Here is a 72089-nt window from a genome sequence, read left to right as displayed (position 1 = left end):
GAATGAATGTACTTTGTTTGAATTATATACATGTTATTTATATCAGGTTTGTAGAGCGAGTCTGTTTAATCATTCTTATTTAAGGAATGAAAGAGTAAAAAGCACATCATAAAGAAATGGATATGTTTTCATCTTCCAAAGAATTAAATCTTTGGAAATAATCTTCCTCTAAAATGGAAGAAATAAATTTCCCAAATTGAATATACATTATCTGATGCTGTGCAGAGTGGAACTCAGATTTTACCTTGAGGAAAATGATGTGCTTTATTAAGACAATAATTCTGATCGCTTATGTGCAATCACAGGACAACTGTTTGGTTATGTCCCATGATTCTTATGTTTTTCATTCCAAGCAGTAGAGTTGCTGGCTGGTGGATTAAGGTACAAATAGAAGCTTGCAGAGAAGTTAAGTGAAAAAACACCCGAGGGTTAACAGAACTCTGAGGCAGCAAACAATCGAATCTACAGTTGACCTTCCTTTGTTTTTCTTGTGACCTTTCTCTAACCACATTGTATGGAGGGGTAAAGCATCACTGATAAGACCTAAATGAAAAGCTTCATGAAGTAAATGGGTCTGAAGGAAGATTTAGAAGGGCGCTTCAACAGCAAAGCTGCCGGTTTTAACAGCCAAAAACGCTCAGCCTTCCTTGACTTAAAAGACTACAGACAAGGAAAGATCACTTTGTTTTAAAAACGGGTGGAATTTACCTTTAAAAGGAAAATGATGAACGCAATTATGAAAAATCCCAGCCTTTGCATTTTATGGCAGAGAAAATACATTTATAATTTGGGAAATGTTTCATTTCCTATTTAGAGGTGTCCGTTTATGAGACCTTAAAGTCTGAATGAGGTGAAAATGGAAAGTATTTTTCTTGATCACTTTTTCCTTTTATCTTAGTTTTTCCTAAAATGCAAGTGGATTCAGGGGTGGAGGTTTATTGATTAAATAAAGTACAAATAAAGTCACCAAGGTGATCTCCCACAGTTTGATATCAACTAACAGCTCCTGGCATTCAAGGACATTTGTGTAAGTTCATACAACAAGAAATTATCCATATGGGTCATATGTTTTTTATTAATTTGATAATGATTGCCTCTATTCAACATTAATTGTATATATGCACATATATTATATACTACATATATAATATACTAGAGGCCCAGTGCACAAAATTTGTGCACTTTGGCGGGGGAGGGGGGGGCTGGTGTCCCTCAGCCCAGCCTGCGCCCTCTTGCAACCCAGGAGCCCTCAGGGAGGTCCGACTGACGGGTTAGGCCCGTTCCCTGCTGGGAGTGATCTAAGCCGGCAATCAGACATCCTTAGCACTGCCATGGAGGTGGGGAGGCTCCCGCCACTGGTGCTGTGCTCGCCAGCCATGAGCCTGGCTTCTGGCTGAGCAGCACTCCCGCAGTGGGAGTGCACTGACCACCAGGGGGCAGGTACTTCATTGAGCATCTGTCCCCTAGAGATCAGTGTGCATCATAGCGAGTGGTCGTCCACTGTCTGACATCCCCCGAGGGGTCCCAGATTGCGAGAGGGCACAGGCCAGGCCAAGGGACCTCACCAGTGCACGATCAAGTCCTGGGAGGGACCTCAGGAGGGCTCCAGGGCATGTCTGGCCCATATCACTCAGTCCCGATCAGCTGGACCCAGCAGCAAGCTCACCTACTGGTTGGAGCATCTGCCCCCTGGTGGTCAGTGCACGTCATAGTGAGCAGTTGAGTGGCCTTAAGATATCATTAGCATATTATGCTTTGATTGGTTGAACGGCCTACCAGACAACCGGATACTTAAGCGTATTAGGCTTTTATTATATAGAATTACATATATATATATATATATATATATATATATATATATATATATATATATATATATATTCCAACAAAACATTCCATACATTGAGGTTTACCAGTACAAGATAACACAGCTAATTGATATTTATTTCCTTTTACTGCTGGAGGAAATCCTAGCAACTTCCACATACTCACCAGGAAAGCCCCAGTTTAGTGCTGACTGTTAATGAACCCTCCCATGCACCTGGTTTTATGGTTGGGAAGAAATCATTTCTCTCCAGGGTCCCATTTCTATAAACCTCCTTTAAACTAGTAAGAAGATAGTATATGGGCAAAACTCAGGTTACTCCAAATATTTGGTCTAGAATTTGCTTTTGAAATCCAGTAGATATTAGAAGCAAGGATTTGAAATCCCTTGTGCATAATATGTTACTATTAAATTTGTGAATGTTTTAAAAGGATTTAATTCAGATAAATATCCTTAATTTTCAATTTATATCACAGACTTAAGCCTGAAAGGCTAACTAAATTACCTGACAATTTCCTTTATTTTTTTTTAAATGTGCTCTTAGTCTAAAGTTGTGTGTTTTTTTTTAAACTAAGTTTATTAATGATAACATCTATTTGAAGTAAAGATTTAATAAAGTGCCATTTTGGATTTACTATAAAGCTTTATTCTCTCAATTTGATTAAAAAGTGGTTCTTTTAGTGGCTTACCAAGCTCAGCTAGAGAAATACTAGAAAGAATATATAGCTCTTGGCCCTGCATGTCCCGGAAACTAATTGTTCTCTTTAAAAGGTAGTTTTGTGGTCTTTGGTTCAAATTAATGCCCCATAGGTAGGGGTTTATATTTGGTTTATTTTGGGTTAAATATAACTCTTGAGTTTGAAATACAAAATGTTTCCTGAGAAAAGCTTGTAAAATACTTTGAGCAGTCTTAGCAGTGCTGTTCGAGTGAATCAGAAACATATGGGTTCAGATTTCTCTGAAAACACATGGTTATATGTATTTGGAAGGACAATTTGGGGTTTGACTGCACCCCAAACTTGAGATATGTGGCTTCAGGAAGGAGTTGCAGATGTGTAAGAGTGTTTTCTGTAGAGCAGTGTTCACTCATCCCTCACAGATACCCTCCTCAGAAAGGCCTGGTTAATATTTCTATGGGGAAACAAGCATGGTGTGAATTTATTCTTCATGCCATAAGTGGCCTTGATGACTGCCGCAAAAATTTTAGTTTAACCAATGCTGTGCCCTATCTTTCTAATGGTGACATATTTCCTACTACCTCAAGCCATTTGGTTTTCAGGGGACCTCACCGTTGACAAAATGAAATATGCGATTTGCTCGTTGAACCTTAGCTTCCTGTTCTGTCGTGTAAGGAATGAGCTGGGACTGACCACATGGAGTCGTCTGGTTTCAAAGATGGGAGAGAATAGTGCCTCAGCCACAAAAAGATTGGTTCAATTCATTTTATATCAAACAAGCAAATGAGCTGGGCAGTGACAAAAAAGATCATGACAAAGGTGAGTGTATGCAACCATAGGACATTGTTTTACCCCTTAGTTTTTTTTAGAAGGAGGTCATTTCCTTAAGCTTTTGAGGAGTGAAAATTTCCAGAGCAGAGAAACCAGAGCTTGCTGCTTTTTATAGACCTACTTCACTTGAGGGGTCGGAGGAACCCACATCAGCAATTAATTGTATACCTTCTCCCTACATATGAAAATCCTTACCACACCATAGTTCCCTGTTTCCTATTTAATTTTTTCCTGTGTTGGGAGCCTACATGAGATGTTTATATACTTCTCTGGCCTTCCAGAGGTTGGGTTAAACTTTTAGAAAATACAGTCCATTCCAGATTTAAACCCTTGATATATTATCTCATGGTATGTCCACTGAGCTCTTCTTCATTAAAAATCATGACATTCACTTCGATGAAACCAGAAAAACATGTTCCAGGAGCAAATGACATTTTAATTTCTAAACAAGCTGGCAAAATGTGACTCATTGAATTCTGAGTGTGTTTTTAACTGAAGTGCTTCATTTGAAGGATAACAGCATTTGATTAATTGGACATGGTAGAAGAATTGTGGTGCTCCGTGGAAGAAATTTTTCGAATACTGAAACAATGCTCAAGTATCAACATTTTGTCTTTTAACTATTTAAAAAGTATTTTCTTCTGAATGCATTCATACTTGTCTGCCATTTTTATAGATGAAGGAAAACTTGATCCCTTCAACAGTGTCATGCTCAGTATTACAAATGGAGGACAAACTGAACATCTACTGAAAGTATTCAGTTATCACCTTATTCTGATGACACATATATTATTGTCCCAACTTTAAAAAATATGATTTTTATTGATTTCCTTTTTAAGAGAAAGGAAGGGAGAGGGAGAGAAAGATAGAAACATAGATGAGAGAGAAACGTTGATTGGCTGCTTCTTGCACTCCAGATTGGGGATTCAGCCCACAACCTGGACATGTGCCATGACCTGGAATCAAACTGGTGACTGCATGGTACATGGGTTGATGCTCAACCACTGAACCACACTGTTTGGGCACTGTCCCAACTTTTAGAGGAAGGTAGAAAATGGAGAGTCAGGAAGATCAGCTGTATCTGATTGGCTCTAAGACCTATAGTCACTCCTCTAGTCTAGACATTCTTCTTTTTAGTGCTAAGAAATAAATATGTGAAATGGGTTACAATAACTCAACCTGAGTTTTTCCTTTGTGCCTTAAGCTAAAAGCCAAATGATTTTTGCCGATTTTTTGAGTAGGGTGGCTCATTAAGAACAAAGAATATTTATTTTCCTATCCAGCCAGGGAAAACAGAATTTGTTTCTAAGAGCTGAGGCTCCATTGGGATAAGACATCAAATTCTTCTTGATGGTCATTAAATATAATTTGAATGACATTATCTTGTTTAAGATCTTCTCTCTTCAAATCCCAAAGAGGGAAAGCAGGTTAGAGAGAAGGGCAGAGATTGGGGCACTAAGGGGTAAAATGAACAATAGTGGTGGCTGGCTTGGGAGCTTGTGTTCGTCTGCTTGGGCTCCCAAACAGAAGGCCACAGACAGGGTGACTTAAACAACCGAATTTTAGCGTCTCACAGTTTTGGAGTCTGGAAGTCCGAGATCTAGGTACCAGCAGGCTTGGTTTCTGGTGGCCACCTTCTCACTGTGTCTTCACATGGCCCTCTCTCTGCATGCAAGCACTCTGGCTGTTTCTTCTCTTCTTATAAAGTCATTAGTCCTTTTGGATTAGGGCCACATCCTCATTACCTCATTTTACCGTAATTTCCTCCTTAAAACTCCTATCTCCAAATATATTCCCATTAGTGGTTAGGGCTTCAATAAGGGATTTTGTGGGGCGAGGGGGATACAATTCCATGCATAACAGAATACTTTAGGAAGTCTGGGACTCCAAGGAGGAAATGGTCTGATAGCCTTTCTCTAACAGAGAAAGTACGGGAGGCATAGGGCCACCATGTTGGGTAAGGTTTAAATGCCCAGCAGCAGTAGTAGATGTAAAACACACAGACAACAATAAAGTCCAGGCATTACTGAAATGGCCAGTTGTTAGCTGAATGAAAGGTGCAACCCTCATAACTTTCAACAGCCCGGGCATTGCATGGGAGGGTTTTAGGTGGCTGATCACCTTTTGAATCTCTATGTGCCGAACCATCCAGCCACCTTGGGCTTGCAGCACGTCAGGGGGACTATGGTAGAGATTTACTGTATCCTTGAGTCATATGACACACTATACTCCATCTTCAGCTGGGGACATGGGGAGTGGCTTTCCAGAGTTTATACTACTAGTAACTTTAGCCATATATTAGTAGAAGTCAGTGAAAATCCAGTATTGCATTGGAATGTGGTGGTGCTTCTAGGGGCTATTGAAGAGTTTAGAATTGATTACCTCTGAGGTACATGTCCACAAAAGACTGTTGTTTAAAATCTGCTAGAAGCTGTTACTGCATTTTCCTGCTTCTGTCATGCTGCCTTGTTCTACACAAAATTGCTTCCATTTAGTTAAGATAGCTCATGTTTTTGTGGAGTAAAGCAGGTATTTAAGTATTGAATTTAAGTATTGAAAAATATTTTATTCAGATTTTTTTTAATGTAACATTTAATGCTGAATAGCAACAGTTTTTAGACGGTCCAGTTGCTCTCTAGCAATTTAAAAGTTTGTGAGAATTTTCTTTTTGTAAGTTTTAAAGCATACATATACATTTTAAATATAGGTTACAATAGCTGTTTGGGTTAAAAATGTATCATAGTTGCATATATATTGCTCCACTGCCAATTCATTTCTCATGCTGGCCAATCATAAATTTGTCTGCCAAGGTGGAAGGGAGCAGTGGAGACGGGGAGGTGGAGGTTAGTCTAAATTCTGTCTTGAGGTGCCTACCACCTCTATTGAAGTGGAATGGATTCAGACTTCATTGTCCAACACTGTATCATTGATTCCAATGCCTGCTTTGTTTTCCTTTTAATAAAACCCCTGAAGCTCTTTTTATTTAAAAAAGTATTTCTCTAGATCTAGTTCACAGAAATTATGTAAAAGATTGGGGTAGAGAGAATCTGGAAATGTAAAAGTGAATAAAAGTGATATACATATTTTTGAAGTGGTAGCTCTCTTAACAGATCATCACGTAATTTCCTTGCCAGATTCAACATGTCTCTTTTCTCTGTAAAACCCACTGACAGTCATTGTTGGCGTGCCAATATACACTCAATGGGAGTGAGTGTCTCTATCGTGGGCTTCACTCATACCAGTTTATCTAGTCCTGAGAATCAGTTGCCTGCCCCTCCCCAAACTTGGTAAAGCTTGTATGTGGTATGTGGTTACATGTTGTACTTAAACAGGACATGAAATGATGAAAAAACAAGTACAGAAAAGAAAGGTGTTGTTATGAATACTGCACTGAATGCTTTGCAATGCCTCAGTAAAATCCCATCACTAAAAATAATTGTTGCAATGAATTGTAGGCAAGTCAACTGACAAAGAAATGTCATAAAAATCTAGAGAGACTCTGCACTCAGATGTATTCAACAACTATGTGCGTGATCTTACTTCACTTTAAAGAAATAGAAACCTGGAAATCACAAGTGATGTGTCAAAGAGAGTGAGAAAGATGCCATTGAACTCTAACTAGAGGACACATTTTTATAGAGTGAGTCTTGGCACTATATTTATTCACTGGTAAAGAATATTCATTTGCATGTTTTCAGTTAAAATGTTTAGTAAAGGCATGTGTCACTTTCATCTTACTCTCCTTTAATAAACATTTTCACCAAGTATAGGTGCCAATCTTATCGCCTCAAAGTGTTTTCTTCTGTATAAAGCAGAAGTGTTTTTTAATCAAGAGGTATGACGTTTGTGTTAGAGGGCAGGAGGAACATTCAAAACAATATTGCTAGTCTGCAGTTATTGGCTAAATTTTAATAAGGTTGCAAAAGACAATTGTATGATTATAGGATGAGAAGAACTGGCCTCTGATCACTGCAAAGTGCTTATTTGCCGGGGAAATGGGACACTGGGCAAAGGAGAGGTTATAAGCAAAGAGGTTGAAAGTGTATAATAGCTTTGGGGAACAAGGATGTTTAACCCACGGGGTAGATTGTATTGACTATAGGTGAGGTAATATTTAGATTATTCTGTAGGAAATGGGAAGTCATTAAAGATGTCACTGGTGACTTAACAAAAAGGCCTACTTCGATTTAACTTAAGGGCGCTATGGCCAATCACAGTTGTTGAGAATGCACATAGGCTTTCTTATGAGATAGTAAGTCAAGATGAGAGTCCAGGTCAGGAGTTCTCTTAAATAATTTTGTTAAAATTGTACCCTGTTTTGGCAAACCTTTTTCAAAATAGAATATAAAATGTAGGATTTCAAAAAAAAGATTATATTTAAAATAATCTATTTATATATAAAAAGCCAGCGACCGTAAGGGTCATAATGACCGCAATGACCAGTTGCTCTGATGCCCACTGTGGCCAGCGAACCAGCCGGATCAGGGGGGTGGGGCCAGACAGCCAACCTCATGGCCCCTCCCCTCTGTGGGCCTTTACCTGATCAGACTCTCCTACCTCAATCAAGAGCGGGCCACTGGTCAAATGCCCCCTCCCTTCCCCCTGGCCAGCCCGCCCCCAATCAGCCTGCCCCACCACTATAGGCCCGCAGCCCCTCCCCCGGGCCGGCCTGCCCCTGATCACACACCCCCACCCCAATAAGGGGCAGGGCTGGCCTGCCAACTTCCTGAAGCCCCTCCCCCAATCTGGCCATGCCCCCAGTGGGCCCCACTACCCTGATCAGCCCACAGCCCCTCTCCCAGGCTGGCCCCACCCCGGATCCACACCCCATAGCGGGCAAGGCCAGCCTGCCAACCTCCTGCAGCCCCTCCCCCCACCCCGCTCCACCCCTAGATCAGCTCCCCCACCCCATCAGGGGCAGGGCTGGCCGGCCAACCACACATGGCCCCTCCCCCAGGCTGCTGGCCCCCGACCAGCACCCCCTACCCCATTTGGGGATAGGGCTGGCCAGCCCACCACCCACAGCCCCTCCCCATGGCTAGCCCCACCCTCAACTGGCCCCCCAACCCCAATCGGGTATGAGGCCCACTGGTCAATCACCCACAGATGCCTCCCCCAGCCAGCTGGCCCTGATCAGCACGATCAAAGTGGGCTGGCTGGCTAACCTCCAGCCATCTCCTCCTCCTGACAGGCCCAGCCCTGATCCACCCTGATTGGGGCTGGGCTGGCCGGCCACCACCCGTGCACAAATTCGTGCACTGGGCCTCTAGTTATAAAAATAATGATAAAAGCACCTAGTAGTCTGTGTGTTTCACTATGAATCCATGAAGTAACATGATCTAACATTGGGTCCATTTAATGAACACAGTGAACACTTAGAGACATCTGATATGAAAATATGGGTAATCTCATTAGTGACTAAGTAGCAGTGACTGCTAATGCTGTAATGGTTTGCTGCTGCATTCATTGAAGGAAGTGAAAAGGAAGGTACAATTTAATTTTTTCCCTATCCCAAATTAATGGATTTTTCTGAATTCCATCCTTTAAATAGAAGGCATTCCATAATTCTATGAAGTATCGTGAAAATTTTTGAGTGACAAAGACTAATTAGAAACATTCAAATATTCAATGATGTACAGAGAGTGTCTAGTATACACTTTATCCTCTGAAGTTTTCAAAACATTTCAGGAGAGAGGATTTATGAGAGACTTTCTTTTCCTAAACTATACATTTCAAAATGTTAAAATTTTATAATAAGAATGTGTGCCTATTAAAAGAAGAAAAATAATGTGAAAAAGAAATTGTTTTTAAAATCCTGTTTAGTAATTGCAAGCAAGAAAGAAAAACAAAAGCAAAAAAACCACCCCAAAACAAACAAACAAAAATACAACCTGTTTTTCTGTCAATTGGGAAATAACTAGATTAAGGTGATTCCTACTTGTCAAATGCTAGAGGTGTTTGTTGAGATTCTGTTTTTATGAGCTTAGAAAACCAAGCGTTAAAGGTGTATACATATTCATTGCATCTACATTTGAGATGCCTATACTTCGTTGTATGTAGATTATACCTCAATAAAAAAAGTTAAGCACAAACAATCCAACTTTGAAGGAAACAATCAGAGGAGAATAACCAGGATGTCAGGAGGTCTGGGGATTGCTGCCATTTATGAAATAATAGGAAGAACTGAAGAAATTAATTAGAAGGGGAGAAGAATTAGGAGCTCCAAAGTAATTTATGGGAATTGTTGAAAGATTGTTATGCAAAATTGATTGAAAAAATTAATGTCAAAGGACCAGGCAAACATATTGCCATGCAAGGATGACAATTTATGCTAAGCTGGCTTCCTCCCAAAGTAACCAATTGTCTCAGTGAAAGTACTGATGGGAAAACTAGAAGCTTGGAGTTACAGGTTTTTGATGATCCCCTGAGATGACAGGAGTCACTGAGATCCTTTCCAGTTTCAGCAACTCTGGTTCTTGGGTGATTTGGTGTGGGAGCTAAAGTATTAAGATTATTGGGAGCTCCATTGCCTGAAAAGCACCATGGTACTCTCTGTATCTGAACCTCGGATTCATCTGTGTGAACAAATGCCATACTAACACTCTCCCTGACTCCCAGGGTTGTGAAGAAAGTCAATAATAGTTCAGACCATCAAACCTCAGAGGGAAGGTCAGGGAGGGTGAGGGTAAGGGGAGAGATTAACCAAAGGACTTGTATGCATGCATATAAGCCTAACCAATGGACACAGACACCAGGGGGGTGAGGGCATGAGTCGAGGGGGCGGGGCTGGGGGGGGATAAAAAACACGTATGTATACCTCAATCGATAAAGAAAAAAAATGCAAAAAAATAAAAAAATAGTTGACTAGATGTTACAAGACTTGTTCATAGCAACCTCTAAATAGATATGTGTTAAAGAGTGCATAAAAAATAAGACTTTAAAATCTGAGAAAATTCAATAAACAGTTTTATAGTCATTATCTTGGGTTTAGGAATTGCCAAACATTTGTACATAACATTTTAATAATTAATAAAAATCCAGTGTTGCAGACCAGTTTATCATAAAACAAAGTGTAGTTGCAGGCTGAAAACTTTACTTGGATATTAATGTCAGCACTGCACTTGCATAATTTTAAGCTGGATATGCATAACGTGTTCATTCAATTATTGTATGCAGTATTTAGGTTGGTTAGACTGATTTAAATTATCTAGTGTTGGCTGTGTTGCATGAGACCCAGGGTAATTTTATATAATAACTAGAGGCCTGGTCGGGCAGGGGGTCCCCTCAGCCCAGCCTGCACCCTCTCCAATATGGGACCCCACAGATATCCCTCTCACAATCTGGGATCGCTGGCTCTTAAGTGCTCACCTGCCTGCCTGCCTGATCACCCACAACTGCTCCCTCCCTGCCAGCCTGATCACCCTTAACTGCCTTTGCCTGCTGGCCTGATCACCCCTAACTGCCCCCCACCTCCACTGGCCTGGTCGCCCCACACAGACTGCTGTTCAGTTGTTTGGTCATCCCTCACTAACCCCCCTGCCAGCCTTGTCTCCCCAGGCAGCCTGCTGGTCACTACTGTTACTGTGATGGCGTCCCAGACAATTTCCATATTCCTCTATTATTAGTATAGATTACTCAGCAAACATTAAATTTATCTCCTAAGATTGAACAAGTTCAAGTTTTTGATGCTTTGAATACAGATCTAGGCATAATTGTGTTTTAGTTGGTCTACTAGACACTAAGATAAAATAATGTAAAAATTTGAAATTCTACTAATGTCAGTATTATTTGCTTATCCATTCAGCTCCTTAAGAATAACTTGATATTATTTCAATAGCAGTGTTTGACTTTATCAAATGCAGGCTGAATAAGGTCACGGTGCTGAGATTCAAATGTGTCAGATGTAAAACCATCAGGGATTTGGACAAGATGAAAAGATGAGACTTCGGAAGTGACCTGATGTAGCTGAGTAACTCACAAAGTCACAAGTCAGTTTCTGACTATAAAAGAGACATCTGATCAGATTGTCATGCTCTATGTTTAATGGAGTGTGGCAAGAACTTTGACACAAACCATTACCCACTATTTACTTATTCAAGGCAGAAACCTACTGGAAAATTGAGTGAAATTATCCATAGTCTAACAGCTTTGAGCAGATTGCATTATGATCAAAATTTCTAAAACACACCTTTCTGAAGACAAAGGTATTAATACTATTGAGTTCTATTATAGTACTTTCTTCACCATGTATTACAAGATTGTTTCTATCCTCAGAATATGAAGTTACATTGTGTAATTGTGGGAGAATTTAATACTTACAGTTGGGTCTGTGATTTGTCAGTAGCTGTGTTATTTGGAAGGATACTGTTAGCTCAGAAGGCTGGTTAATTTCCACACTATTCTTTTCTCATCAGTCCTGTTTTATTTCCAAATTTCCAGCACTTGTTCTTAACTCAGGGCCTTGGACAGAGTTACAGAGCAAACCAAACATGAGCTTTCTTGTGTTTTAGGTTAAGTGAAAGAAAGCTTTTAAAATAAGACAAAACAAAATTCTGAAACTCAGTGAAGAGTTCAGATACTATTTTTTTTTTAAATAATTGGTTGTTAATATTGTATGAGAATGTGATTTTCCAGTGGCTATTAGTGCTATTGAAAATAAAATTAGAGAAATGTTTGTTATCATAATTCAGACCTTCCAATGTCATAATGAACAACTGAAATGAAATAAATTATCAATAAATACCAATGTGGAATTGTAAGAGGGAATTTTTTACATTAAATAAATGTTTTCTAAAGACTCTTTTAGCCAACAGAATTAAATAAACTGGTTTACTGACAAATGTCATATGTGTCTATATTATATTATCCTTTAGTTGATAAATATAAAATAAAACAACAACAGATTTTTGATGCCTTTCCTGTCTTTTTACTAAGTATTTTAAGCTTTATGTATCTTTTTATTTGCTTTAAATTGCTTTCAAAGAAGATTTTTGCAAAAAGGAACCAATTGAATAACAAATACTTGTCCATAGTATAAAATTTAATCACTAATATGATGACCTTTGACCTAGCATAATCCTTTGTTTCCTGTTTCCTTATCAGTTGAAAGTCTGGCACACATTGTAAGATAAAATTAATTTTTTCATCATACAGTCTAGTAGCATCAAGATAGGGCCTAAGGTTTATCATATCAGTCAAATACCCAACTTGAAAAAAATTTCACTGGAAAGCTCTTCAAATATCAGCAATGACATTTGAAGTAATTGCAAAGCTCAAGCACCAATTTAAATGAAAGGCTAACCCCTCCTGCTATGTTCTCTTTTCACTAGTTGAATATTATAATGTTAAAAGCATCAAAGTACCATAAGGTGAATTAATAATGTGGCATTTTATTGATTGCCTATATATTCATTGAAGAATTCTATTTTCAGCCTTTGAGATTTTATGGAAAGACCATTTTTAAAGCACACAGTGTGCAAAGTTCTGAAAGCTATTGCTTTAAAAAATACTGTTTAAAGGGCAGTAAATTCTGGAGTCTCTAAGTCTTGTTTGAAGCATATATTCTGTTTCTTAAAATGCTAGTCCTAACAACATTCCTCAAACAATGCCCCCTAATGAGCCTTCAAATGGTCATTAAAGCTATATTGTGATTTCATTATCAATCCAGGAGATTAGATATAGACCCTCTTTTACTCAGTATATCATAGTATGCTGAATGGGAATGGATAGGAAGAAACTAACTAAACTATGATTTATATTGGTAACAAGTTAAGGCTTTTCATAGTAAACAACCCTTGATAGGTGTGTAATAGATAAGCCTTTACAAAATAAACTATTTTTATCCTTTGAGTATGTTAATAGGTTTCAGTAGGGATCATATAGAATTTTGTGCATTGACCAATGAGAATAATATGTACTAGCAGATGAAGAAAGGAAGAGTAAAACAGACAATCCAGGATCCAGATATTTAACAACAAAAAGGAAGGAATTAGAGTGAGAAATATTGCTTTTAAGCTGTGGTGGGGAATGTGCTGGGTAAATATATACCTTCACCAGTGGCTCTATCTTGCATTCCTATGGTAACCAGAGGCTGGAAAAACATCCTCCCAAATTAAGGTTTGTTGACTGGCCCCACCTTATTTTTGGTTCTTAATTGGTTTGAAATGCCAAGTGTTAAAATGATAATGTGGGGAAAATACCTTTATTTAATAAACTAGAGGCCTGGTGCACAAATTCATGCACCAGTGGGGTCCCTCAGCCTGGCCTGCGGGATGGGGCCGAACTGGCTCTCCGACATCCCCTGAGGGGTCCCAGATTGCGAGAGGGTGCAGGCCAGGCCGAGGGACCCCACTGAAGCACGATCGGGGCTGGGAGGGACCCAAGAAGTTTGCCAGCTGGGGAGGGACCACGGAAGGGCTCTGTTTAGCTCAGTCTTGATCAGCAGGACCCCAGCAGCAAGCAAACCAACCTGCTGGAGCATCTGCCCCCTGGTGGTCAGTGCAAGTCATAGCAAGCGGTTGAGCATCCTTAACATATCATTAGCATATCACTCTTTGATTGGTTGAACAGATGACCAGACACTTAGCATATTAGGCTTTTATTATATGGGATAATATTTGTTTTATTTTTATTATTAAAGTAGTATACGATGAGAATACAAAAAATTAAGAAAACAGAGAAAGGGCAAAAAAAGTAATGAATCATAAGTCTATAACAAGGATTATGTATTGCTGCAAGTCATATATATAGTTATTTCGTATAAAATAACCCTTTTAAGAATATATTTTGATTTCAGTTGTCTTAAAATATGTTGCTTCCATAGGACAATAATGAGGGCAGTGAGGAGACTTTAGGACAGCGGTTCTCAACCTGTGGGTCGCGACCCCTTTGGGGGTTGAACGACCCTTTCAGAGGGGTCGCCTAAATACATACTGCATATCAGATATTTACATTACGATTCATAACAGTAGCAAAATTATAGTTATGAAGTAGCAATGAAAATAATTTTATGGTTGGGGGTCACCACAACATGAGGAACTATATTAAAGGGTCGTGGCATTAGGAAGGTTGAGAACCACTGCTTTAGGAGATGTCATTCTGTTTTCTCACTGTTCTCACCAAGGAGACCAGCTGCATGATGAATGTCTTAGGAAATCCTCAGCCAGAATGCTTTTGCATCGGTGAAGATGCTTTCAGGTACCAGTGATAATACCCGATGAAGGGAAGTGTAGACAAAGAGAGTTTCCTGGAGAGGGATGGATTCAGGGTTCTGGGTTCAAGTCTCTTCGTCTTCCGCATGGTGTCAAAAAATGAGTTATTACCAACATCATGAACTTCTACAGTCTATCTAAAGGCAGGAAGACAATGCAGCTGGGAGGGAGGGATATTTCTTGGCTGAAACAGCAAGCCTCTCCCCTTACAGGTCTCTTTTTATCAAGGAGGAACATCTTCCTAGTAAGGTGCCCAGATAGCATCTCCTTAACGGGTTAGAATGGGGTCTTGTTCTGGGTTGTAAACCAATCACTGGCTGAGCAAAAAAGAATTACCGTAAGTGGCTTAGATTACTTAGACCACGTTTCCTTTATGCCTTGGGAATGGGAGAAGATCCACTTCAACCCCTCTCAACATTTGGTATCTGTAAACTGAGAAAGGGCAAGGGGAGGATTATAAAAAAAATGGATAGCTGCCACAGCTTACCATTTCAGCTTAGCAAATGACCATTAAAATCATGCCATAATCTTGTTCCCATCACTTTACCTAACCATAAGGCTCACATGTCTGTTTGAAGTTTGATATTTTGTTAAATAAGAAAGATCTTCTGGAACTCAAAACAATAAAAATAACTCATCTGAGTTTTTTTCATGGCTCCTCATTTTGTAATATTCTACTATTTATTTATTTTTTTCAAAAAAGAATGAATGAATGAAAGACTGAATGAAACTTCTAGTTCCAGAAAGGATTTAAGGTATTTTACAAATCTATGTGTATTGCATAAAATAAGCAATATAAATGTAAGGGTTAAAAAGTAAAGTCAGAACACAAAAGGCATGCCATAGACTTACAAAAGATGAGATACACAGTACACATATTTAAATAATTAATAGCTTGATACCAAGATTGGTAAGATTTCTCCCAGAAATCCCCACTGAGAACACACTGTATATAATAAATCTCATCCGTGATAACATTCTTAGAATTACCATTATTGTATATCTTTTTAGAGACATTTCCTAATATTAGGACTATGATAACCTCCAAGCAGGGACCCTTTTGAAAGAGAAACAATGATACCAACATCGTAAGTTTCTATTGGGACCACCCTTGGCAACCACAGTGTATGGCTGCTCTTTGAGTCAGAGGTTGTCATCACTCTAATAGAAGCATCAGTTCTTTTTCCTAATCCACACAATAAAGATTTTAAGTCTTTAGTGTTCTCTTTAAATTCCCTAGCTCCTCATCCACCTCATCCTTTCTGGCAATTAGCCTCATCTCTGACTTCAAGTGTATGAGTAAAACTGCATGGCAGTAACTTCTTGCCCATTCATCCCCCTTCCTCTCCAGCTGCTCCATCCAACCTTTCTTACGTCCTTCTCTCTGGCTCTAAAGTGAATGGTCCTTAGATCCCCCTTTACCACTGTCACTTCTTTAAAGACGTTTGGTTAGGAAGGAAAGGATAGAGTTTTGTATGATTGTTATCTTTAATTCTTCACTTCCCGTTCTCTGCTCTGTGTATTATCTCATGGCTTTTGCCTCTAACTTCCCACTCATCACAGTTCAGTGACCTCTTGTTAGCCCTTGATATTCAATATCCTTCTCTGTCACTTAGCATTCTTGGTCACTTCCTCCTCAAAAAACCCATCCCTTCTTCATCTTCTGTGACTCCATACCCTCTCCTTTCGAAACCTCTTCCTTCCTTAATCATGTCTTCTGGTTTTTCTCCCTTGAATTTCTTATGCCTGTCCCTTATGTATGGTAATCAACTCAGTAAGGGGCAGTATGCTTAGTGGTTAGAGTTCAGACTGAGTCCAGATCATGTGGGTTGGGTTCCTGACTATGCCATTTACTATTGGTGTTGCTTTGGGCAGAATACTTCACCTATCTGGGCCTCAGTTTCTTTAACTATAAAAAATGATAACAATGTATTATTTATCTCATAAGCTTATTGTGAAGATTCAGCAAATTAAAATACAGATGCTCCTTGACTTACAATGGAGTTGTCTTGACAAACCCATCAAAAGTTGAAAATATCAAGTCAAAAATGCATTTAACACATCTAACTTACTGAATAGCATAGCTTAGCTTTGTCTCCCTTAAATGTGCTCAAAACACAATACCCCCAAACCACTGGCAACTCAGTACACTGCAGAATATCAGTTGTTTACCCTCATGATTGCGTGGTTGACTGTGGCTCGCTGTTGCTACCTAGCATCACTAGAGTATTGCACCACATGTTGCTAGCCCGGGAAAAGATCACAATTCTAAATTATAAAACAGTTTCTACTAAATTTCTTATAGCTTTGCAATAGTGTAAAAAAAATTATAAGTTGAATCATCATAAGTTGGGGAATATCTATACTTAATGCACACAGGGCTCCACAACCTATTAGTTTAAGAACAAAACATACAAACCCAGGTTTCCTCTCTTAATTCTATTTTCTTTCTAGATGAACTAATTTCCTCCAATGGCTTCTTCTATCAACTATAAGCTGATATATTGGACCAGCTCACTCAAGCTTATATATCTCTCTTGAGCATAGGATCAAGCTGATGAATGGACATTTCCACTCACCTCAGACTCAATCACCCAAAATGAACTCATTACCTCCTTCACCAGAACATTACTCTTCTTTTATTTTCTTTCCTGGAAAAAGATGTCCAAGTTCACAAGCTGGTATCCTGGGAGTAATTTTTTATTCTCCCTCTTTCCCTTCATCCAATTAGTTATTGAGTCTGGTCAAACTCACTGACATAATATCTCTTGACTCTGGCCTTTCCTCCATTCCCTGGGCCCCTCCCTAGATGGGGACACTCACTGAGTCATGCCTGGATTACTGGATCAGTTCCTCATTAGTCTTCTGGCTTCCCAACTTATTCCTATGCAGTTCACTCTTCACGGGGCTACTGGAGGGATTTGACTTGACTGAGAGCTGATCAGGTTACTTCTCTGTTTAAAATGATTCATAGATTCCTGATAGTCTTCAGGATAGAGTCCAAAGCCCTTAGCATCACAGACCTGATCCTTCATAATCTGTATCCTCCTACTCCTACAGCTTCATTTTTGACACCTTTTCCCTTGAAATGTATGTACACTTCAACCAAATGGATGTACATATGGAATCATTAGGATCTAATCCTACTGAATTAACTTCAGGGTGGATTTATTGATAGAATGGTTTCTTTAGCTGATACAGTAGACCAAATTATTGTTTGTCTAAATGTTTATGTAGCACAATTGAATTTAATACCATTTATTTTGCATTTCTTTATTTAATTAAAATAATCTCATTGGGAAAATTATGTTGTGTGTTAGTTTTATGCATGACATTTGATTTATTAATCAAGCATCTCTGTATCAGAGTACTTACATTATTTGACAAAATTAAAATTTCTACTTCAGTTTTCTTCTACTGTAAGATTTACATTGTACCTGTCACTTCTACCAAGTCTATTGTTTTTTATCATGGAAATGAAAATTTTACCATGTCTAGATTTAGTTCGTATTACAGTTTTTATTTTTATCATGATTTTTAATATTATTTATTATAAATTGGATGAAAAATTTATTCCATGCATATTTATGTAGTTTAGAAGACTATAATAAGCCATTCTCTCAGGTATTTCAAGACTGCTCAGATGATCTATTATGTTGATAATCTATTTCTTTTATATGTATCCTACCATTTTGTCCACTACATACTTGTAATCTATGTTTTGGCAGGATACAGAGCAAACAACAGGGTTAAAATGGCATCAAAATTTCAAAATAATATGGTCAGAATGGTGGGTTGAAATGGTAGGGTACAAATGTCTTTTTTCCTGTATTTGCTGTGTCATGGACGTGCCATATTCTTGCCATCATAAGTTGTTCTAGTCCTAGACTGCTGCTGTACTAGTTAGGACTCATTCATCTGTGAATGAACAAAACCCAAATCAAATAAACTTAAATAAAAATGTACATTTGTTTGCTAACCTAGAACTTTCCTCTCCGAGTATCTGTTGAGAAAATCTCAAGAAATGTTTCTATTTTCTCACCTTGGATCATGTGCTAACCCTGGACTAATACTGTGACCCGGAAGATGGGACATTGTGCTGGGCCTTTCCTTCATTACATGCTCACCTCTGTGGGGGAGAGGGCAGGATGTGGGAGGGAGGGCTGGAGGGGAAGATAGAGCAGCTCAAGGAAAGGTGTTGATTCCAGAAAAAGAGGAATGGATGCTAGAGATATAGCAAGAATTTGCTGCACCTTCTGCTTGACTCTTATATTGGACCCCCAAACCATTATATGTCTTCTTGTAGCTACTATAAAACATATTGTAATTCTTTGAAATTTGATTGTCTCTTCCACTGGATGGGAACATCTTTAAGGTGGGAAAATTCCTTGTTCACTTTTCTGCATCCCATTTTTTTTGATGCAAAGTGATAAATAACAAATAAATAGTAAAGTGATAAAGAGCAAGTAATATATAATATCTGTGGAGAGAGTGAATAACACAGCGATAGTTTGGGAATTTGCCATTTCAGAATAAATTATATCTGACCCACAAAACACTGCTTTTAACCAACCAACTCCACTTTGGAGAATTTTTTCAACTCAAACTCACCTGGCCTATTTGCATTTAATGTTAAAGATGAGAATCACAATCATGAAGTGACTTAAGATAACAGAGAGAAAAATTAAAAATTAAAGAAAAGCATTTTTGTTATTTTTGAGCCTTAGAGAGAAGCAACAACAGCCACGACAAAAAGATGCTGCAAAGTAGAGAACAGAATAGAAATTATTTTTCTTTGAAATATTATGTACCATGGAGACACAATCTTTTTGAAAGATAGTCTGGTAAAATGTTAAATTTGGGGAATGAATGGGGATAAGTTATCACTAGGGTTGATAAAATGCAATAACTATCAGCCATTTTAGACAGAGATAACATTTCTGCAACCGTTTTAAGTCATCGCCACACATAAGGTGGAGCTGCCTATGGAAATCACGAACAAAGGAATAAACCTGCCACCGCACAAGATTTACAACACTGCCAGGCAATGAACTCAAAGGTCACTCCTGAATTAAGTTACCTTTGTATGACTTTCTGTTCTGGGTGTGAAAATACACAGGATGGTAAAATCCATTAAACCACAGCTGACAGCAAGAGGGGTTCATTAATTCAGTAGTGGGAGTAGGTTTGCCTTTCTGCAAAAACCCCATGGGAATTCAATGGGCAGAGTTTGGTTCTAGGAGCCAAATGGAGCATTAAAATAGAATACAGCTGTGGGAATAAAACCAGGGACGAGACCCTCTGCCTAAAAATAGTCATTGCCTGAACAGGCGATGTGGTAGCCAGGGAGAAATCACATTTGTCACAGCGCATGAAGGCTTTGTGATAATTACATGGCGACGGGAATTGGCAGACCACTCCCAGTGTACGTTGGAGAGAGACCCAGAGTAAATACAATGTACTGGCAGCTGGTGCCTTTGCCTCAGGCAGCAAATGAGCAACCAGTAGAAGCTGGCGTGGCCTTGCTGTGAGGCTGCAGGCTGATAGGGCAGAGGTCAGGGTTCCTTAGACCAAGGAGGGATGTATTACTCCTTGAAGCCAGAGCTTTGCTAACAGTGGAAATACTCCAATTTCTCCCCAGAGTAGGCCTAGATGATGCTGCCTCCGTGGTGTAATGCTTTAAGAGATATGTTTAATAGATTACTGAATTAGAGACACCAGGGGCTCCAAGCGGTCACTGGTGAGACAAACGCTCCAGAATGGGAGCACCCAATCCTCCCGGCTCATGGGCAGACCTCAATCTGCACAGGATGCCACTGACACTGCTCTGTGAGAGACTTCATTTAAGTCATTTCCATCAATTTCACCTCCCTTGGCATCTCTCCCTGTGTTCTTCAGCTCAACATTCAGACTGTTTAATGGTCTCTCATTTGCAAAATTCTCTCCTTGATTCTATTTTCCCTTTAAACTACTGCGTATATGTTGTAGACACTTCTTCTGACAATCGGCCTTTGTGTGTGTGTTTTGGTGGCGGTATTGGGACATTTTAATATCTCAGTGATGACCCTCAATTATCTGCTCACTGTAAAGATACTCACCATGTAGGGGCATATGCACTCTACATCTTCCATGATATTCTATATCCATTACTGGCAATATTTTGTATTATTAATTAGTCATTTGATTGATTGATTTTAGATTTATCAGCCAATTACTTTGAAGGAAACAGATGTCTCATTGTTGTTTTTTAATTTGTGTTTCTCTGATAGCTGTGAACATCTTTTTATGGGTTGATTATTTCTTGTATTTTTCTGTAAATTGGCTCTTTATATTCCTTGCCCATTATTTATATTGAGTACATTTTTTAAAAGTTGACTTACAGCAGCTCTCTACATATTACCGAGGTGAATTCTTTGTGTTTTTCATATACATGCATTTCCACCTATCTTTTGCTGGGTAACAAACTACCTTCAAAATTAGAGGCTTAAATCAACAACATATTATTACCTCATATAGTTCTGTGAGTTGACTGGGCACAACTCGGAGGTTTTCTTGCTTAGTGTCTTTCATGTCGTTACATAAAATTAGCCGCTAGGACTAGAGTCATCTAAAGGTTTGACTTGGTTGATCGTCCAGGAGGGTTCCCACATGTGGTAGCAGTTGGTGTTATCTGTCTTTGAAAGCTCTGCTGGGGGCACAATTGTGGCTGTTGGCTGGAGTGTCTATGTGTGGCCTTTCCATGTGTTTGTGCTCTCACAGAGTGGTAGCATATTTCTAAATGCATGTGTTCTAAGAGAGAGAATGCAGAATTGCCATTCTCTTAAATCCTTTATGTAGAAAGTGGTACAGCATTTCTTCTGCTATGATCTCTTGTTGAAGGTAGTCAGAGGGCCCTCCAGATTCAAGAGAGGAGCCAGAAAAAGTATTTCAAAGATTGTGATGCTCTTTAACCCATCACAGTCCATTCTCTTACTACAAATTACTTACATATTTACATATTTCTCTCATGCAAATTTACACTGGTTCCCTTCCTTCAAACCTCAACACCCCTTCTACACCTAAAATATCACTTATACTGTGACAGGTTCAAGTTCAAGGTTTAGGATTTTATCATCTGAATTATGTCCAGATGTGGATGAGACTCCTTGGGTGTGAGCCTTCTTTATTTGAAAATCTGTGAATCCAAAAGACAAGTTATCTACACACACACACACACACACACACACACACACACACACACACACACACGTCAGACATAGAAAAAACACAAATGCTATTTTAATTTAAAAAATAAGAAAAATGGGAGACACGTGGCAGTCATTGGTCCATAGCAATTATGAAATCCAACAACTGATCACATATTCCCAATTCTCTGGGGATTATTCTCCATGGTTCTTGGCTTTGGGCCTTGGTTTCTTGTTTCTTCCTTCAAGTAATCTTTCTTTTTCCATAAAATATAGACTGCTCACATCTGAATGTTTCCTCTGCCTTTTTTTTCTGCTCATTGCAATTTGGGGAGAGAGTATTCAAAGGCCCTTTCTATTTTGCACAGTCTCTGACTCTTTCAGTCCAACTTGATATATTGTTTTAAAAAGTTCATGGAGTCTTATATATCACATTATAATATACTTCATTAGGCAAAAGCCATACTCACATTTTTCTAATATAGGCTCCTTTTTTGAGCCAAAGGTATTGTTCCAGGATGCTCTGAGATAATATAGAAGCTTTTATTTTTCTTAGTTGGAAGGGTCTTTGGGGCATGCAGTTAAGATTCTTAGAGTACCTACTGTCTAATTGAGAAGATCTAAAAGTAAAGACCTTAAGATTATTTGAGGCCCTACTATGCACACACATAAAACATTCTGAGAGCTTATCAAAATGTTGTATAGCCACATTATTAAAGTCATTACCCATGCTTTATGGATAGTGCTCTGGATTTAATATGTTTTTTCTGAAACTATTTCTTCTTTTTTTGTGTGTCTTTTGACATCTGGAGCAACTCAGGCTGAGAAATAGTTTACTTTTCTATCTCAGAAGTATTGCCTTTAATTTATTTTTTTGAAATTCAACTTGAAAACTGAAGAGTTTTCTAAATATCTTAGCTATCTATCATTTTCATACATGATTAATACAAAAGTTGCCACAGTCACCCTTCTGAGAAGTAATATCCTTAGACAAATCTATCAGGGCATTAGATATATATTTCTATTTTCCACAATACCACTGCTGACAGTGTTATTAAAATTTCTTGTTTCTTACCTTTTCCCCAGGCTCCAATAGAATTTTTCTCACTTTCATTCAAGCCCTCACCAACAATCTTCACCAGGATTTTATACCTTTCTGTAAAGTCTCCTCAAAACTCTTTCATCTTCTGTCCATTGTTGGGTCCCAGAACCAGTGTCACATGTTTCAGAATTTGTTATGGAAATACCCCATATGTAGTACCAGGTTATGTTCCAGTTGTCTACTCCTGCTAACAAACAAACAAAAAAAAACCTGCTAACATTTAGTGGCTTAAGACCACAAATTATTTTTTCTCACAATTCTGTGGGTTTCATTGGCTCAGATGGGCAGTTCTGACTTGGGATTATTGTGGTCACTGGCTGGAATTGGAGTTGTCTGAAGACTTCACTAGGCTGAATATCCAGGATGGCATAATGCTTGACTGACTGTTGATATTGGCTGTTGGCTGTGAACTCTTTTCAGGCTGTTGGCTAAGGTATAAATAAGTGGCTTCTCTATGTGACTTAGATTTTCATATAATACTCACTTGGCATCTGTCCTAAAATATAGAAAGTGGAAGCTACCATTTTCTGAGGCCCAACTACAAAACCTGGCTTCGAATCACTTCCAGAATATTCATTATTTTTTAAAGTAGTAACAGAGCTCAACTAGGTTCAAAGGGTAAAAAATTATAGAACTTGTCTTTCAATGGGAGAAGTGCATGAATTATGGTCCTCTTTAATCTGCCACATATATAAGTATAATATTTAATCTCAGAGAACACATTCTATTCTTTGTTTTAATGGTTTCAAGATTTTGTGTTTTGCAAGGGACACCATACATACTCTGAGATTCAAAAGAAAAAGACTCCTCTATCTTTTATTACCACATCAAATCTATATTTTACTCCTTACTTCTATAATCTATTTGAAATTTATTCTTATGTATGGACATCTAACTTTAATTTTTCCAAATAAGTAATAAAATATATATACTTTTTAAATTCTACCAGTACACTAGAGGCCCGATGCATGAACATTCATGCAAGAGTAGGCTTTCCTTTCCCCGGCTGCCAGTGCCAGCTTCCCTCTGGCACCCAGGATGGCGGCTTCCCTCTTCTGGCCACCGGCAGGCACCTGGGGCCCAGGCTGGCTTCCCTCCGGCACTGGCTTTGTCAGGAAAGACGTCTGGAATGATGTCCAGAAAATGTCCAGTCTAATTAGCATATTACCCTTTTATTATTATAGATCAGCGGTCCTCAACCTGTCTCTTTGCTCTGTGTTTTTCCTCCTTCCTCTAGAGCAGCGGTTCTCAACCTGTAGTTCGCGAGTCCTTTGGGGGTAGAATGACCCTTTCACAGGGGTCGCCTAAGACCATTGGAAAACACACATATAATTATATATTGTTTTTGTGATTAAATCACTGTGCTTTAATTATGTTCAATTTGTAACAATGAAATTGGGGGTCACCACAACATGAGGAACTGTATTATAGGGTCATGGCATTAGGAAGGTTGAGAACCACTGTATAATTGATCAATGTTTCTCTCTCTTTCACCCTCTCCCTTCCTCTCTACAATCAATTAATGCACCCTGACTGTGAATTGAACCTGCAACCTTGGTCTGTGCCCTGATAGGAATCCAACACATGACCTTTCAGTGTATGGGACGATGCTCTAACCAACTAAACCACACTGGCCAGGACAGTTGTGAAATTTTTAGACTACTTATAAGCAATCAGTTTTAAAATGTAAAAGGTTCTGATTCTCACATTATAAAATCCTTTGCATCTCTAAGTCAGTTTTTAATTCATCTATTATGTTATTTTGATTTTTTATTTCTATACAACTAATACATTGTTTTAACTTATGTTAATGAATATTTTATTTAATTTTAAATTAATTATTTTTTCCCATAGTTTTAACCAAAAGGTATTTGTCTAGAGTGATAAAAACAAAATGATAAAAGTTTTAAAAATTGTGATTATTGATTTATAATAAATTTTATAAATTAATTTATGGAGACAATTTCTTTTGCTTGCCTTTGTAATATTTTATTCAAAAATTTCTTCCTCTCTGATTATAAGTTCAGAGAATTTTTTTCAATTTTTTATTTTCTTTTTTACTGAATTTACTGTGGTGACTGGTTAATAAAATTATATAGGTTGCAGGTGTGCAATTCTATAATACATCTTGTATTGTGTATTTACCACCCCAAGTCAAGTCTCCTTCCATCACCATTTACCTTCCCCCCATGCCTTCTTCTACCTCCCTCTACTCCCCTTTCCCTCTGGTAATCACCATACAGTTATTTGTGTCTATGGATTTTTTCCCCCTAAATCCCTTATGCTTTTTAACCCATCTCCACAACCCTACTTTCCTCTCACAGCTATCAGTCTGTTCTCTAACTATGAGTCTGTTTTAATTTTGTTTGTTAGTTTATTTTGTTCATCAGATTCCACATATGAGTGAAATCACATGGCACTTTATTCCCCCCCCCCCCCCCCCCCCACTGACTGGCTTATTTCACTTAGCATAATGCTCTCCAGGTCCACCCTTGCTGTCACAAAGGGCAACATTTCATTGTTTTTTATGGCTGAGTAGTATTCCATTGTGTAAATGTACCACAGGTTTTTTAATCACTCATTCACTGACAGACACTTGGGCTGCTTCCAAATCTTAGCTATTGTAAGTAATGCTGCAACCAACATAGGGGTGCATATATTCTTTTGAATTAGTGTTTTGGGTTTCCTTGGATATATTCCTAGAAGTGGAATCACTGGGTCATAAGACAGCTCCATTGAGGATACTCCATACTGCTTTCTACAGTAGCGGCACCAATCTGTATTTCCACCAACAATGTGCAAGGGTTTTCCTTTCTCCACACCTTCACCAATACTTGTTGTTTATTGATTGATTGATTTTTATTTTTTTGTTAATCCTCACTGGAGGACATTTTTCCATTGATTTTTAGAGAGATTAGAAGGGAGGGAGGGAAGAGAGATTAGGAGAGAGAGAGAGAGAGAGAGAGAGAGAGAGAGAGAGAGAGAGAGAGAGAGAAAGAGAGAGAGAGAGAGAGATCCCTGTGAGAGAGACACATCGATTGATAGCCTCCCAAATGCACTCTGACTGGAGCCAGGGATGGAACCTGCAATCCAGGCATGTGCCCTTGACCAGGACTCAAACCTGTGGCCCTTTGGTGCTCAGGCAGATGTTCTATCCACCATACCACACTGGTCAGGGCATGATTTATTGATGATAGACATTCTGACAGGTATGAGGTGACATCTCATTGTGGTTTTATTTTGTATTTTTTAATGATTAGTAACATTGTACATCTTTTCATGTCTATTAGCCACCTGTATGTCCTTTTTGGAGAAGTGTTCATTCAGGCTAAATGTATTTTAGTCTATTCATTTAAAAAAAGACAAAATAAAGCAACATATTTTGACCTGGAAAGGTGTGTATGATATTTTGTAACAATCATGGTGATAATTTCCTTTAAAAAATATATTTCTACATGAATAAAAATGTGGATTTCTTTAAAGCATATTGATTATGGTGGTAATTTCTGAGAGTTAAGATTAAGGAGACTTTTTTCTTATTCTCTATTTTAACCACTTCTGTTTAATCCTATTTGAATTATTTGCCAATAAACTTTTATTTTATAAGCCACAAAATAATCTATTTCCGTTATAAAGTCAACACATGCTTACTGCAAAAATATTCAGAAAATACATGAAAGTATAAAAAGAAGTAGAAAAAACTGTAGAAAAATGACCTACAGTTCTATGCACTGACATATTCTGTCCTTCCAACCTCACCCTTGCCTCATTTATTATGATGCATATACACATGCACACATGCACACATTTACTAGAAAAGACACATATCAACACGACCCTCTTAACATTTTTTTTAACCTGTGTTTTACTTAACAATATTGGCTATACATCTTCTCATGTCAATAAAGGCATATTTTTGTATCTATAAACATAAACACATTCTTTCATCATCATCCTGATAGTTTATTGTGTATCAAACAATGTATACTAGGTTGTGTGAGCACTTCTCATCTTCTTTTCATATTATATTGTGTTTGGCTCTGCTAGTCTCCTTGCCTCAATGAGAGTGGACGCTTCATTTATCCCTGCCTCCTCCTCATGTCCTGAGTTCAGTGCCTGACATAATGGATTCTCCACATTTCCTGTTGTGTGAATGAGTGAATAAGCAAATGAGTGAGTGACTACTCAATCCATCAAAGCCCATTTTACTGAGCACACTGAGACTCAGTCATCGTGTGCCTTTGGGAAGATCATGCATTTCTCTGCGGTTAGTTGTCCATCTGGAAGCTGAGAGTAATAAATGCCACATCACAGGAAGTTTAAAAGGATGAAAGAGATAATATTTATAAAATACTTAACTTCTTTAGAAGGAAAATCTCCGCCAAGCCCAATGTGTATACTATTATCATTGATTCTTCCCAAACCCATCAATCACACAGAGGATTCTCTGGCTCACATTTTCTCTCAGCAGCTGTGTTGCTAACAGTTCTTTCCATTAAATTATTCCAGGAAGTTAAGACGGATACTCTTCTGTGTGAACGTCACACCTTCCTTAAAATCGCAGAGTGTTCTGCACTAATTAAAAAGGTGATATTTTTTAATCCTCCCAACATCTCACTGAGATAAGGGAGGGAAGCTATTATTATCCTAATTCTGCAGCCAGGGAAGCCGACAGAGACACTCACTCAGCATTAGATGGAAGGTGATAATAGAGGCAGAACTTGAATTGAAATTAATTGTTTTATCCCTTTAAGCTGATGAGCTCAAAATAAAATCACAACTTAGAGTGTAATAAACTTTTTCGAGTATGTGGAAGAAGAAAACTTTTTTCTTTAAAATGATAATGGTTTAGAAATAAAATATTGAGTATGAAGCTGTTCTGACAGTAATTTGCGTCAATTAAATGGCCAGATTGTATGCCTTGTAGAAAGCATGCGGAGGGAGGCGAAGGGGGCTGGCAGTCCCCTTATGTTTGGGGTTTTACGTTTGCAGCGAAATCTCAAAACGAGCATGGTGTTTGTGACTCGTATAGAAGACCTACAATCACATGCGTTTAAAATGCTGAAATCGAAGCACTCTTCTATTACATGAACAAATAATTTTGCCTTATTTTTCCTCAGTGAGGAAAACAAATTGCCTGTTAAAACAGACTAATAAAGTATGGCCTGTTTCTCTATTAGTTATATAAATATTTATTAAGTACTGACAATGGGCCAGACACTCTGGATGTTGGAGATACTGAGGTGAATCAGAAGAGTACAATTCCTGCGCTCATGGAAATACATTGCAGTAGGGGTAACAATGTACCAGCAAATAGGTTAATTAAAAGTCATCTAACATTCCTACAGTGATGCGTACATAAAGAAAATAAACAGGATGAAGTTTAGAGAGTGATGGGAGAAGGACTGGTTCTCTGAGCAAAGACCTGAATCCTAAGGACTAGAAGCTACTATCCAAGATCTGGGAAGAATATTCCAAGCAGAGGGAACAAAAATATAAGGGCCCTGTTGAACCTGCCTGGAGGGCTTTCCTTTCCTTTTTCTCATGCATCTTTCAACATCTTTCATCTTTCAACCCCACATGGAATTGTTAATCTTCTCCCCCTTCTTGGTGCTCCTTGGGCACATCTGTTTTTTCCTTCATTTCTGCTATTCTTAGGTTACTCAATGTGCTAACAGGGTCTGCACTGCTCTGCACTGGGAGCTCCTCCAGCGCTGGGCCTCCGAGCATGTTCCTTGCGTCCATGGCACCTAGCAGAGAGCCTGACACAGGAGCCTGGCACAGTATTTGATGCTCAGTAAAGCCTGCATCAGACGCTCAGAACACAGACTTAGATTTGGGCCCAAGCCTTCTACATCCGTGCTGACTCTGAAAGCATTATGTGCTGCATAAAAGGCTTGGTAAGCAATTAGCCGTCTGGCTGCTGGAGTCCAGCATTCCGGTGCTTCAATCGTTCTTCTTATCTTGTTTGATTTGCCCAGTTTCTATTTGGCACTAACTTGAGGACGGGACACAGGCAACACCTTACCAAAACAATGATTTCTTCCTGAAACGTCACTGATTTCTGGAACACGCTCTTGGCACCATGTGGAGACATTCAACCCGGGAGGTAGATAAATTATGTTTTATGCTCTCAGGACACATCCCTCCCCTTCTGGGCCCCAGACACCTAAAGAATACGGGAACTAAACCACAGTTTTCTCTTTTTGTGCCAAACACCAGTTGTTGAACCACAAAGTCAGCCAGTTCTCTTGTAAGGCTGTTTCCAATTTCTGCATCTCTTTTTCACCATTCTGGTTTTGTTTGGAGAGTAAAGAACGTTTCTAAATATTTTGAACCCCAGGGTCCTTTGTGGCATTCTTGGGTCTTCTCTCCTTTCACTGAAACATAAAACAACCCACAATTGTTTGCTTGTATAACCCTTTCTCTTTTATATACAAGCGGTAGGATGGGGTATAACTCAACAAATCAGGCCTTCCCCAGCTTCTGTCACATTCTTTCTGATGTGAAAGGTTTCGAATCGCCGGAAGAAACATGTCTTTAGGAAACGAAGTCAACGCAGATGCGTTATCTCAAAGACAGAGCTTGTGAGAAAAGGGGCTGGCCTCATGTTCAAGTTAGACAAGGTGCAATTAGGAGCGCACCCATTTGCCTCCTACGTCCCTAATCAGGTATTTCTGGGACGTGATAATTAAGGCATGGCTCTGAGGCACGACGGTGTGACTCTCACAAATGGGCCCACTCGTTTGGCCTACATCATATCCAAACGACTCTTTGATCCCACCTGCAGCCTACACCTGTTTTTGCTCCGGCCTGGCAGCCTGCTGGGTGGCGTGGAGCCTTTTCTCCCCGCCCCGCCCCCACCTTGCGCCCGGGGAACACACACCTGCTGCCCTAGCCCATGTCCCCGGCTTTGATCTCCAGGCATCGTGGAAACCATCGGCTGTGACAGAGTTCTTGTTAGGCCTCATTGCCTTGGAATGCAAGTCTCAAGGGTTCTGCCCCTGGAAATTTGATAAGGAGGCCGTGCACGTTCCAGGAGGGTAGGCTGGCATGTCGAGATGTTCCAAAGATGCCATTCCAAAACACAGTGAGCCTTCTCTGCCCCCCGCGTCCCCCATCAAAACTTTTCATAGATCGGGGCTGTACTTGGGGGGGGAGTAGGCACGGTGGTAACATAAAAACCCTTGCACAATTCATTCTTTTAGGAGATTAGCCAGTAGTGATAGGTAGCCCATAACTCTAGGGGTGGAAGAATTTTCCAGAAGACAGTGTGAAGTCATTCTCAATCCCCCATTCATCGCTACCTGGATGCCATGGCACGTTGCAAAGACAGGCCCTGTGCGAGTCCCCTCAGGGTTCTGAATCAGTCGCTTACTTTTCTCTCTACAAGCAGGTGGGGAATCTATATAAAAGTGCGGCTTCAGGTGTTGCAAGAGTCTAGGAACATTTTCACAGGAAGAAAGACAACACAGCCGACCCTTATTTAAACTGAATCTCTCACAGTCTAGCAGGCAAAGGCTTAAAAAAAAATTTTTTTTTTCAAACGGGCCACCTAAACTGTAAGAGCCGTTTGCCAAAAGCCACATCTGACTCGAATAAGCAAATCTGTTGTATATAGCCTGTGCATGTAAAACAAAATCCAAATGCAAGTATGCATGCTTTCATGTTATTCAACTGTAGCAATCCGTATCTTATGTGTGTGTGTGTTTTATGTCTATTATGTTATGTCGTCTGAAATGATTACATTGCTTTTATTTAATAAAGTGTTTTAAAGTTGTTTTAAGTCTCTGAATGGAGAAAGGGGGAAAAAAACGGCTAAATTCTTATTTGCTGCATCTCAGCTTTTATGTTGGGAGCAGTGCGTGTTGAAGTTCTTAGCCTAAACAATTTATAGTTTTCCGGATTAAGATCATGTGGGAGAAAGATGAAAATCTTAAAAGCAACATTACATAAACGCTCCTGCTACTCACAAGTAAATTAGACATTTGTGGACTCTAACTGCTGGGTGCAATGGGAATTTTCTGAAGTGGGAAGCAGGTGAGAATCTTCTGGAGAGTTACTGGAGGCAGGAAGATTAAATCTGCTCCCTAACCCTGAACGCCTATGAAGGCAAATGTGTCCTGCACTGAAGCAAGAAGTGAGCACAGCACTTTTAAGTTGTTGGAGGGAAAAACAAACTCATTTTCTGTCCATCTGCTGATAGGAATGGTAGGAAGGGACTGGGTTGCTGACAGAGCCATTCTCCATGAATCTGACTATTATTTCAGGTTTCTATCTTTTCCTCTGTGGTAGGAAGATATTAAAAATAAGTCTCTGGCAAAAAGTACAGAAAAACACAGAGTCTCTGAAATTGCAACGAGTACAAATTCCTGGCCAACAATCTTCATTTCTGGTGTGTGTCATCAATGAAAGGTTTGCAGAATTTGCTCCCTTCAAGCATCAGAAAACACCGGGCTGTTGTAAAAGCTTTGGGGAGTATCTTAGAACCCTAGTAACCTACAAACCCGTAAGAGGTGTATTGTGTGTTCTATGCTGTAAGAACTCCACATAAATCTTGAATACTGGGGATTTTTCACACATAGGAAGCTACCCCTCTGCATGTGCAGAAGCTGTTTAAATGAATATATATATAATAGTTTTCACATTTAATTCTGATTACAGGATTTACAGGTTATAATATACCAGTGCCTTAGCTCAAAAAGCTAACTGCTTATTTCCCATCTCCTACATGTCACATCTGGCCAGCAAGTGTTCACTTCCACACAGATAAGTTAATGGCTAAGAACAAAAAGGTAGATATCATTAATTTTGAGTATAACAAAACAAAGGAAAACCCCACAATGAACTCCCCCCCCATCAAAACTTTTCATAGTACAGTGATTAATTTGAGGAGCTGGGGGGATGGTAACATAAAAACACATGGAATTCAAATACTTTAATTTACTAAGGGTTAACCACAGCATAGTAGTTCTTACTTAATGTAGGGCATAGAAGAAATATTTGCTATTTTTCTGTTGTGTAACCTGCCTCAGAACTCAGCCCAGGTATCCTCATCACCCTCCTTCTACTCTGACCCACCCCTTCCTCCTCAAAACACTTTTCCTAATCCTCCCCACTGGCCTGGGAGCCTCTCTGTGCTTGCCTGATGCGTTGGCCTTGACACTCAGCACACACTATTGAGTTGTAATTGCCAATTTACATTTTCGAGTCCTGTGCTGTATTAAAAACCCTGTGGGCAAGCAATAGGGGTTTGATTCTTTGTATCACCAACATTTAGTACTGGCCTGAGACATAGTAGGTGCTCAGGAAACACTTGTTGAATAAATACAGAACATTTACATAGAAATAGTTGCATAGAGATATGTATTTCATCTTTTCCTCATTCCAAAATTAGTGCTTTTGATAGTTGAGCATATATAATTTTATCATACATTGACTTTTTCTCTCTCTTTTAAGGTAAGAAATAGGGTTCCTAGGAAAAGCAAAGTCAATTATGAACTTGCTTACATGCTTGGTCTACCTGGGAGGGAATAGAATGTCCTCGAAGAATCACATACTTCATGCGACCTGAGCAGGTTCTCCACAGTTGGCACGGGAGTAGAAAGTAAGATTCCATACTCGGTGACTGTTTAAGAGCTTGGGCTGTGGACCCTGATTGTTTGGGTTGAAACCCTGCTTCTGCTCTTTTCTAAAGACAGTGCCTAAGTCTCTAATTTATCCAATGGGACTAATAATGCTCCCGAACTCACAGGGCTGGTGTGAAACCTAAGTGTGTTCGTCCACAGGAAGCACTTGGGTGCCTGATGCGTAGTGATCACTCAGCACATGTTAGAGGTCGTCCTCCTCGCCACCATCACTCTGTCAAATAGTAAGTCACTAATCATGATGTCCTTTCGTCACGCTCGTCTGTGAGGGTGCGACGTGGCTTGGTGCTGGAGTGTCTTCTCCCTGTCCCAGCACAGTCCACTGTGGACAGTATGCAGCCACTCTGACTGCCCGCCTGCTCCCAGCCTTCACTGTCACTTTTCTAGCATGATGTTGGGTGTGTAAACTTTCTGAGTGGTGCTGGGGAAAGGTAGATGGAAAGGGGCTGATATTAAGTAAGGCACCTCTCTCTCTCTCACTTTTTTTTTTGTGTGTGTTCAGATTTTCTATTCTTTTTTTAATCCTCGCTTAAGGATTTTTTCCTCATTGATTTTTTTTCTTAAATTTTGTTTTATTGCTTAAAGTATTACAAAGAGTATTAAATTTTTTAGAGAAAGTGGAAGGGAGGGAGGAGGGGGGATGAGAAAGAGAGAGAGAAACATCAATGTCAAAGAGACACATAGCTTGGTTGCTTCCCACGTGCACACTGACCAGGGTCGGGATCAAACCTGCAACCGAAGTATGTGCCCTTAACAAGGAATCGAACCCGTGACTCTTTGGTCCACAAGCTGATGCTCTAAATACTGAGACGAGCCAGCTAAGACTGTTCAGATTTTCCCTGGGGTGTCTCTTTTTGGCTTCATAGGTAAACACAAATTCTTACTTTGCCCAGGAGCAAATACAGAGCTCATCAACCTAAAGGGAGGGAAAAAGCTAGGTTTGTGTCATTGAGTTTTTCATCCACAAACACGTAAACAGCCTAGAGAACTTCTTGCAAAATTTGCAGAATGAAATTGACACTGATTTTTTGTAACATTTTCTCAAGGGTCTATTAATGGGACTAAGTCCTTCTTATAAAGGAAATTCCCACAAGGGATTTTAGATGACACTCTCTAATGAACCACATTTTTTTTTTTTTTTTTTTACACAGAAGGCTAACCCTCTAACACGCTCCCCACAGGGATCTCTGTGTATTGTAGAATTATTAGTTGCTGCACCCATGCGTAGGCAAAGAGCAAAATAGGACCAAGATTTATTTGAAGAGGCTTGTTTTTAACAAATTTCCATAATAACGTAAGTTTAGAAAAAAATGATGTTTTAAACTTGATTGTGAAAAACAACTTTGGCTTAAAATTTAGAGAAGAAAAATATCTAATTCCAATAAAATAATGCTCTGGAGATTATTTTTTTTAAAGAGATTAAAAAATGCCCCACTACTAAAACATCTTTATAAAGGGTATCCTATTCATCTCATAAAACCACAAGCTCTGCTCTGTGGCATAGTCTAATAATAGAGATAGCACTTTTTAAACATTTTTTTTTATTGATTTCAGAAAGGAAGGGAGAGGGAGAGAAAGAGAGATAGAAACATCAATGATGAGAGAGAATCATCTATTGGCTTCCTCCTGCACGCCCTCCCCCCGCACTGGGGATTGAGCCTGCAACCTGGGCATGTGCCCTTGACTGGAATCGAACCCAGAACCCTTCGGCCTGCAGGTCCACCGAGCCAAACCGGCTAGTGTGAGGTAGCACTTTTAAAAAAATTGTTTTCCCCTTAGAGCCAAGAAGAAAGCAAGCAAATTTGTTGAAATAACTTTGCTCAGAAACTTCCTTTTGGAAATTAAGTAGTGAACAAGAATGTCACAAACTCTCAAAGTCCATCCTATCTTAACCATAAGCTAAAGCTGGGATGTTCGTGGTAAGACTGCTGAGTGGGAAGGCAGGTTGTTTGGAAGGGATCGGCTGGGGATCCAAGAGCTAATCTAGCTATAGGTTGTCCCCGAGAAGAGTCAATGTGGACTCCATCTACACTAAGTCTGATGGTCAAGAGCATCCAGCAATGTGTGAGGGGACAAGCAGCTGGATTTTTGGTTAGGCATAGCAGGGTACTGGGTCCAAGAGCCTGCTTGGTTTGAAGCCAGACTCTAGCCAGCAGCATGTGGTCCAGAGAACTAGGGGCTGAGGGATACAGGGCAGGCAGCATTTACCACCGAGTGACTGGAGACTGATTGGAAACTTGCAATACACTCAGCAGACCGATGTGGCCTGGACAAATTGCTTAGTGTCAGAGAAGAGGGTAGGATTTGAAAAGAAGCCCTAAGCTCATGGTACTTTCCTTTCAAAGTATTAAGTTAATCTTTCAGCACATATTTATTGGGTGCCTGCCATATGCCAGACACTGTACTAGGCACTGAGAGTATGAAAATGATCACTATAGACACGGAGTTCATAGCCTTGTGGAGGAGTAACAGGCAACCTACTCCAATAATGTGTACCTACAAATTCTGACAAGTGCTCTAAAAGTAAATTATAGGGAAGACTAAGAAAGTATAACAGGACAATCTAGACCAGGGAAGTTTCTTAGAAGGTAATGAGATTTGAGTTGAAGGATTCCAAGGAAAAAGGCTGGCATGGAGGTGAGATGAGGGTCCAAATCGTGTGTCGGTGTGTGGGCAAACTTGGGTTTTTATCCTAAATCATTGGATACCATGCAAGTGTTTTAAGGAAGATACTGATATGAACAGGTTACGTAGCAACATGAGGAATGGACTACAGAGCATCCAAAGTACAATTGTCTAGAAAAAGCTCAGAGCCACTTGATCAAGTGTAGGCAGTGGAGATGGCATACCATGAACAGAAATGGAGATCTCTTTGAGGGATAAAAGTTTTAGTACCTGTACATCACATGTTTTTACGAGCGATTGTAAGGCAAAGGTAGATACTGAGAAGGATGTAGGTTTGGGGGTCTGCATACCTGGATGGGTGGCCATGTCACTAGATGAGGACTTTTGGAGAAGACCAGGTCTGTGGGAAAGGTTTGGGTCCTGGGGGGTTGAAGTGTCTTCCAGACATGTGAGTAGTGAGTGGTCTTGTAAGACTCTGAGGTAAGAGTGGGTCCGAGATAAAAATCTGGGACTTGTTGGTGTCTAGATGGAAAGGGAAATCACAGATGAAGATGACCTTCCATTGGGAGAGCATACAATGAGAAGAGCAGAAGACTGGGACCAAGTATTCAACTGTGTTGAAGACAATAAACTGGCAAAGGAAATTAAGAAAGAATTGTCAGAGAAGAAAGAAATGATCCAGAAGAAGGTTATAGGTAAACAAACTGAAACCTCAAAAGGGCCAATTCAATTTAGTAACAGGGAGATTATTGGTCAATTCAGTGAAAACATAGCACATTCTAGGACTTAAAGAAACAACCTAAATCACTATTATGTTGGGGTTTTTCATCAATCGAGTGAGCAGGTAGAAAACCAGTGTAGTGATCCTGAGTGGCACTGGAGATGATAGAGTATGTTGAAATGTAGAGTCACAAGGAAATGGAGAGAGATTAACTGGGGAATGTATAGGCATACCAGAGGCCCGATGCATAAAATTCGTGCAAGAGCAGGCCTTTGCAGCCATGGTGGCTGCCTGGATCCCTTGCAGCCGTGGCAGCTGCCTGGATCCCGTGGCTGCAGCCCCAGCTCCATCTGGAAGGTCATCTGGAAAGATGTCCAGACGGTCGTTTGGTCAATTTGTATATTACACTTTTATTATTATAGATATACACTAGAGGCCCAGCATGCGAAATCACACAAGACCCCAGACCCGTCAGCGGGACCCCAGACACGCTGCCGTGCTAGCAGGACCCATCAGTGCACCTCCTGGTGACCGGTCATTTGGTAATTAGGGCGTTACGACCACTGGCCTTTTATAATATAGATAACCCATGGTCACAGACAATAGTCCGGTGAAGGCCTGGGGTGGTGGTGGTGAGTGCAGGTTGGTGAGGGTCTGTGGTGAGGGGAAAAGGGGACATCTGTAACACTTTTAACACTAAAGTTAAATTTTTAAAAATAAAAGATAAAAAAGAAAAGGAAATGGTGATTTTGCTAATGGAGCTTCAAACATAATGGTGCACCACAAACAGGTGGTGTTTTAAAAGTATCATGGTACTCATGCAATTGTTTTAATGAATCCATTGCTTCTGATGCCTTTAATTATGAAGCTAATAGTAACACATTTATTATTTTCTTGGGAATGAAGAGAAATGCATTATTCCAGGCAGATAGTTTGAATCACCACCACATCATGATTTATAGCTAAAGTATAATGTCATCTATGGATAATAGCTATTTGGACATGTGTGAAAATGGCATAAAAATAGTAAGTAGGAGGTAAAATTAGCAAATTTGACCAGGTAATAAAAATTTAAGTAGACTAATTATAATTATTTAGAAGCTATAAAGCCTGTTAATTCACACAACATTGCATTATTAACTATGTATCTAGTGGGTAAATACAGACCTGAAGTAAACTTTGAATTCTGGCTCTTTCACTTATTAACCATGTGACTTGTGCAAACTGCTTCCCTTTTCTGTGCCTCAGTTTCCTTGTCTATAAATGGAGGTAATATTACAAGCTATGTTTCAGGATCATTGTTAGTTTTAAATGAGATGATCTATTTATATCACTTAGAACACCTGGCATATAGGAGGCACATCATAAATTTAGTTATTGTCATTATGTCACTATTATTCTGTGATCAAAAAATTTCCATAAGCTTTTGTACACTTTACTTCATCAGACACACAGCATTGGAATTACTAGGCCAAAGGGTAAAAATCATCACTTAGTATTTTTCAGTTTATGCAATTCATCTCTTTAAATAAAATGATACTTGAACTAATTTTCAGCCATAACATTGGTATAGACATACCCATAAAAATACCAACATACTTGTATATGGGTTAGTAAATAACTTCTGGATGAGCCCCTCCTCCGGCCCCCTCCCCCCTTAATCCTGCCCTTTCCTGGGAACCCTCAGACGTCCCTGGGGTGCAGAAGCATCTCCAGGATCTCGTGCACCTTTGTGGACTCAGTTTGTTATTATTGGTCAGGATCATACCAAGTCAGCTATTAATTAACTTGGACTTTGCTAATATGACTTCTGACTAAAAATGTCATGACTCATATTTTTCAGTAAATGCTCCCCGGTGTTGCTTCCTGTTGTTATCCAAACTCTCTACTTATTTGCTAGATATAAAAAAAGCATTGCAATTTAATTCCCATTTTTCTGATTATTAGTGAGTTGAACATTTATTTACAAATGCTTATCAGCCATTTGCAACTCCTGCTATGTAAATTTCATGCTAGTCATTTTGCCTATTTTTCCATTGGAGGCCTTCATCTTCTCCTCAATGATTTACAGGTAATCTTGCCGAAACCGGTTTGGCTCAGTGGATAGAGCGTCGGCCTGCGGACTCAAGGGTCCCGGGTTCGATTCTGGTCAAGGGCATGTACTTTGGTTGCGGGCACATCCCCAGTGGGAGGTGTGCAGGAGGCGGCTGATTGATGTTTCTCTCTCATCGATGTTTCTGGCTCTCTATCCCTCTCCCTTCCTCTCTGTAGAAAATCAATAAAATATATATATATAAAATGATTTACAGGTATTCTTAAAAAATTCAAGAGATTAACCCATTTTATCTATACATTTACTATAAATGTAGTTCGTAGTTTTCTTGCCTTTTAATTTACCCCCCCCCTTGAAGTTTACTTTCAAATATCAAAAGGATTAAATTTTTATCATTGCTTTTATGCTTAGAAAGTTACCCTCTATACTAGAGGTCCGAAAAAAACCACATTAAATATGTCTTTTAGTTTTATGTTTTTAATCTTGTGTCATATACACTAAACTCTTCAATCCACCTGTAATCAATCTTGGTGTATGAGAGAAATAAGGTCAATGCTCTCTGTTTTGAATCAGCCTGTCTCCCCTCCTCCACTGACTTCGATGCTTCCTTTATGTTACCCGGCTGTTGGCTTATATGTCTATTTTAACACTTTCTTTTGGGGAAAAAAGGCTCCCCCATGTTAATATTTTTTCTTTTAAATATTATTCAGTGTCTCCAGTTTCTGACCAACGCGGTGCCTCTAAGATCTTTGTGAGAGTTGCTGGGTCCGTGTCTTTGCTCCAACCGGAGGGCCAGAGCAGCTCTCACGTGCAGTAAGAGTTGCTGGTACAGACCGGTCCACAGCAGAGCCACTCATTTACTCGAAAACAGCAACCATTTGCCAGGACTTTGTGTGCCGGCTTTTTGAATTGGGACCAGAATATTTTCTTAGAGAAAATGAGGTGAGAAAATTCATTCATCAACTCTGACTCACAGACATGTAGATGGGACATTGTCTAATCCGGACTATAAATTTGTGCTTTCATAAAATAACTTTAAGAAAAGACACAAAGAGTATGAATTTTCAAGGATTGACTTTCATTGAATTCATAGAAGAAAGACCCCTCTGAGTGAAAGGGATTCTTGGATCACAAAAGAAATTTAATTACTTCTTCAAGCTCTAATGATGGTACTTTTCTGTAATTTTAAAAATAATCTGGGTGAACGTTCCTTTTTGCTTCACTATCAAAGTGAGGCAGGCAGCAGGGAGAGTCCAGGGGGGAAACAAGCATCGCTTTGTTCTACTTTCGACCCCTCAGCAATTCCTAAGGCTATAAAATACACCTCAGGCTGTAAAATATCCTCACTGGCATCATTGCAGGTTGCCGTTGTACCAACCCAAACTATGTGCTTACAATTGCTTACTTTCTAACATACTCTACATTGAAAGGTCTGCATCATAATTTGTTTTTCTCTTCTGTCTCATAACAGTGGCTCTCCAGCTGAGACCAACCTGATGGAGCAAATTTCAAAGAAACTTAGAGTAATAGACCATGCAAAATTAGTGCATATAAATATTACAGAGAAGATTTTATAAGTATCATGAGAACTTTATTAATTTACTATAATACAATTTACTATTAATATAATACATAGTAATATACTTTACTATTAACATAATAGTGATTAATAATAGATTATTATTAACTGATAAGTAATGATTAATTTTCAAATTAATGTAATATGAGTTACTCTTACAAGGGTGTGATTCTATAACTTATATCTTATAAGGTAGCTTACTGTATGTTAATAGAACAAGACATAGCATTTTAAGTACAGCAAACTTACAATGAGAAATCCATTTTGTAGTTTCTTTCGTTGGAGAAGAATTCATATTACAGCATGTATCACTGGCAACTTATTTCCTACATGCTGTACATGAAAAAGAATCAAAATTTAAATTTTAAACTTTCTTTTCGAGTTTATGCTAAATTATGTGATGCTGTCAATGTGTCAGGGATTTTGTTGTGCTGTTTTTTTTTGTTAGCCTATCATTTTTAAAGAAACCTTAAGCAAAGAGCATTTAAACTAATACGTAAATCTGTCAGTGTTTTCAAAAGTGCTATAACATTTCAAAGAGAAAAGCATTGTTCTTTACGTTGCCCAATATAGCAGTGAAAGTAGGGCAGGTTGATTCAGCCTAAGACTCCGAAGCTGCACTGTCATGTCACCTAGCACTTAAAAGCTCTTAATTTACATTTTCTGAAAAAAATTTATAGACCTAGATATCTTTGAACCAGCAAGACTGTTCATTACAGGAAGTTATTATTTTTATCAGGCTGTTAGTTTCTGAAGTCTCTTGGCAACAATACAAAAATAGCTTTCCCTTGTTAATAAAGAACAATCTGCAAAAACAAATTAGAAATGTGTTAAGGACAAAATAAACAGACGCTTTATTTTTTAAACTTGGGGGCCTCTGAATTTCACAGACTTCTGGAATCTGGGGAGCTCCACCCAACTGCTACACGTTTTATTGCTCTGTTATAGGTTTGGCATGAGAAGAATAATTTTCCAACTGTTGGAACAATGCAGATTCACATTTTTCCAGAAGGAAAAAAAAAAGCTCTATCTTACATATTAAATTCCAAATAGAGAAACAGTGTCTGTATCACTCTTCCCATTTTATGATGGAATTTGAGAACTAAGGGGAAAATTACATATATGAAAATGGTATATCTAAGTGGAATTGAAACCTACATCTGGTGAAAGAATTTTCACATCGTGCAGAAAAGTCAATTCACAGAGCATAGCTCCCATGTTGTGAAATCCCACTTAAAACAGTCACTGGAGGCCAGTCACCTGGGATTTGTTGAAATAACTCCTGTCTAGTTCTCACTATTACATGTTATACACACATTGCTGACTGCTAAAGAGAGCTTGGTGTAACTCTCACTGAGCAATAGTTCTTTGACTTCTTGCTTAGTCTAATAATTTCTTCTAGGTGATTAGAGAGGAAGTATTGACTTGATTGCCATTGCAACCAGCATTGCCACTGCAACCAACACACCTGTTTGGGTGGGGTGGGGAAAGGCTAACTTGCTAACTTTTATTTGAAATATGGAATTGCAATTTTTTTTATATTTACACAAAGGATGGTATAAATAATGTGAAACAGAAAGTAATCGTTCATGTTCTCCACCCCCCCCCCCGAAATAGGCAGACTTTTATCAATAGATTTCCTCAATTGGAACTGAAGTGTGGCTTAGGCACCACGGTAAAGCCGTTCAGATTTCGTCCTCAGACTGCAGGCATGGTGCTGGAGCAAAATGACGGCAGTGGAGGCAGAGGGCTGAGTGACTGGGGCGGTTTACCTGGCGAGTGGGTGACATCCCCGCACCAAGATGCACAAAGCACGCAGGTATTTGCATCTGTGAGGAGCAGAGCCAGTGGGAACAGTGCCTGTGCATTTCCGACGGCTCTTATCATTTTTTTTTTCCAGGCAGGAATAGTGTTGCTCCTCTTTGTTACAGTCGTCATGTTCACACCCAGATGACATACCTGCTGAAATGTCAGCTTAGAGAACTGTGTTTTCATGGCTTGTCCTCTCCACTCCTTGATGTCTGCATGTCTTCATCCTCGGCTGGCTGTTCCTTTGCTCTCATCTTTCCCTCTCCCTGCTCTCCTCCCTCCCCAGTGCTGACAGTCCTCTCCTCTCTCTGTCTCTCCGTCCCTCTCCCCACTCCAGGGGAAACTTTCCTAGGAGTCTCTGCAGAAGCCCGAGCCAGTGCAGTCCATGCAGGTGACAGGTTGCAGGATCCAGTGTAACTAGAGGTAGGGGAGGTTCGGTGAGATTTGTGACTTCTGTGTCTGGAGAGGCAGGCAAAGCTGATATCAAGCGACCATCTGTTTCAGCCCAGGGCTTTCAGGGGGTAAGGTATCACTTCCCCCAAGAGGCAGCTGAGGTCTTGAGAGGTTAAGTGATCTGCTCCAAACCTCACAGCTAAGGAATGGTGCGAGCTGTGTGTGTGTGTGTGTGTGTGTGTGTGTGTGTGTGTGTGTGACAGAGAAACTAGAATGTTGGTGGCTTCCTGCTAGAACTAACTCCACCCCCATCACGTGGAGGAATTTTTAAATACAGAAAAGTACAAAGAATAATATAACAATAACTTGTATTCTTCTCACTCTCGTTTAAAACTGTTAAAATATTTTGCAATGTTTGCTGCCTGTCTTTTTAAAAATCTACATTCTTTAAAAAATCACTTGGGAAAGATGTATGCATACTCTTGGGGTGGGGGCAGATGGCAAAAAAAAAAAACACCTTACAAAAAAAATTAAAATGCATTAATTCTCAAGAAAGACGCAAAAAGAAAGATAGTACACCCTGTAGATAACACCTGTGCTCCCTTTGACCACCTCACTGCAGGCTCATTTCCTTCCTTTCCTCTTCGGAGACTAAACTACACAGCCAGCCTGAGCCTGGTGAGAATCCTCCCTATTGAGAGCCATATGCAGTATGCGGTATTGCCTTACATGTGCTTCAGTGTCCTATTTTATGGGTCCTCCTAACACTTGAACTTTCTCCACTAAGACCCTATGCTGAGATGAAATGCACATACATTTAGTTCATTCATTTTTAACCAGCATGGTGTGCACAGACCACATTTTAGTTAAATAGTCCCCTCCATGTGTTTTTTGACATTTTGGGCTATTCCACTGTTCCTCAAAACCATATCACAGTAAACATCCAGGGACGTGCCTCCTGTGCACATACGTCTCCTTGGGGATGGAAGTTTGCATTGGTCCTTCATATTTTCACTTGTCCAAAGTGGCTGTAGCAGATATTTCCCTACCAACTTGAAAGGGGGATTCAATGTCCATACATTCTTCTCAATACTCAATGGTTTTAGACTTTTTAGTTTTCATAGAGCTGACTGAAATATCGCTCATCATTTCACTGTGCAAGTAAAAGAAACCAGGTTAGTGTCCAGACATACGAGGAAATGTAACTGTGAGAGGACCCCTTGAGAAGACAGCATGACTCAGCTCTGCCAAAACTCTGAGTTAATGCAGAGGGTCTGGAGAGCTATTTTACTACTTTTTGCCTTCTTTGTGGATTTTTGTCACATTGGTGAGTTAGTTCTGGTATGTTAAAGATAGTGCTATAGAATGATTCACCTTATATAGAAAAGTATTGGACAAATAAAATTCTATGTAGAACATATTTAAGTTCTTTCTCACATGTCAACTGCTTGATTATCTAGACAGAAAAACCCAAACCCTGAAAGTTTAAATGACTTATCCAAGATCTCTCAGAAAGGCTTAAAAAATACATTACAGAAAAAAAGAAAAATTGACCCCAAAACACTGAAATAAAATGGAATAATACTTATTGGGACTCCATCTCATGAGGTTTCCTCATGATTTTATGCACAGCATATGCCATTTCTGACAGTTTTATCTGTGCTACAGGCAGAACCTGTATTATAGAAGATCCTAACTAAATATTAGTCAAATTAATAAATAAGCCAAAAGGGGAAATACATAAAAATCTCTTGGTGTGTACATGCGTTTGAAAGATGTCCCCTGAAGATAAAAATATTATCTCATAGGAAACCATATGCTCAACCTCTTCCTCTTTGCCTCTCAGTGCCTCTATGAGAATCTTAATTGCAGACTGAACCAAATAATGGGGTGCAGTTAGAGAAAATGCTTAAAGTACTGAAAAAAAACAGATTTTATGGAACAATTTTATGAATAAAAACAGGGGCATGCAGTATTAACATCATTAGGAATATGGGTGATAAACTATTTAAATTTTATGATGATATCATCAGTAACATGCATAATATATCACAGGACAAATTGTATTAGTTTTAATAGAAATTGCTGTGAAGATATAAGAGCAATGACTTTTTTAACAACTTGCCAATGGGATGAAATCTAGAACATTAAGCAAAAATTAGTTTAAAAGTTGGCTTCATGTAATTAAATGAGGTCATTTTGAGTGAAATAAATGATTAACTTTATGGATTAAAAGAAATGTTTTTCAGACAAAAATGCCAAGACTTAAGAGTGCCATTTGTGTGTGTGAGAGTGTATGACTGCTTACATTCAGAGAGGCAACAAAGAGAGTTATTTCATGAGCTTTAGTAGGATGGGTTTATATTGAAACCAAGAAGTATGTCAGTGAATGTGAAATTAACAAGAAATGAATAGACTCCAAGGAAAAGAGGCGTGGTGTGCGGTTTGAGAACCAGACAGTATTCTGGTAAATGCCTCCAGTCCTAATGCAAAGAGAGGGACAATTTACTTTGTTATCTCCTCTAGTTTCCATGGCCATGATTCATTCAGATGGAGTCAGTGAGCAAGTTTTTGCACCGCGGTCCTCAATCGAAAGTCAAGCTTTGGAAGAGGAAATGCAGACTAACTTTCCCATATTTGGAGGTAACATTTGGCAAGAAGGCATAATACCTCTCTCAGAGGAGCTGTGAGCTTTTCACTAATCATGGTTATTACTCACCTGCAGGCCAACGCCTCCACCGGCTCAGGGTCCCCTTTTACCTTGCTGGAGGTTTCTTTTATTATAGAGCATTTATGTGTCACATAAAGCATTTACCAAACATTTTATAATCGTTATTTACTGCTCTACATAGCAACCTTAAGAACACTGCAGCCCTGCCCTGCCCTTTAAACTTCAGGAAGCAGCTGCTCTTTACACCCGGGACCAACCTTCCAAAGGCTCCTCTTGATATCGTTTGCTAGGGTACTGTTAAATCTAAATCAAAGCTAAAGTTTAGAGGTCTCCGTGGTCAGAAAGGAGAATAGATAATTTAGCTGTCTTTTGTACTTTTAGGATTAGGGTGATAGCAGATTTGGAAGAAAAGAAAATGCCTTTAAAATGAAAGGCTGTGTCTTTGACTCGGCCAATATCTTTTGGTTCTAAAATAAATAAGAAGATATTAAAAGTAAAGAAAAATACACAAATACAAAAAATAAACCTCATTGAAATTTATTTTTCAAGCTCTTTGTTGAATACAATACTATCAGGAACAAGATTTTACACTAAAGGGAGTAACATTATAAACAGAAATACCTAACTTAGTTTATGCCTCTTAAAGCTAATTGTTTTTAGCATTTAAAATATATACCACATTTGTAGCATAACATTTATTAAAAATAGCATCAGGTAAATATTTTATGTGGAATAAAGTAAATGCCTTAGTTATGTGTGAAAATTATGTTAAGGCCAGACCATGAAGGAAATGTATTAGGTTAATTTAAAATTTTGCTGATTTTCAATTTATATGTTAAAGAAAATGATGCTTGTGATTTCAGCAAAGATGACAGGTAGTTTTTGGAGCAGAATCCTGGGAGAACTGGTGCATATATGAGTCATTTTAAGCTAGACTGGACTTTACATTCATGAACATTCCCTGGGGAATTTCTCACAAATGACAATGAGTGAGACATCCTAGGAGAATCCTTTTCCATTTGTGGGGCTATTTCTCATGCTTCCTGTCCCAATTTTTCAACCTCTCTGATTATAAAAGAAACCCCAATGTGTACTTGCTTTGTCTCTTCATATTTTATGAAATGTGTACATTACACAGCAACATAGTATTTGTTTTTAAGAAAGCAGAAAAGAGTATGAGGTTGATACACAAAAACAGATATTAAAAAAACATACCAATTGTCAATTGATTTGAATAATTTTATTGAGGATATTCTACTTCATTTGAATAAGGAGGCAGTCTGAAATTTGCTAGCACTCCTCTTTTCCAGAATCTCAAGTGAAAGAAGTGCACATGAAATATTAAAAGCCCCATATAAATGACTTAATACATGTAGAAGAAAAATTCAATTTTTCACGTAGCCATTTTTACTTCATAAAATAATAACTATTGGTAAAACAGAAATTTTTGCTCATTTTTTTCCCCTAATGATATACTATGAACTTTTTGAAAGGTAAAGTACTTGCCAAGTCATTTATTAGTGGTGGACCTGATTATATATTTTCCAAACAATTGTTCCCAGGGTAAACACAAGTTCTGCCATTCAGGGTATGTTCCTCCCAACTATTGTGTGTGTGTGTGTGTGTGTGTGTGTGTTAGAAACTACAACCGACTTATACACTGTTAGGATGGTAATATTATTCTGCCAAGAGATAGCAGCATTCCTATAGAGTATAAGTAGATTTGACACATTTATGGCATATATTTATAGGCTCCCAGACAGAGTGCTTTGCCATCACAACAGTCAGAACTAGGAACAGAGCCCAAGAATTTAGCTTCTAGTCTCTTATTCTAACAACATCCTACCCCCCTACACAAAAAGCCATCTTACCTTGTCAGGAAGAAAGGGGCTTCGGCTCCAGGAAATTGCAAGGCTGTAATTTAACAAGAAAAAACATAAAAGAAAGAAAGAAGAAAATAAAAGTAGTAACTTTCGTTCAAAGTGCTTAGGATTCTGGTAGACGCATTGCTTTTTCTATTGAAGATTTCTGCTGAAGTACTATGCAATTTTCCCTAAGTGCATGGAGAGAATGACACCTACAGTTTTCTCTCCCTCTTTCCCCTCCCCGTGCAGCCCAACACTTACCCCCCTGATCCTGCACTGTTCGTAATGGAAGGGGCAGTGTTTTTTCCAGAGGAGCAGGAAGTTGATCTTGGAAAGGGTGAGCGTTGGGGGCCACAGGCAGCCAGTGCTGTCTGCTGCCCTGGGATTATGCACCCTCTTGATCACGGTTAAAATACTCCCATTTTGGCAGTGGGTCATGTGGCCTTATTTGAGCATGAGAAATGTTTCCCCAAAATAGCTCAAAAAATCATGTAAAAACTTGTTTTTCCTGATGATACAAACATTCGGATTCCTGCATGATCTGCTTCTGTATTGAGATTGTAATTGAAGAAAGGAAGGTGTTACTGTGCTGGGAGAAGGAACTTTGATCTCTTGTTGCTCTTCAGCTTTTGGAGTTCATCAAAATCAAATCAATTTCAGATTTGTCTTTGCACAGGTAAGCATAGCTGTAACTACTGTTCCCACGGCTGTGACATCCTCACGGAGCGGGCAGATGACACATTAGCCCCACTGTTTCCTCCCAGACACAGTCAGCTTTTGTTTTTGTCCCCGAGGATCTTGGTCTTGTTTCTTACCTAGGCTATAAGAGTTGGAGTTACCAAAAAGACTTTTCCTTTTGAAGTGTGTGTGTGTGTGTGTGTGTGTGTGTGTGTGTAATTTTTATTTTGTTTGTGTCATTGATGAAAGATAGGATGTTTTTGTCAGTATAGGATGCCCCAAACCATATTCTCAATATCACTTGTTGTAATATAAAAGAGATTAGGACCTATATTTCTAATACATTACTTGGACAATTGTGTTATTTTTTACCCGAGTCAGCCAGTGAATCAGTTAGTTCGGCACCAATGACAATAAATCACCCTGATGTCAGGGGCCTTGGGACTCAGTCCTGGGGCCTCTTCTCTTCTCAGTCTCCATTTATCCCCTCCGTGACTTCGCTCAGTCTCCTGTCCTACTGGCCATTTATATGCCAAAGATGCCCAAATTTATAGCTAGAGTTCAGAACGCTCTGGAATTACAGGCTCATATATTCAATGACTTATGATATTTTGACTTAAAAGTCTGAGAGAGGTTTAATTCTCAGCAAATCCTACTTCTGATATGCTCCCCAAATGTGCTCCATGGCAGACAGCCTTCTTCTTTTTAGTCAACCAACAGCAACTCCAATTCTCCAGCTGCTCTGGCTAACATTTTGGAGTCATCCTTTTCTATTCTCTTTTCCTTGACCCCCATATTCAGACAGTGAGGGGAGACTGTTCACTTCATCCCAACAGCTTTCCAGAATCCCACTGCCCCTCATGTCTCACCTGGATTACTACAATGGGCTCCTCACCACCCTCCCTGCTCTTGTTCCTGCCACTGCCAGCTCCTTTAATCCTACAGCCAAAATTGTCTTTGTAAAGTGTGGATCAGATTATGTCATGCATGAGTCTGCTCACACACTTGCATTGTTCTCCACTTGAGTCAGAAATAAAATCCACATGGTTAGAGGGTCCAATAAGACCCTCCATGATCAGACTCCCCACAGCTTGTCCTGGGTTTTTTCTCTTAAATCATCTCCCGCAACTTCTCCCTTCATTATTTGCCACTAGGTCCTTCCTGCAGTTCTTGGATGGTACCAGTTCTTTCTTGATGTAGTTTTCACTGGTTGTTCTTTCTTCCTGAAAATATCTCCATGGCCAATTTCCTCCTTTCCATCATCTTTGCTCAAAGTCTCCGCGATAATGAGTTCTATCCTGAAATTCCTCTTTAAAATGCACCTTCAACCCCACAGTCTCCATTACCTGCTGAACATATTTTTCTTTCAAAACTATTATATAATTTACTCATTCATTAGTTTTGTGTATATTATCACCTTTTCTTGCATCCCACACCCCCATGTAAGATTCACAAGTAGAGATCTGTATCAGTTTTATTCTGAAGTATCCCAGCCACCTAGAACAGTGCATGGCGCATAGAGATGCTTAATACGTTTTTCTTGAATGAATGGCATCTTACATGTGTGTGGAGTTAAAGAAATGCAGCAGAAAATAACATCTATGCGCTTATAATGTTAAGAAACTAAGGGACGGAGAAGGGAAAACCAAATGAAGAATCCTAAGAGCAAAATCCACAGACCTTGTCATTAGACAGAGGACTAAGAGCCGTGAAAGAGAAGAGAGGCATTTAGAATGAATATGTTCAAGGAGGACCCCAGATAGTATTGAACTCACTGCTCTGTTTGCAGGTGAGGAGGCCTTGCTAGGGTCAGGCAGCAGCTAGATCTCTGAGAATCCCTTGTAAACCTAATGCTAATGTTAATAGAGTGGGGATGGCTGAGAAACCTGCTGTCTGGTTCTCCCACCCCTAAGCCTTTATGAGGCTGCTCCTTGTACTTAGATGCCCTTCCTCTCTCTCTTCACCGAGCTGCCTTGGACTTCTACTTCAGGTCTTAGTGTGCATATCACTTTCTGAGGCTCCTTCCCCAACCTCCCCCTTGCCCCTGGGACTGGCTTCCTCAGCTCAGTGCTCTGCGGAACTTTACTTTCTCATCAGATTAGCTTTTGAAGTCTTTCTTCCTGACCAGTCTGAAAATTCCTCAGGGCAAGGAGTATCTTTGTCCTGTTCCCAGCCTGAATCCTAACACCCAGCAGCCGAGGAATGTTTGTGGGATGAATGACTGTCAACCACACCCTAATCCAGGCTATGTTAGCAATTATCATTGACAGAGAACCTGGGATTCGACACTGACAGGGCTCTGACTTCCCAGTCAGACTGTCTCCCAGTCCCACTGCACCTAATACCCTTGTTCAGAGGGATGCCTGACTCATCAGAAATATTTTGGAAAAGAGAAAGGAGTCTGAAAACTCCAGTCCCCTCACTTGATGTCATTTGGCACGTGTTGAGGGCTTGGGGGGATACAAAATTTCATAACCCTTTCCTGCTTATAAAGAGCTCAAAGCCCAGTTGGGGAAAAACATAGTAAAATTTACTTAAAATATTGAAACAAGCAGTATCAGAGAAATGTATTAATGAGACCATGGCAGCCCTGCACTTGGGTGGAAGGTTCAAGGACTGTCTTAAAGAGTGCATTTGGCACATAAGTAAGCCAAGCCATACATCTGGAGCAGGGCTCTGCACACTGGGGCCATGGGTCAAATCTGGCCCTTTGCCTGTTTTTGTGTGTGGCCTGGGAAATAAACATTGTTTTTGTATATTTAAATGGGAGGATAATATTTTATGACACATAAATTATATGAAATTCAAATTTCAGAATCCACAAATAAATTTTACTGGAACACAGCCATGTTCATTCATTTAGGTGCAACTATATGCTTATAGTTCTAAAACTGAAAATATTCACTATTTGCCCCTTTACAGAGAAATAAAATTGAGCAACGAGTTAGAGAAAACAGCATGTACAAAGCTCTATCTGCAAGCTATTCAGCTTGATTAGACTATAAAAGGTGTGTGTGTGTGTGTGTGTGTGTGTGTGTGTGTGTGTGTGTGTGGTAGAGGGGTGTACATGTGTGAAAGGGGGTGGGATATGTCAGGAAATGAGGTTGAAGAGAGAGAGACAGGGAGCAATCTTGAATAGATTTTGCACAGCATGCTATAGTTCTATGCCTCCTCTGCAGACAGTGGATGCTAATATAGGGAGTTAAGCAGGAGGGTGACCCACTCAGACTCCTGTACCAGTGAACCAACTGCTTGGTCACTCGCATCTGTGTGGGCGGCCTTGTGGGCAGAGATTGTGAGACTTCAGTACACCTGATAATTAATCCTGTCATTGTTATTAAATTATCCCATTTTTTATGTCTGTACCAAAACTGTAGTCAACCTAGAGTACTTTTTCCCCCTCTATCCTTCCTTTTTTTTTTTAAAAAAATATATTTTATTGATTTTTTACAGAGAGGAAGGGAGAGGGATAGAGAGTTAGAAGCATCGATGAGAGAGAAACATCGATCAGCTGCCTCCTGCACACTCCCCACTGGGGATGTGCCCGCAACCAAGGTACATGCCCTTGACTGGAATCGAACCCAGGACCCTTGAGTCCGCAGGCCGATGCTCTATCCACTGAGCCAAACCGGTTAGGGCTCCCCCTCTATCCTTCCAAGAAATTCTTTAGAAACTGGTATCTTAATCATGAAGATTACTCCACTCATGTTAAGAGGACCTACGTGGAGTCTTCATAGGAAAAACGCTATTTAAGTTACAACACAGTTGTAATGCAAAATCTTTTTCTTCTTGTTTGTTTGTTTCTAGAGCTATTTGCTGAGAATTCCCAGTCCATTATCATGGAGCAATATTTCTCCATCTTTCCTCAAGGATTCCTTACACTTCAAAGAAGACTTGTAGACAGCTGGCAGGAGGACTAGGTTCCAGATGGGGATGTTATCTGCATTCACTGTGCTCACCTCCGGAAATGCTCACATTTTAAAATTTCAGCTTCATGCTCCCTTTGAGGTGTGGAGTGTATACTTCAGAGAGTGCACCTCATAAATGCGGCCACAGACTAGTACCCCCAGCACTGTGGGCTCCTTCAATTCTGTCCTTAAAATGACAAAAAGTCACAAGCAGACCTTCTGGTTATGAATAGCTAGGGCAGCAGCGTTTCCAGAACAGAAGGTGTATTTCTTCTAAGAACAGCCTTTTCTTGCTTTTAAATAATTTTGTAAGGTTTGACTACTGTCATTTCAAGGAAGTGTCCATGTTGATGGGCACTTCAGTGAAATATAGTTTCTCCTTCATATATGAGTTCCACTGGGTCAGAGGAAATGAAAGGTCAAGTTTTAAAATATCATTTGTGTTGTTTTTTATAATTTTTTCTTCATTTATCTTTTACTTGTTTCAAAAATGACAGTTATTAATGACAAAGCACTAATTAAAAAACATTAAAACATGTTTTAAAAAATGTTTATTGTTAAAGTTATATGAAAATTTATGTAAGTTACAAAAGTAATGACACTCTTGTTTTCTAACATCAAATAAATTATAGATACTATTCACATTGATTCATTGATATTTTTTAGAACATGCCTCTGAGGGTTCAAAGACCTTCTATACCTTGTCACCATTATCTGCAAAATATCATGCTTCTAATATGTGGCCTCCTCTTGTCAATTATATAGTTGTACATATAATGTCAGTTACTTTTTGCTTGGGTATGAAGGAGCAATACGGTCACCTGGTCTTAAATAACAACAAAGCAGTTAGAAGATATAGGAGGAGTAATGGTAAAAGTACATGGCACTTTAACACTGTTTAAATTTTATATTTATAGAATTATTACTTAGAAATGAAAATGAAATGATGAACTGCACAACATTAGTATTGGTAAATTGAATAGGTAAGACTCTATCAATTGGAAATTATAGAAAATCTAATTCAAATTGGCCTAAGCAAAAGAGGAATGGAACCATTGGCTCATTTAACTCAGCCTTTCAGTACTGCTTATTTTAAAATGTATATGAGAGAGTCATGGTGCAGGAAGAGGAAGACATTCGGGACTACTATTTGAATGAGAAACAGAAGATGACCAAGGCCAAGTATCCTCCAGTCAATCAGAAGTACGAGTATTTTCAGGGGTGGGCAAACTTTTTGACTCGAGGGCCACAATGGGTTCTTAAACTGGACTGGAGGGCCGGAACAAAAGCATGGATGGAGTGTTTGTGTGAACTAATATAAATTCAAAGTAAACATCATTACATAAAAGGGTACGGTCTTTTTTTTTCAATAGTTTTATTCATTTCAAACGGCCGGATCCGGCCTGCGGGCCGTAGTTTGCCCATGGCTGGGTTAGATGCAGGGGCTCAAAAGACATAAACAGTTTCACCCTTTTTTCTGCTTCCATCCCTTGATTTCACTTCTTGGGTCATGAGATGGCAACCAGCAGATCCTACATTATGTCACATCATTCTTTCCTAGGGGCAAGACCAAGAGTCTCCTCAGTATTTCCACTCACAACTCTCATTGATAGTCACTACCTTTGGTGAGGGGATGGCATTTGCTGATGGCTTGGGGTTGACCATGTCAAGTGGACTAAGGGCAACGAAGGGGGTAGATTTCTAGAGAAAAATCCAGTGCTATCAGTGGAAGACGTAGGATGTTCAGGAGAGTAGGTACTTAGGAAGGAGATTTTTTTTTGGCACCTTCTAGTTCAGGGATCACATTAAGGTTAGCAAAGAATGTGGCTGATAGGATCAAGAACTTTTCCTTAGAGAAAGTTAGTATTTGGTGTTTGCCTCCTCTGTACAAAGAGTGGTTTGTATAGAGGAAGGTTGCCCTGGCTGTCTGCTTACTGAGTGGCAGTCCAAGGGAAACACCTGGGAAATCTAGACTGTGAGAGGCTGTGGCTACTAACCTGGAGGAGAGTCTAGCCTGGCAAAAAGATCGGATTGGATAAGGGACACAGATCCCAGAAGATCTAGAAAATAGAATGGTTAGGGGGTGGGCTCATTAGAAGCCCAGGAAAACTTGGGAAGTTGATTGGTTAGTTTGAAAGGGCACCTGATCTGTTCCAAACCAGAGATAATATAATCAATCTAACAAAGAAGCTCTCTTTCTCTCTTGCTCAGTTACACACTAATAGGCCCTGGCCCCATTGGCTCACGCATTCTCTCTCCATAGCAACCGTGCTGCCCTAGCAGCCACCTCTGGCCCAGCAGATGCGAGGACCAAATGTGAGCACAACACCAGCCAGGAATAAACTACATTGGTAGGATGGGGACATACATTTGGGCTTGACGAAGGCAAGACTGGACTTTTTACATAGCGGGACAGATGAAGATGAGGCATCAGGAACTGGGGGCCAGCCTTCTATTTCCACCCAAAATAAATCTTACCATGCCACAATCTCCCATACATGGGTCTCTGGAATGTTTTCTTTGTGATCCCATGAAAGAACACAATTTCCACTGGCAAGATCACCATCATGAAATTCTTAATTTTTAACAAGAAAGTTTGCATTTTCATTTTGCACTGAGCCCTGTGTTGTCAGTCCTAATGACTAAAAGATTAGAGTTAAGCCACAAGGAAGGAACTAGCTTGAGGGTCATTGTCACAGGGATTCCTTCGGGAAGCACTTACTGCTCCCTGAAAGGGCTTGGAGGAGTATTACTGATGCACAAACTCAAGGGTGTCTTACGTAACAGCCAGAGAACAAATTTTGACTTCATTAAAGGAACTATAAAGAAAACAAGATCTTCATGTGGGAAGGTGTCTCAGAAGGACTCACACTGCATTCAAGACAAAAGGAGCTTGGAAGATGCCTAAAGCCCAGAGAACACTGGTGACTGATTGGAACCTTTTCTGTCCACTGACCTCTCCTCCCACCCAGCACACTCCAACCCAGGAAGAACCAAAGACTGCAGTGGGGATGAAGGTAGGACAGTAAATAAAAAGAAGAAGAAGAAGAAGAAGAAGAAGAAGAAGAAGAAGAAGAAGAAGAAGAAGAAGAAGAAGAAGAAGAAGGAGAAGAAGAAGAAAAATAGATTCCTGTAAATCATAGCAATAATTTTACACAGGAAATAGCTTTATTGGTTTTGTTTTGGAACAGTAAAACAAGTTAAAAAGCCTTCACACCTTAGTCGGTTTGGCTGCGTGGATAGAGTGTCGGACTGCGGACTGAAGAGTCCAGGATTTGATTCTGGTCAAGGGACATGTCAAGGTTGTTGGCTCGATCCCCAGTGTGGGGCTTGCAGGAGGCAGCCGATCAATGATTCTCTTTCATCATTGATGTTTCTATCTCTCTCTCTTCCTTCCTCTCTGAAATCAATAAATATATGTATTTTTAAAAAGCCTTCACAAGTAAGTGTTTTTATTTTTAGAAAAAAAATTATTGATTTCATAGAGGAATGGAGAGGGAGAGAGCGATAGAAACATCAATGATGAGAAAGATTCATTGATTGGCTGCCTCCTGGACGCCTCTTACTGGGGGTTGAGCCTGAACCCAGACATGTGCCTTCTTTGGGAATTGAACCCTGATTTCCTGGTTCATAGGTCATTGCTCAACCACTGAGCCATGCCAGTTGGGCACTTCATGAGTAAGTTTTTATGAACACCATAAAATAAATTATGTGTAAATATTAGGAAAAAGCATTTTGAAGATGTAGCCTCCAAAAAAGTCCTTTCATGGTGATCATGGGGATTTGGTAGCAAAGGCAAACCCACCATGCTTGCAATTTGGTGATAATTGGATCTCAGTTGTGGTAGTATATCCTATCAGGGTCATAGCTGTGTTGTGAAAGAGAGGAAATTAAAAGTACTAGCCAGAAAGTCACTCAAAGTACATTAAGGTCATGACAGAAACTAATAACAAGGAAATTCACAGCTTAAGCCAACCTTCCCTCCACGGACTCAAAGGAACATCTAAAAGAGGCTGTTAGGAAGACACCCTGGTGGGCCCAGGTACTGGAAGTCAGCCTTAACTATACATGTCCTTGTTTTCATTAGCTTGGGTTACAAACTGGGCATTTTTTGAATGCCCTTTTGATAAATGAACTTCCAAAGTGAACTTCTGTTTTTTTTAGGAGTTCCATGGTAAGAGAACTTCTGTAATCAGTAATCACCCATTTTATTTCTTTTTTTTTTGTATGTGTGTGTGTCTAATTTCACAATGAAAGACAAACTTATCCATTATCTCATAATTGCCTATCTTGTCCTGTAGAACAATACTTTCTTTGTGGAACAAAACATTCTTCTAAGGATTTAGTGAAACTGGTTGAGCAGGTTCCCCTCAATAGCAGAAACCAACTCTAACAGTAGCTCTCAGATGGAATCTCAAGCATTCGTGTTCACATAGGAGTAAGCAAACATTGAATATGTGACCAGCAAGCTTTTTATTGTGAACACTCAAAGGTAGCATGAAATTGTTGTCTGAGAATAAAACAGAAATACCTCAGGTACTTAGTGATCAGCGAAGATAGAGAAACCCAGTGCTGGAAATTTTAGGAAAGAATCCAACTGCTGGAGTCTGCAGCCCATATAACTACATGTTCATCTCACCTGCATTTTCAGAGCAACCTGGAGGTTTGCCTGTGACCAACTGGGCTTGAGATTTTGGCTCTATTTTACTGAAAAGTAAGTCAATAAATAAATAAATAAATAAATAAATAAATAAATAACAAAATGACTGGAAAATTACATTTTTTAAAATATATATTCTTATTGATTTCAGGAAGGAAGGGAGAGGGAGAGAGAGAGATAGAAACATCAATGATGAGAGAGAATCATTGATTGGCTGCCTCTTGCACACCCCCACTGGAGATGGAGCACACAACTTGGACATATGCCTTGACCATGGAATCAAACAGTGACCTCCTGGTTCAGAGGTCAATGCTCAACCACTGAACCATGCTACCCGGGCTTTTTCTTTTCTTTTTTACCCAATGACCCATTTTATTCCATATTGTCTTCACTGACATCAATGAAATTGAGGAAGAATTGTGCCCCATGTTATAATTCTCTACCTTTAAAATTATATATTTTTTTGCTATTAAATGAAAGTAAAAGCACAAATAGATAAAAGGTAAAAGTTTAAGGAAAAATTCCTCGCTTTTTTTAACGTAAAAATAACATTTGATCAATATCATTAAATGCTGGATCATCTTATCCTTGAAGCCTCTTCCAAGTAAACAGTCTTCCCAGGATATCACTTTTCTGTAGCAACATGCTTAGAAAAAACTTAGCTTCTAAGCCAAGTATGAAATTCTAGCGCCCAAATATTTGCATAGGTAAACATTTTCAAACTCATATTCTTCATACATGCTAAAGCACTTGGTGTTTATAAATGTTTTTGTAATAAGTTTTCAAGTTTGTGTTGGACAGATGTTGTGAAACCCTCAATTAGAAATGGGGTGTTAGGAGATAAAAAAATAGCAATAAGGAGAATATTCTTCAGGTAGCACTTAAAATGATGCTTAGCTCTTAAAATGAAATTATATAAAAACAAAGACCTAGACAACAGAATTTATAATTTTAATGTTACCTCTCCTTAGATTAACACCCCAAATTTGTCAGGATCACTTGATTTGGCAGCTGGGTAAGTCACGAGGTAAAAGGTGCAGCATCCTGGGGGGATAGAATGATTTCTTTCCTCTCTCCAGTTTAGGCAGCCTCATCCAGACTCGTCTATGTGACATCGAGTCTAGGCCATCCTAGTAAATGCACATGCAGTCAGTGAACACAGCAGTATGCAGACACATCTAATTATGTCCAACTCACCCTAAAAAAATTCCAAGTTCTAAATATTGGGAGAATATAAGGACTTTCTAACAAGGTATAATTTGGCTATTTCAAATTAAAGGATTGTGTCTAGTCTAAATTCCATATTACTTCGGTGCACATTAATTTCAATGCACAAATAATTTATAGATTTTACCTGAATAACTTCTTGAAAAGAAGTTACAAATATCAGTCATTTCAAAGATTAAATAAATTGTCTTCCATGGTCCCAAGGAGAACAACCAGTATTTTACATTTCCTGCTCCTTTCTCAAATGTGTTTTTTCCCTCTGTATGTAAAGCCCCTTAATTTAGTGAGCCAAGATGCAGATCAGCTTTAGTGTTTTTATCTGACTCATGGGGGTTCTTCAGAGAAATTGTACCGGTGTTGCTATAGGCAGTTAGACAGACATGAGCAGAGCAATGATGATGAGCCCGGTACAGAAACTCACCAGGGCAGAAAACCCCAAAAGCCTAGGGGCAAAGCTAGGAAAACAAGAACCTCCCATCAGGGTAACCTCTCCTCCACTAACATATCACTGGTCATGCGGTTTGGACCCCTGATCTTTCATATCACTGGTCATGCTGTTTAGACCCACTGACCTTTTCCTCGCTAAAGATAACATCTAGGTCTCAGTTGTATTTCAGCTCCAGGCCAGGAAGGCAGCAAAACCAGACAAGTGGCACCATGGCTGACTCAGAACCAGCTACATTGACTAATGACCCTCTGCCCTGGCACCAATCAATCAGTAGAGACCACAACTCTGAAAGAGCACACCTGGGAAGCTAATGAATATTCCATTGGGAGCCTCCCCGAGACCTCCCCTAAGATTTCCACCAGTAAGAGAGAGAGAAATAAGCTCAGGATGAAGGATTCAGCGAGAGCTCTCCCCCAGGGGAGCATGCCTGTGCCACTCACCCCTTCTTTCCCCTAAAGGTTCCCAGCCAGGGGAGCAATGGGCAATGATAGCTCAACCTGGGCAAACCCCTTAGACCTGTCTCCAAGGACCCCTTTTCTCTGATGTCCTAGTGAGCCAAAGCAGCCCAGCCTAGGCTTGCTGGTTACTTCTATGCCCTTCCTTGTTTCACTGTCCTAAATATGTTTTTCTGCAGCCAATAAATTCTTACTTTGCTGCACTTTGTCTCTTGCTTGAAATTTTTCCTTCAAGAAGACAAGAACTGAGGTCTTGTCTTCTTGCTGCTAACAGTACGAGAGAGGAATCAAGCAACTCAGTATTCATGTTGTTGCTAATTTTTCCATTGCACATTTTTTAAAAAAGTTTTCGTCTGACAGAAAAAATATATTATTTCTCTCTGTAATTCTGCAGCCTATTGTGTGAGAACTGGCTTATTCATTCTTTCATCAAGCATTTATTGAGCTGTTACTTTGTGCCAGGTATTTTGCTAGTATAAGAAACCCAAAGAAAGCAAATATGTTCATCCTGAAAGAGCTTATAGTATACTTACATGTGCTAATCTGTGCCCCATTCATGCACAATCATGCATACTTTTAGGTTTGGAAACCTTTGTGAGATAGTTTACTATCTTTATAAAGAAGACTTTTGATAAGACAATTTGCCCTTACACCTAATATAGTGGATATTGCCAGATAAGTCATCATTATTGATGATGGAGATTTCAGGGGTGCTAATGATAGGGTGGTGGTTCCAAAAATAGGTTTTCAGTGTGAGTGAAAAATATATACCTGTTATTGATTGGTGAGCAACAATGTATTAGATAGAGAAAAAGCTGTGGAAAAAGAAAGATGTACAGAAACCCTGAACCATCTAAGTGGTATGTGGAAGGGGTGCAATTGCATTGTAAGGCAACTGAAACCATTATCAGTCATCAGCAGAGAAAATAAATTAGCAGCCTTGTTTTTTTAATATATCTCTCAAAACTCAATCAAATTTTCTTATTTTAGGAATAAGTTCAGTTACAAGCTTAGGGGGCCCTCCATTGATTTAGTGTCTCTGAAAATAGAAGTTTAGAGAGGTGTGTTGGGGGATCAGCATTGAGAGCCATATGAGACAGTTGGCTTTGTATTAAAAAAAAAAAAAGCCCTGCATTCATCTCCTTCAGGAGGGAAGACTGTGACTTGACACAACTCCACAAAATCTTGGCTTGATATTCCAACTACTTTAACAGGAACCTATTAGATAGAGTCTGTTAGGTCTAGGGCCTTGCTTTTAGGGGAGATGGTAATTGTCTCAGGAATCAATTACTAGTCCACCAAATTTAGCTTTTTAGAAATAATAACAATAATATTCTTCATTTTTATTGTGATCTTACAATAGCTGAGTATTAAAAGTAGAGACTTCACAAACATGATTTGAACCTTAACAGTCATACATGGTGTAATTGTTCCTATTTTGCAAATTAATTATCTGAGTTTTAGGTGTAGGAACCTAAACCTACAGTTTGTCTAAGAACCCACAAATCCAAAGTATCAGAATTGGTGTTAAAATCCAGGTGTCTCTAAAAACTGTATTTTCACTATCATTCCATAAAACCAATGGTAAGATGGACTTTATGCCATTAACTATATGGCTAGTCATTTTTAGATATAAAACTCTCCATTTCTGATATTTTCTTATGTTCTGATGAAAACTCAATGGTAACAATAAAATTAGCTTCAGATGGGCTCAGTGTATTGGTAGCAGAAGGACCTGAGGTGTCTTGATTCATAGGGGTGATCATTATTCATGGTAGTACTTAGAGATTATGTTTGTTGATGTGTATCTAGGAAATATGGTAGCAAACGAAGGGTAGACCAATTTGTTTGTTGTGGAATTGTTGGTGTAGAAGGGGAGATGAGAGCAGAGGTGAAATTTCTGAGCAAAGGCTTTTAGCTGTTTATTTGCAGCTCTAATATATTTGCAAAATCTTTGTCCTAAGTGTGTGATTTCTTGATAACTCATGAACTGCTGTAAAATGCTTTCTGAGTCATAGATCAAAGGAACTGTGTCAGAACTGATAATGCTGTTGTCGCATTTGAAGTTATAAATGCTTACTTTTGATATTGTTGTCTTTGCCTGATATTGTAGGGACTTCATTTTATTATAGTTACCTTTGGATGATGTTTACTATGAATTGATATATTAGTTATTAAGTTTTTACTGTCACATAAAAATCCCCATTTATTCAAGAGAGGAACTGTACATAAATCAGAAGTGAATAAAATAATGGCTTTAGTGGATGTAATTTATTAGCATCATGACTTTAATTAACTTGTTCATAATAATGAATATGTGAATTACCCATGGTTCTGTCTGACAGATATATTAGTCAGTGTTTGCTCACCTTGAACATTTTCTTTTTTTATTGAATTTATTGGGGTGACACTGGTTAACAAAATTATACAGGTTTCAAGTGTACAATTCTACAATACTTCATCTGTACACTGTGTTATTTGTTCACCACCCCAAGTCAAGACTCTGTCCATCACCATTTATCCCCCTATACCCTCCTCCACTGCCCTCCAATGCCCCTGACAATCACCACACTGTTATCTGTGTCCATGATATTTTTCTTTTTTTGCTCAATTCCTCTCCGACCTCTCCCCAGCCCACCTTCCTCTGCTACCTGACAGCTGTCAGCCTGCTCTCTATCTGAGTCGTCTCTATTTTGTTTGTTAGTTCATTTTGTTTAATAGATTTCACATATGAGTGAAATAATATGGTACTTGTCTTTCTTTGACTGGCTCCTTTCACTTCTTTTTTATGGGCAAGTAGTGTTTTATTGTATAAATGTACCACAGCTATTTTATCCACTCATCTACTGGTAACACTTGGGCTGCTTCTAAATCTTGGATATTGTAAATAACACTGCTATGAACATAGGCATGGGTAAACTCTTTCAAATTAGTGTTTCTAGTTTCTTCAGATAAACTCACAGAGATCAAATTGCTGAGTCATAAGGCAGTTCCATTTTTATTGATTTGAGAGAGAGAGAGAGAGAGAGAGAGAGAGAGAGAGAGATAAACATCAATGATGAGAATCATTGATCAGCTGTCGCCTGCACACCTCCTACTGGAGATTAAGTCTGCAACCCAGGCATGTGCCCTGGTTGAGAATCAAACCATGACCTCCTGGTTCATAGATTGATGCTCAACCAGTGAGCCACGCAGGTGGGGCTATCTAGATTTATTTTAAGGAATTCAAAGAACTATTGCTCATTTGATTATGGGAGTGGGCAAGTCTGAAATTTGCAAGATAGGTTGGCAGGCTGGAAGTTCTGGCAAGAGTTAAGAGTTGATGTTGCAGTATTGAGTCCAAAGGCAGACTGGGATGCAGAATTCTTTATTAGGGGACTAAGTCTTTTCACTTAAGGTCTTCAAATGTTTGGATAAGCCCCACCACATTGGAGGTTAATCTGTTTTATTCAAAGACCACTGATTTAAATGTTAATCACATCTGGAAAATACATTCATTGCAATATCTAGATTGAGGTGTTTGACCAAAAAATTGGGCATCAAAGCCTAGCCAAGTTGACACATGAAATTCATTATCACACAGCCTTTTGTGCTTTATTCATTCAAGCATGATGTTTAAGAGATTTATCCATGCTATTACAGGTATTATTAACACTTATTCTCTATATTTTAAAGAATGACTATGCCACAATTATGTATACATTTACCCATTGATGAACATTTGGGTTCTTTCCAGTTTTTGACTAATAAGAAAAATGCTGCCATAAAATATGAAAGTTAGATAGCTCTTAATATGAAGAGCTATCTTAAAGTCACATTAAATGTAATCAATTTTATTTCACAAATTGCTATATAAGTGTCTAATATTTATTGTTTTTTAGCATTTACAGTGTTTGCATTTCTTGCCTCATTTAATTTCTACCATAATAATAAACATGCAAAATAGTGCCCTTTGTACATATTTAATTTACCTCACTTAATATTATCAATTCCATTATTTAAATATTTTTAGTCCCATTTTACAGAAAAAAAAAGAATATATAAGGACTTGCCTAAGATGACTATAGTAAGAAGTGGCAGAGCTGGAATTTGTACCAAGATTCGTCTACTCTAAATTCAGTTAACCTTTTCCCCTGGCTGTCCCCTACATGATAACATTGTAACACAGCATTGCAAAGAGGCATGATCAAAGCTCAATCAAACTGAAGAATTAATTTCTCTGAATTAAAAAGAACACAAACCCTTGACCAATCGTGCCAAACTTTAGGATTGGAAAAATTCAGTCTTCTCTGAAGTAGGTGCTGAAATTTCCATTTTACAAATAAGGAAAAGTGAGGATCACTGAGATTAACTATTTTGCTTCAAATGACATAGCTCATAAGTACTCGAGTTGCAATTAAAGTTTATGTATGTGTGACTCCAAAGGGAATAATCTAATCCTGGGCATCAAACAACTCTTTCTGTAAAGAGCCAGGTTATAATATTTTAGATTTTGTAAAATGTTAGGTTGTGAGACAAAATTGAGAATGTCATATAGGTACTTGCATACTCTGTCTCTGTCAACACTACTCAACTTTATGGTTGTAGCATGCAAATAGCAACATGTGATACATAAACAAATGGTGTGGCAGAATTCTAATCAAACTTCATTTACAAAAACAAGTGGACTTGGCCCATACTGTATAGTTTGCCAACATCTACTCTAAACTATGCTCTTTTGTTCTGTTTATTTGGTGGGGGGTGGGAAGGAGTTCTCTTTTTTAAGTTTATTTTAAGTAAATGGATAGGTGAAGAGTTTCAACTTAATGGTTTATTTAGAAAGTTTGATTAAGTGCCATTAAATGAAAATTCATTTTAGCCTGTTGATGAAAAATTGAGAAAATGGGAAAAATTTTGTGTTAGATAATGCTGGTGAACTAAGACCTGATAACATTGAATTGACTGAACAAAGTGAATGATGGTTAAAACATGAAAAGAAAAGCCAGACCATGTGATAACCTTTAATCAGTTTCTTTTTTTAAAAAAGGAAATATGTCAGTCTCTGTCATATTGAAATCTCTGGCTCATTTTATTCTGTGAACAGTTCATTATGCCAATTGTATGAGTTTCCTATAACAAATTACCACTAACTTAGTGACTTGAAAAAACAACTGCTGCCTTATAGTTCTACAGGTCAAAAATCTCACTGGGCTAAAGTCAAGGTATTTGCAGGACGATGTTGCTTCTGGAGGCTCAAGAGGGGAAACTACGTCCTTGTCTTTCCCAGCTTCACAGGCTGCCTGCATCCCTTGGCCCATGTACCCTTCTTCTCATTAGTCTTACCCCCGCTTCGGTTGTCACACCTCTGGCTTTCATCGCCTGCCTCTCTTATAAGGACCTTTGTGATTACATTGGCCCAGGATCACCTTCCCATATCAAGATTCTTAACTACATCTGTAAAGTCCCTTTTGCCATGTAAGATACCATATTCACAGGTTCTGTGAATTCGGGCATCTTTAGGGGAGCCTTATTCTGTCTACCACACCAGAGATAATAAGCAATGGGGCAGGAAGAAGACCATTTTAACAAGACTATGTTCCTACAGAGCATATAGTGCCCTTCAGTTTGGGGAAGCCTCCATAGTAAGTAGTCCTGTAATTTTTTCGTAAGAAAAAAATGTATTTCTGAGGCCTCTCCACCATCCTCCTGCGGAGCTTATATGAAGTGACAGCCACACTGACTTCATTTGCACTTGAGAGTTTATCAGTATCTTGGCATTCTCCTTGTCTCTTTTAGCCAAGTAATTTGTACCATTCAAAACGTAGCTATTGTTAAGGAAATGATTTAGAGATAATTCAAATGTTGGTGGTATTTAGCACCTACTGAAAGGATTTGTTAAATTTTCTTTTTTGCAGTATTGCATGGGAATATCTAAAGGCTCCCTTTCAAAAGAATTTTACAAAAACACACTATATTATTAAGGCTGTAGAACCAAACTTTGAGGGCATTATTTATTCATTCTTATAACTGTTGAGTAACACTGCATTGTTGGTTTATTGATGTTAGATCATTCAGAATTTTGTGGATAACACCAGGTAAGAATTTTTCTCACCATAAAAAACAACCATTGGATGATACTAGCCTGGTCTACACAGGAGAATTTAAAGCAAACCAAATGACACTCTTTGTGCAGGGTCATTTAGATAAAGAAAAAGCAAAGTGATGCACTGAACTCTGATTTTCAAGGCTTCCCAGGAGAAATTCTGGCGACTTTGTGGGAAATAATCATCATACTAGCGTTCTGTTGAGTTCTAAAAAGATGTGTAAACATCTTGCAACCACACTGAGGGAATCAAAGAGGAGAGCAACAAACCCAGTGTTCTGTATTATAATGTAGAAATTGCCTCTCTGAATAATGCTGGCTGAAATATTAGTGTGGAGGTTGGAGCTTGGTCTCATGGTTGGATTAGAAAGCCAGATTGGTTTCCCAAATAGGTTACAATAATATCTTGTGGCTCTGTCTTTGGCTGCAGAAAGTGTGAATACTAGTAATGGGATCCTATTTTTGAAAGCATCAGCCTTCAGATATTTCCATGTGTAGTTAATCACTGGCAGTAATACTAAGGCTGATGAGTAATTTTCCAACTTTAAAATTCCTTCAGAGAAGGATATCCCTCAACTTAAACACCAGGAAGCAGGATTTAAGTTAGATTTAAGAACTGGCTGAAGGTAAGGGTTATTAAATACTGAAACCAGTTATTGAAGGAGATGGTGAAGTCTTCTCTGGAAGTCTTTAATAATGGTTTAGGTGTTGTCTTGCCTGAAGGCAAAGGATATTTTTCTTGTGTTGACTTTGCATATTATGGATTTCAGGAGATCTTTGAGAAAGTCCTTAAGATACTTGTTGGGGCAAAATAGATATATATGGACATCTTTTATGTACTGTAGCTCTATTAGCCTTCTCTTTGACAGATGGTCATAATTTAAAGATGAGCTACCTCACAGCTATCTTTTTAGTTTAGAGGAGTTCCAAGGGGGGAAAAGTCAACTTTAGACCTTTCCAAGAACTTTTGAGGTACCAGGTGTCAAATCTACAGTTGAAAAACAAGGACATTCAGAAATTCCTCAATGACTAGACTCTATAGTAAGTCTCAGTTCTGGGGTCAATCTTATCAGTGTTAAACTGGGGAATCTTCTGTCATTAATAAAGACAGAAGCTTTGTTAATTATGCTGAGATATGAGCTCCCTTGCTTATAGAAAAGGTGTGATCTACTGAAGAAGAACACAATCTCAAGTTTTTCAATTTACATTGAAATGGATGTGCATGACTATATAGGAATGTCAGGCCAGCAGCAAGGAACATGTTGTTTTTGAATCTTAAACATGTTGGTATCCTATATAATAAAAGCCTAATATGTTAAGTGTCTGGTCATCCATTCAACCAATCAAAGCATAATATGCTCATGATATGCTAAGGCCACTCAACTGCTCGCTATGATGTGCACTGACCACCAGGGTGCAGCCTGGAGTACGGTCATCCCTCAGGTCGTTTTGGACATTACGGACCCTGGCTCTTTATATATACAGATTACTCATGATTTTCTACAGTATAAACTTCACTTTAAACAGCTGATACTAATAATTGCATTTAATTCCTGAATTGTACTACAATATTTTACACTTGTCAACATGTACCTTTAAAATGACCTTATATTATATGCTTGATTCTGTGAGGAATATAATACGAAATAGTTATAATTTAAGGAATATAAAATTAACATAATTAATGTTAATTACTTATATTTCTCAAATTTTGTTCTTATACGTTATTTAAAAATTGGGTAGGAAAGAGGAAAAATGATTCCAAATGGAATCATATGTTTAATGAAATAGGAACTTGATATAATGTGACCTTTTTCTAGAAAATTAGACTTAAATGTTAGCCATCTTTGGTAAGTGACAAAACTTGCCACAAATGTGATCATTATAAAGGCACGTATTGGTTTGCCCAAGTAATATGTTGTAATCATTGTAACTCTTTGTAGACTGTTACTAGTGTGCTTATAAATAAACAAAGCAAGTCATACAAGAGCTCTGGCTTATAGGCTTACAATCTATCACTGAGTCCAAAAAATTTGGACATAAATATTGACAACATGAAGGGATTGTCTTGTTCCTTTCTAGGTTATTGCTACAAAAGATATGTGAAGTTAGGTTCCTTTTTCAATAGATCATTTGAAATATGAAGAAGGGAATCATTACTGTATACACATATGCTTATGTAAAAAGCAGAGAAGGAAATGGGGGAAAATGAGAAGTGGTTTAGGAATATATAAAACAAAAATAACACACACACAAACCTTTGATTGATTACGGCAGACCTGAGCCCAGTTTAATCCATGGTTTACTACTCCAGCCTGGACCGGATCAGGATGGCTAGGTCTGTGCCAAAGCTTCGAGGACTTACTGAGATTGAGGATTTGTGCTAGTCACTCTGCATGTAGAGACAAATGAGACAACGTTCCTCACAGAGCATACAATAAGCAATGGAGTACTGAGCAGCCATTACAGATGCTACGAGATGCATGAGCATGGAAGACTCACTAAAACTCAGAGATGGGATTACCCATTTCTACCCCAAGAGCTCCTAGGAGGCTTACCAGAGAAAGTGGTGAGGCATCTGTTAATTGAATTCTAAAGAGCCTTAAGAGTGAAGAGGGGTTATAGTATAAGAGAGATAGGTGCCCAAGGCTAGGGAACAGCCTGCAAAATAAAAAAAAAGCATGAATATTCATAGGAATGCAAGTTAGATATGAATTGTGTGATCAAAAGAATAATGGTCACACAAAAAAACCTGGGAATATGTCAGATGACATGGCAAAGAGAGTGAAAGTTATAGGTGGAATTAAGGTTGCTAATTAGCTGACTTTAATTGAGGAAGATTCTGGGTTATCCAGGTGAGTTCAATGTAATCACAAGCATCCTTAAAGGTGCAAGCAGGAGGCAGAAGAGGAGGTCAGAGCAAGGAGAAGAGAGAAGGCTCATCCTGCTGTTGGCTTTGAAGATGGAGGAAGTGGCCCTGTGCCATGGAACGTGGGGAGCCTCTGGAAGCTAGAAAAGGCAAGGAAGCAGATTCTCTTCTGGGGGGATGTCCAGGTGGGAATGCAGTCTTGTCTACCCCTTGCCTTTAGACCACTGAGACTTTTGTTGGACTTGTGGCCACCAGAGCTGAAAAGTTGTAAACTTATGTTGTTGTTTTAAGTCACTCAGTTAGGTTTATGGTAATAATTGCTGCAAAAATAGAAAACTAATACAAATGACAACCATGTTGAAAATTCAGTGCTAGGAGCAGTGGGGCATGAAAGGCAGCCAAGGGTCAAGCCTGGCAGGACACTGTATGCACCACTCTGCGGTTTGGGTTTGACCCTGACAGTAACTGGGACCTCCTGGGGGGAAGGGGACGGGGGTTAAATAGGGCTGTGATATGACTGGATATGTGTTCTAAAATGTTACTTATGCAACAAAAGATTAGAGGATGCATAAGACTTAGGAGACTTTCAGGAATGAGTGCACTAAATTGGGAAATGTTAATTAGAATTGATACTTGCTGAGTGATTGCATATTTGCATTGAAGGGAGTGGGAAAGAAATGGCAGCATTAAAATTCATGGCTTGGATTGGAGAGTTGGAAGAATGATGGGAAATTCTATGAGATGAGAAGCCAGGAGTAGAAGTGAAGTGTAAAGTCCATCGGTAGAAAGCTGATGGAGTTTCTTCTGATGGCTCCTTAGCTCTCTGAGAAGCAGGAGGTAAAGTCATTTATTGAAAAAGAATGGGTTAGAGCTTCGAGTGAGAATTCTAAGAAAACAAAGTTTCTGTCATTTTCTTTCATAGGACTTAGAATATCTGTTCATAGTGAATATAGAAGAATAATAGGCAGCTGTGAAGGCCCAGGTGAATGCTGGGACCTTAAGTACTTCATTCCTTATGCCTGAAACAGTTCGCTCTCATTCTTGACCTGACCAGTTATAGAGCTTTTAAGATCCTGTAACAATGGGGATTTATAACCCGCCCCACAAATTTTTTTTGACATTGTTTCTATAAATACTGGATCTGACCAGTATGTAGCTTGTAGATAAATAGCATATTTATTTAAGAATCCTAGGAACTAACTTTAGAAGATGCAGTCTCCAACCTGCAGTCATTCAAGTTCTGGGAGATTTGCTGACTTTACAGTAGAACCAAGATGACATAGAACCAGGGTGATGAAGATCAGGATGACACACACCAGACCATCACTTGACCAGTTTTGACATCCTTATCAGCATGAACTGTGCTGGCCTGCATGTAGATAACTTTTCAATCCTCTTTCCCTGATTTCTTTGTTCCACTTTCCATCTCCCTCCTTATAAAAACCTCTGTCTGCACTGAGATGTTGAGATGGGCTTTGGACAAGAGTCCCCATCTCAGGTTAATGGCACTTGAATAAATCACTCCTTTCCGCCAGTATCTGTCTTACAAGTTGGGCTGTTGTGGCACCAAGCAGCTGAACCTTGGTTCTGGTTACAATCCCAATGAGGATGGCATTTGTATCCCGAGTCTTTCCTGAACACTTAGGTACCCATTGTGGACACTTAGTTTTGTCTACTTAGCAACACTTTCACCTTTTGAAAGAAATTTCTATTTATTTCAATACTGGCTCCTCTGCACCTGGTGGGGATTATATCACAAAGCCCCCCACCTCCCAAAAAGGTTAGACATGTGATCCCATATGACCGTTTGGAGTATTTCTTCAAAAATTAATATAGATGCAGATTAGACTTTTGGTCAGGATTGCATTGTAGGTAAACTATGCTCTCCTCCTTCCACACAATATCAAAATTACAACTAAACTATAGAGCAGCCGTGGGCAAACTACGGCCCGCGGGCCGGATCCAGCCCGTTTGAAATGAATAAAACTAAAAAAAAAAAAGACAGTACCCTTTTATGTAATGATGTTTACTTTGAATTTATATTAGTTCACACAAACACTACATCCATGCTTTTGTTCCGGCCCTCCGGTCCAGTTTAAGAACCCATTGTGGCCCTCGAGTCAAAAAGTTTGCCCACCCCTGCTATAGAGCAGCCACCATTGAGAACCACCTAAAGACTAGCTGAACAGAAGTCCTGTAACTAAGGATATAAAGAGGAAGGCATAGGAAGGCTGGTAGTAGGGTGCTGAGATGCAAAATGGGCAGGTCACACACCTACAGTGTATTGATTAAGAATCAGGAGGTAGCCTGGCCAGTGTGGTTCAGTGGTTGAGCATTGACCTATGAACCAGGAGATCATGGTTTGATTCCCAGTCAGGTCATAAGCCCGGGTTGTAGGCTCCATCCCCAGTAGGGGGTATGCAGGTGGCAACCAATCAATGATTCTCTCTCATCTATATCTCTCTTCCTCTTTGAAATCAATAAAAATATTTTTTTAAAAAATTAGAAAAAAGAATCAGGAGTGATATCGCAGCTGCAAAGGTGAGGGGTGAGGGGTCCCAGGCTCACACCTGGATTACCACCCCAGGGACCCAGTACTGGGAATAGGAGTTTCCTATATATCTGGCTATTAAAAAAAAAAACACAGCAAAGATTGCATCCTAGGAGGACAGGGGACTGCTAGAGACCTAGGTATTGCAAGTCTTAAAGGGACTGCACACAGACTCACCTGCTCACAAACTCACTCACTCTGGGCTCCAGTGTACAGAGCAACAGCTCAAAAGCACCAGGGACATTTGGGGAGAAAGTAAATTGATGAGTTTCAGAGCAAGGCTGGAAAGGTGGAGTCAATGCAGCTCTCTCCAGAGATAGATAATGATGGCAAACACCATTCTTCTTGTGTTGAGCCCTCACCCAAACTCAGCTGGCAGGTGCAGGTGGGTGCCAAATCTGACCTCCCCACTAACTTGGCTAACATCATTCTCCCTGCCCTGGTGATTCCCTGAGACCCCACCCCACCAACTCACATATCTGGTAGAACCTCTTCTAGCAGCTTCTCCACATAAATATCCTACAGATTTTTCTAAAATATCTCAAAGGTCCATAAACCCTGAACAAGCAGCGGCTTGGTGTGCCTTGTACCTCTTGCTGAGCTACCCCAAGTCTGACACAAGCGGAAACTGGCCTCAATTTTCAGGTAGTTCTACACTTGGCGTAAGCAGGGTCCAGTCTTGGCTTGGAACATAGCCTCATCTAAGCCACCACAAATATGGCACAAGTGGCAGTTGTCCTCAGTTCACATCTTGGTGCCCACCAAAGGGTCTTAAACTTGAAACTAGTGGCAGCTAGCCTTGGTTCACAAAATAGTCTCTCCCAAGTGCCTCCAAGCCCAGCACAAGAGACAACCAACTGCAGATCACTTTGTAGCTCCTAACAGGTGGCCTCAAGCAGGGCACAAGTGGCAGCTGAACTTGATCTACACTTAAACCCCTCCCAAGTGTTTCCAAAACCAACACCAGAGAATCACCCAACCAGCTCCATAAACAACACCTGAAGGGCAGACTCAGCTGACACTAGAGCCCCAGCATGGATGGACCTAGACCAGTGATGGCGAACCTATGACACGTGTGTCAGAGGTGACATGCGAACTCATTTTTTTTGGTTGATTTTTCTTTGTTAAATGGCATTTAAATATATAAAATAAATATCAAAAATATAAGTCTTTGTTTTACTATGGTTGCAAATATCAAAAAATTTCTATATTTGACACGGCACCAGAGTTAAGTTAGGGTTTTTCAAAATGCTGATGTGCCGAGCTCAAAAGGTTCACCATCACTAACCTAGAGGATATTATGCTCAGTGACATAAGTCAGGCAGAGAAAGACAAACACCATATAATTTTACTTACAGCTAGACTCTAAAAACAAAATAACAAACAATACAGAGAACTAAATGATGGTTGCCAGTTGGGAGGAGTGTTGAGGGGAATGGGTGGTAATGGTGAAGGAATTAAGAACAAATTGGCAGTTATAAAAATATTCATAGAGATGTCAAGTACAGCATGGGAAATACATAATATAATAATAATGTATAGTGTAAGATGGGTACTAGACTTATCCAGGTGGTCACTTCATAAGTTATATAAATGTGTAATCATTATGTTATACACCTGAAGCTGATATGATATTGTATTCAACTATCATTTAAAATTTAAGAAAAGCATTATAATTTAAGTGAAAAAAATAGTTAATACGGATTGTGAGAGAGTGAATGAGCACCCCCTCTCCCGAAGGAGTCTACTAAGGACCAGGTAAACTGGAACTGCTGGGACTGCTTTTCTATGGCTGGGGAGAGCCTGCCCGAAAGAAAGCAAAGAGGAAGCAAGTGGATAAAGAGTCCTGAAGTCATTATTTACACCCCCAGGGACTAGTTGACCCTTTGGACTTGCTGATATGTGCGATAATCAATTGCCTTTATTCACTTTGTTCAGCTTGAGTTTGGTTTCAGTCACTTGCAAGTAAAAGATTTTTCACTAATGCAGTTTTCACCTGTTGTTTTCATGTAATGCCCCCTCACAGCACCTGACATGTTTTACCACTATTTGCCCAATTGCTTGTTGTATTCATTCTCTAGACTGCCTTAAAGTACCAAAACACTAGATGCCTTAAAACAACATAAACTTACTGTCATGATTAGGGTCTAGAAGGTTCAAATCAAGATGATGGCAGTGCCATGCTGTCTCTGAAAGCTCTAGGGGAGAATCTGTTTCACGCCTTTCCCTTAGCTTCGGGTGTTGCCAGTGATCCTTAGTTTGTAGTTGTATCACTGCAATCTCTGCCTCTGTCTTCACATAACATTTACTCTGTGTGTCTTTATATCTTCCTCCTCTTGTGTCTGTGTTTCCACATGGCATTTTCTTCTTTGTGTCCAAGATAAGCCAATGTCTAACTCAGCTTCTAAGGACACCAGTTATGGGATCATACTACTACAGTACGACCTCATTGTAATTTGCATCTTTTTAAAATTTATATATTTGTATTGATTTCAGAAAGGAAGGGAGAGGGGAGAGAGAGAGAAACATCATATTGAGAGAGAATTATTGATTGGCTGCCTCCTGCATGCCCCCTACTGGGGATTGAGCCTGCCATCGAGGCATGTGCCCTGACTGAGAATCGAACTGTGACCTCCTGGTTCATAGGTTGCCGCTCAACCACTGAGCCGTGCCAAGCAGGCTATAACATGCATCTTAAATACATCTGTGAAGACACTATTTCCAAATAAGTTCATACTCACAGGTCCGAGGGGTGAGAACTGGAACACAGTTTTTGGGGGAGACAATTCAATCCCTAATGCTTATGCACATCATCTACTAAGTTGTGAACTCTGACCACAGAAACCACATGTGTCATTTTCAGAGTTGTCTTCAAGTGCCCCCTCGGTGCCTAACACAATTAGAGCTCAAAAGTAATGCATTCTCACTGAAGTGAAAGAGAAGAGAGCATTTCCAAAGAGGCAGAGGCCAGTATCAAGGGCCCTCAGAATTTCAAATAAAGATAGCAAACATTAAGCAT

General features: G+C 39.3%; 1 long non-coding RNA gene across 3 annotated transcripts; it reads left to right on the top strand.

Annotated features, from left to right (window-relative positions):
* Positions 1–38603: 38603 nt before the first annotated feature.
* LOC132226415 (uncharacterized) lies at positions 38604–51385 on the top strand. Of its 3 annotated transcripts, none has more exons than XR_009451048.1 (3): positions 38604–38817; positions 44183–44299; positions 50678–51385. It is a non-coding gene; the product is annotated as an uncharacterized LOC132226415 (long non-coding RNA). The 3 variants fall into 3 exon arrangements; XR_009451047.1 differs by lacking the exon at positions 38604–38817 and adding an exon at positions 41118–41273; XR_009451049.1 differs by lacking the exon at positions 38604–38817 and adding an exon at positions 41649–41686.
* Positions 51386–72089: the final 20704 nt, after the last annotated feature.

The sequence above is a fragment of the Myotis daubentonii genome, chromosome 2, assembly GCF_963259705.1.
Source record: "Myotis daubentonii chromosome 2, mMyoDau2.1, whole genome shotgun sequence".
Classification (NCBI taxonomy): Eukaryota; Metazoa; Chordata; class Mammalia; order Chiroptera; family Vespertilionidae; genus Myotis; species Myotis daubentonii.
The sequence above is the reverse complement of the archived record's forward strand: the minus strand, read 5'-3'. Positions and strand labels throughout refer to the sequence as shown.